This window comes from Erinaceus europaeus, chromosome 2 (genome assembly GCF_950295315.1).
Source record: "Erinaceus europaeus chromosome 2, mEriEur2.1, whole genome shotgun sequence".
Classification (NCBI taxonomy): Eukaryota; Metazoa; Chordata; class Mammalia; order Eulipotyphla; family Erinaceidae; genus Erinaceus; species Erinaceus europaeus.
This window is the reverse complement of record NC_080163.1, coordinates 199079513-199151601: the sequence shown is the minus strand read 5'-3', so window position 1 is coordinate 199151601 and position 72089 is coordinate 199079513.

Below are 72089 nucleotides of genomic sequence, written 5' to 3'. Positions count from 1 at the left end.
ATCGGTGCCAATGAGGTTAAAATAGATCAACTGAACTACGGGGTAGACTTTCCTTAGTGCTGCCACTACAACTAGGGGAAGTAGAGCATTTGTTTCAAATACCACTTGTAGAAAAGCACTTCTGTACACGTTGAGATGTCATGAACTTGTTTCTGACAATAGTTCACAGTCTGCCCAAGTCAAGGAGCTCAAACTAAGCCTATGAGCAGTGCCAGGTAAGAGCCGTAAAACAGCTGCTAGGTGGACTTGTCTTAGTCAAAAATAAAATATGAAGAAAAGAGTATGGGGTTGGAATATGCGAGATAACTTCCTGTCTTCTCCCCAAAATAGTAAATTATTCTGAACAAAACCTTTCCGAGATTTTTTGTTTCTTGGAGTCAAAAGCTCTCAGCTGGCACAACCTTAAAGGCAAAGACTATATTTTAGTAGACCTTATCATAATTACTTTTTTCTTAAGTTAGTGATTTAATGATTGACAAGTTTGTGGGATAAGAGGGGTACAGTTCCATACAACTCCTACCACCAGAGTTCTGTACCTTAGCCCCTCCATTGGAAGCTTCCCTATTTTTTTTTTTTTTCATTTTCAAACTCCAGATTTTCTAAAACTTCTAAGAGTCTATCAAAGATCATGTATAATAACAGTTGTATCCCAGAAACCTAGGCATTATGAAGGATCACTGATGGGCTCTGGGATTTTTTTAATTTAATTTAATTTAATTTTTTTTATTTAAGAAAGGAGACATTAACAAAACCATAGAATGAGAGGGGCACAATTCCCCACAATTCCCATAACCCGATCTCCACATCCCACCCCCTCCCCTGGTAGCCTTCCCATTCTCTATCTCTCTGGGAGTATGGATCCAGGGTCATTGTGGGTTGCAGAGGGTGGAAGGTCTGGCTTCTGTAATTGCTTCCCCAATGAACATGGGCATTGACTGGTCAATCCATACTCCCAGTCTGTCTCTCTCTTTCCCTAGTAGGGTGGGGCTCTGAGGAAGCAGAGCTCCAGTACACATTGATGGGGTCGTCTGTCCAGGGAAGTCTGGTCAGCATCTTGCTGGCATCTGGAACCTGGTGGCTGAAAAGAGAGTTAACATACAAAGCCAAACAAATTGTTGACCAATCATGGACCTAAAGACAGGAATAGTGCAGATGAAGTGTTGGGGGTATTCCCTGCATGCTCTTGTGTACTTCTGCTTTCAGGTATATATTTTGCCCCTAGTTTATGGGCACAGGTGAAACAATGCTCTATCTCAGGGGACCTGGACTATATCTAGGTTTGGGAACTTTATTGGGAAGTGGACTACCTGGAATGGAATTAGAGAATACTATGAAAAGAAAGGTCTCACCCGAGTGATGAAGCTGAAGGGTTGTCATTCCCCACCTGAAATCTCTGGTCACAGTCTGAAGTGAAGCATGTTGGGGTGGCACTCGTTGCGTTGATTAGGTTGCAATCCGAGGATGCAGTATTATTTGATTTGAATTGAGAGTAGCATGCAGAAAAGTGGGCCCCACCCTAAGGTTCCAGGACTGGGGGAAATATAGGCTCTATAGTGGAAATGTGAGGTTCCTGTTGTCTTAGGGTTCAAGAAGACAATGGATAGTTATTGTTATCGTCACATTATTTGGTGATAGGGTTAACTTTGGAAAGTCCCTTTGTTAGGGTTTGGGGTATAAAACCCAGCATCTTGTATATAGCTGTGCTACCGGCTGCTTCTGTTCTCCCTGGTCTAGGCTTTTGGGAGAGACAATATATCAAAGACAGCCTATGTATTAAAAAGACTCAGTCTGCGTTTTAAGAAGTTCTAGACATACCAGTTTTTCACCTCTCATATTAATTAAATAGTGATTTATATGTTTACACTTTAATAGGATTGTACATAAACACCACTACCACCACCAAAAGACTGTGTCCCATCCCTCCCACCCCTGCCCCCCCCACCCCCCGCCGTGCCGGGAATCCCAATGGCCACCCTCCCCTTCACCACAGGGTTTTTACATTGGTGCCCTGCTCTCGATTTAATCAGATCCTGCTTTTAGTTTCCCTTTCTGTTTTTCTTTCTCAACTTCTGTTGATGAGTGGGGACATCCCATACTCATCTTTATCTTTCTGACTTAGCTCACTTAACATAATTCCTTCTAGCTCTGTCCAAGATGGGTCAGATAAGGTGGGCTCATTGTTCTTAATAGCTGCATAGTATTCCATTGTGTATATGTACCACAGCTTTCTCAGCCACTCATCTGCTGTTGGGCACCTGGGAAAAAATGTTAGACAAGGGGGCAGAGGTGGGAAGAAAATGAGTCACAAAACTAATATATTTGTGTTTAAAGTGTGGGTAAAAGAAAAAAAAAGTCAAGTAACAATAAAAAAAACAACAACCAAACCAAGTCAGAGAAAAAAAATTTCATATAACACTGTATCAAAAAAGTTAAAGGAACATACTAAATGCACAAACTGCTGGCAAGTAAAGCCTATTGTAATAGGTCCTTCCTCTGGGAGTATGGGTCCAGGGTCATTATGAGGTGATTATGATCCAGGGTCATTATGATTATGATTATGATTATGATCCAGGGTCATTATGGGGTGCTGAAGGTGGAAGGTCTGGCTTCTGCAATTGCTTCTTTGCTGAACATGACTGTTGACAGGTGGATCCCTACTCCCATCCTGTCTCTCTCCCTAGTGGGGCAGGGCTCTGGGGAGGTGGGGTTCCAGGACACAGTGAGTCTGCCCAGGGGAGTCAGGTTGATGTCACGGTAGCATCTGCAACTTGGTGGTTCCCTACATCCCTCTCCTTTTCCTTCTCTCTCTGGGTGCTGCTGGATCTGGAGCTGGAATTCAGAACCCTCTTATCTTCATCCTATCACTTCTCCCCCATTGGGAGTATAGGTCAAGGTTGTTTTGGGAATGCAGAATGTAGGAGTTCTGGCTTCTATAATTGCTTCTCTACTGAACATGGATATTGACAGGTGGATCCATACTCTCAGCCTTTTTCTATCTTTCCCTGGTGGGGCAGGGCTCTGGAGAGGTGAGGTTCCAGGACACATTGGTGAGGTCATCTGCCCAGAGAAGTCAGGATGGCATCATGGTAGCATCTGTAACTTGATGTCTGGAAGGTGACATGACCTAAGCCGAGACAAAATGGTTAATGAAGAGAACCAAAAAGTGGGATTAGAGCAGATGAGATTAGGGATTTTAGAGTAGAAGAAAGCTAGGAAGTCTTATTTTAGGCATGTTCCTGGGGGCACACACCTGTGGTAGTTTTGCTTGAGTTTGATAGCTAGCCTGAAGTTGGATAAAAATATTGTCTGAGAAAATGGTGTCAGAGTAGAGAAAAGGGCTAGAAAGTTAGATTAGGGCAAAGCGTATCATAATTACAATAATATTTTTACCGTTAGTGATAAGGCATCCTGCTAGGCCTTTTTCAATTAAAACAAACTCACTGCTCACACTCAGTTATTTTAAAGTATTTGTAGGCAACTGTTTTTCTTCTACAGACAGAATTCATTCTACACTCCCTTAATGCCCACTTCTAACCGTTTGTGTGCCCAGTGATAAAAGTAACAGGGAGGGAGTCGGGAGGTAGCGCAGCAGGTTAAGTGCACATGGCACAAAGGCAAGAACTGGAGTAAGGATCCTGGTTCGAGCCTCCGGCTCCCCACCTACAGGGGAGTCACTTCACAAGTGGTGAAGCAGGTCTGCAAGTGTTTATCTTTCTCTCCCCATCTCTGTCTTCCCCCTCCTCTCTCCATTTCTCTCTGTCCTATCCAACAATAATGACTTCTATAACAAAAACAATAATAAATATAATAATAAACAACAAGGGCAACAAAAGGGAATAAATAAATACTTTTTTAAAGTAACAGGGAAAGAAAGGGGGAACAGAACAAGAAAGTTTTAAGTATCATTTTGTCTTCCCTATATTCTCTGCATCCTCTTCCTTTTCTGGCCTTGGTGTTACTGTCCAGTTGGAACCCATCCCCTCAGGGAGAGATGGCAGAGCAGCAACAATAAACAACCTCAAAGTCACTCTTTAGCTTTCCAAACCCTAAAATTATGAAAGTTACCGTGTCTGTTGTCCCTGAGGCAACATAATGCAAATCAAAAGGAGCAGACAATTGAAGCAATGGGGAGGGACAGTAAACAGGGGAGTCTCTTAAGAAAAACTAGGTTAATAGGGAGAAAATCTCTGTGAGCTAGAGCATACACCAGACATGGTAAACTTAACATCACCAACTCTGCACTTCAAAATGTTTGCAAAGGGGGGAAAAATGTTTGCAAAGGGGCCCTAGGAGGTGGCTCCCGTTACCATGCCTCAGGATCCAGAGTCAAGCCCCATGCCACCATATATGAGCATCTGCAGGCTGGAGCCTCTGTCATTGGTGGATGAGCACTGCTGTCTCTCCTCTGTCTCTCTCCCTCTCTCCCTCTGCCTGTCTCTTACCTTTTATGTGAAGGAGAAACATGGCCACCAGGGGCAATGAAGCCCTGCAGGCACTGAGACCTACAGAGAACCCTGATTGGGAAAAAAAAAAAAAGAGGCTGGGAGGGAGTTTGTTATGTTACATTTTATTTTATGTGGATTTTACCACAACAAAAAACAAAATGAAGGGGTCCATGCAGAGGCACATTGAGCACACGCATTGGTTGCTGTGCTGTATTACCCGGGTTCGAGGCCCTGATCCCCCACCTGCAGGGGGAAACTTCATGAGCTCTAAAGCAGAGCTTCAGGTGTCTCTCTTACTTTTTCCCTCTCTATTTTCCCCGTCCCTTCTCTATTTCCATCTACCCTATCTAATAAACTAGAAAGAAAGAAAGAAAGAAAAGAAAGGAAGGAAGAAAGAAAGAAGGAAAGAAAGAAAGAAAAGGAAAGGAAGGAGGGAAGAAAGGAAGAAAGAGAGAAGGAAAGAAAGAAAAAATGACTGCTGGGGTGGTGGAGTCATTGTGCAGACTTCCAGAGCAGGGATAATCCTGGTAGGGAAAAGGGCGGGGGGAGAAAAATGACAAGGACATGTTTGAATCTAAATTTCTGACTTCTGCTGGATAATTGTCTATCCCCATGTATGCTCTGCTACATATTTTAGATGTCCATCTCTCCTCTTGGACGGTCCCTAACTTTCTTGTAAATATGTTTGCACCTCTTATTTCAAAACCACACAGGATCCGTTTCTTACTGTGGTTATTCATCCTTAATAATGTCTCTTCTTGACTCTCTCTTTCTCTTCTGAGTCAGGGTGTTTCCATGTAGCCTGCTGTTGAGTTACCCACTTTTCCTCCCTTCCTTCTTTCCTTCCTTCCTTCTTTCTTTCTTTCTCTCTATTATTATTATTATTATTATTAATTTGCCTCTCAGGTTATCACTGGGAGCTTCATGCCAGCACTACAAAGCCACTGCTTCTGGTGACCTTGTTTTTTTTTTTTTTCCCCATGGGACAGGACAGAGAGAAATTGAGAGAGAAGGGGGAGATTGAGAGGGAAAGAGAAAGATAGATACCCGCAGACCTGTTTCACTGCTTGTGAAGCGTCCTCCCTAGAGGTGGGGAGCTGTAGGCTCAAACCGGGATCCTTGAGCAGGTCCTTGCACTTAGTTAGTACTACATGCGCTTAACTGGGTACACCAGCCCCTGAGTTATCCACTGGGCCCAGCCTCTGAGTTACCCGCTTTCCTCCGTGTTGTAGCCATAGCCATGCTGCTAGGGTAGCCAGTTCTTAAACCAAATTACAGCATCACATAAGCACCTGAAAGACAAGTGTGTCAGACTGTGTAAGTCTAGGGTACTCTCTGCTCACAGAGCAGCAATTACAAAAGCGAAGGAAATGCCCCTTAGCACCTCTACCACTTTCAGATAAAAAGCTTGCCAGCTGAGATGTAATCATGTTGAGTCTCCAGCAGTTCAGGCCAGTCTACATGGCATAAGGATTGCTGGTGTTCTGTGGAGCTTGTAGGAGGGGAAAGCAGCATTACTGCGGCTCTGGACTCCTTACACCTTCTAGGAAGTCTCTTGTCTTCTCATACTGGCCACAGGAGAAAGCAAGGCATCAAGAAGACAAAGACTGGGGGCTGGGTTGTGGCACATCTGGTGAAATGCACACACTACAGTGCACAAGGACCCTGGTTCAAGCCCCTGGCCCCAGCCTACAGAGGGAAAGCTTTGCGAGTGGTAAAGCAGGGCTTCAGGTGTCTCTCTGTCTCTCTCCCTCCCCCTTCTTCTCAACTTCTGGCTATTTCTAATCAATAAATAAATAAAGGTCATAAAGAATTTCAAAAAGAAGACCACATTGGTGATCAGGAGAATCGCAAATAAAGTGGTTGCAGCTTTCTCTAGGATTGTATAAAGACACAGTGGCAGAACAGATGGGTGATGTCTTTATCTTCTAAGTCGCTGTGTAGGCTAATCCTGAAAAGTCAGAAGAGAATGACTTATGCATCCAAAGCTGTGTCTCTCAGTGCTGACTTTCTCTCTAGCCTGGCGTTCTAAAGCCAGGTAATTTCATTCCCAGGGTTGTGAAAACTGGGCTGGGGAGATAGCACAGTGGATATGCAAAAGGACTTCTGTGCCTGAGGCTCTGAAGTCCTAGGTTCCATCCTCATGGTATGTTCCTAAGATTAAAATACACAGAGAGGGATATTTGGGAAGGGAGGGAATGTCTTAAAGGCCTCTTCAAGGGGTAGTTCACTGCTCTCCTGTGAATTTCTGGTGTTCCTGTTTTCTCCTTTCTTAGACAGTGAGGTGCAATCTCACTATCATCCAACAAGAGCCTTCACGTTACATGGGAAGAAAATTCTCAGAGCCTAGCCGTGTAACTGAGGCGAATCAAGTTAGTGCTACATACACACATTTGAAGAGGCCCTTGTAGCCATCCGTCTTTATTTCCAAGGAAAATTGAAAACATATATATATATATATATATATATGCTTAGGCAATCCAAAAAAAGACTCCCTGTCTGGAGTCCCCTCAGTCCTGGGACCTACTCACACTAGTTACCTTTGTGTCTCTGGGGAAAAAAATAGAGTCTTTCTTCTCCCAGGATCTCCGAGACTCTATTTCCACAGCCACTAGCCAGTGTTTCTCCTGTTTTGAGTCATATTGCATCATTGCCTGGCTTGCAGCCCCTGGAATGAGTGCTTTCGACAAGCTGTTCATGATTATCTCACACTGGGAGATAAGGGATAGATCAGTTTTTTATGAACTGAAATGACTTTATTATTACTACCTTTAACATGCTGTATTAATCAACAGGACTGCTGGGAAAATATTTTAATTTGGAGAATTAGTTAATTCTACCTCCCTGGCTACCCTGGAACAGTGGTACCAATCACACACAGTTCCCCACTACTTCAATCTACAATGGAAATAAGCCACCCGCAGCAAGTCTGCATCTCTGGTAACAGCCTGGTAGGTTAAGAAGCTTTGAGAACCAGAGAAAGGCTTGAGGAAGTGGAAGGAAGGGTTCCCAGGAGACTGGCAGATTTCTGGCCAGGTTAGGACCTGCAGGAATGCTGTCCTGTCCCCCTTTCCTTTGATTGTCTCCCGGTAATTGCCCTGCCAAAGCAGTAAACCCACTGGCCAATCAAGATTACATAACGCTGCATCTTTTTCTTTTCTAACAGTTCTTTTGCACTCTGCCTGGAGTCCAAGCATAGCAGATTTCAAGCAGAAATCTATAGAAGATCATCTGCACTCCAAAGGGTCAGTTTCTTTCAGCTCAAACTGTTCATATTCCAGACAAGCTGAGACATAGAGGTAGACAGATAGACAGACAGACAGGTAGACAGGTAGACAGACAGACAGATAGACAGACAGACAGACAGACAGATATACAGATAGACAGATAGACAGATAGACAGACAGACAGACAGACAAACAGACAGATAGACAGATAGACAGACAGACAGACAGACAGATAGGCAGGCAGGCAGGCAGACAGACCCCCTAACTCAGAATAGGGATTGGGGCTTCCTTGTCTAACACTTTCTGTCCTACAAATACCCAACTCACTACTCCCATTTATTAACTCCAGCCTCCACTCTCTGTGTCTGTTTCCTCTCTGGAGCTGTTCCCCACTAGCCTGGCTGCCATTTGCACTGACAGAACACTGCCCAAGTATAGAACTATCCTCCTGGGGTTTTTGCCCTTGTTGTTCAGCCTAAGGTCTTCTCCCACACCCTACCTATCTATTCAACTAACTGGACCTTGGTGTAAGCACTATGTATACACTGCTCCTGGCAACCATTTTTTTTTCCTTTTTATTTTCCCCCTACTTTATTTGATAGGACAGAGAAAAATTGAGAGGGAGACAAAGAGAAAGAGAAAGAGAGACACCTTCAGACTTGCTTCACCACTTGTGAAGTGTCTATGTTGCAGGCGGAGAGCCAGGGGCTGGAAATGGGTCCTTGTGCACAGTACTGTATGTGCTCAAACACTGCCCCATGACCTATCTCCACACACCCTCCCTTCCTTCTGTATCACACCTTTCCAGACTGTATTGCCCCTGTGAAGGATTCAGTAGCATGTTATTTGTCAAGTCACTGTTTCATTCATACCCATGTTCTTCATTGCATGTTGGTTTTCCTTTGAAATTTTAGCTTTTATTTTTATCATTTGTCAAATAGTTTGCACTCTGATTTCTGTCCCAACTTTGCACTAAACACTAGAGATGCAAGGGATGGCATGGCTATATCCCTTTGGAAGACTGATGTTCTCTCTTCACTGAGCATTCTGCTTAAAATTTTCTCTCACGCTTTATGACTGTCTCGCCTTTCTCTGCCCAGTCTTTAAATACTATTCTCAGAATTCTGTTACTGAGTTTATTTTTCTTGTTTGCTGATGCAAACTACATTACTTACCCATAACTCTTTTGGGTTTTTCTGACTAAGAATGAAATGTTCAGCTGTCTGCCTTTACTCCATACTTCCTTCAGTAAGTGTGTGTGTGTGTGTGTATGTGTGTGTGTGTGTGTGTGTGTGTGTGTTAGGGTGTTTGTCAAGTCACTGAAACTGAAACCTCTGTTTCTTTCTTTTTCTTTCCTCTTGCATCCTTTGTACAAAAGCTCAACAAGTTCTGTGGGAAATACCTGCTCAGTGTTTCTCAGTCCTTTCTGTCCTAGACTTATCACGCTTTCCCAAAGGTAGAATCTCATCGTTTCTCCTCTAGACGATGATAATGGCATTTCCAATGTTGTTCTCCTCCCCTTGCAAGCCTGCATTCTCCAGTGCTTCCAGACTAATCCTCCTAAAACATACTTTAATTTTTTCTATGTAGTACATTTAGTTAGGTATGTCTTGAACTTAATAAACCCTTGCATAATTTGTCTTATTTAATGTCTTGATTCAAAGAGGTTTTTCAGATAGTTAATGGAAATATGTAAAGATAAAATGTTAAAGAGATAGAGAGAAGAATGGGAGATAGTTCAACTCGTTAGAAAATCAACTCTGAGACCCCCCCAGAGGCCAACAGCTTCAATACAACTATTACCTTATGTCACAGTAGAGCAGTGCTGTGGATCTCTCCCCCCTTCCTCTCTCATGTTCTCTCTATGCAAAATAACTAATAGAAGTTACAGGAAAGGAAAAAGAACAGTAAGTCAAAGTGCACATCAAGCCCTGGAGTCTACCGGTGACTATTTTTCTTTTTTAACCTACAAACCCAGATTTGACTTTCAACTTTCGAATAAGGGGAACAAAGAGGGAAGTGAGCTTGCCAGAAACTTCCTAGACACTTTGCCTCTGCACGGATTGTAAGTTCCTGGAAGGAAGCTGTGCTATTTTTTTTTTTATAAAAAAATGTTTGAATTCACTAGGATGTAGCACAGAACTTTATTGATGTGGACAGAAGTCCTCTTCCATTGAAATTACTAGACCTGCCTTTATGTTTTGTAATATGTGTTGTTCCTTAATTCCTAGTGGTGGTTTTATAAACAGTGCAAACTTATAAGTCTACATGTAATACTTAAAAGCATAAGTCGGATAAATGGGCCTAATTTATCACCTATACCCAAACACACACACACACACGCACACGCACACACGCACACACATGCACACATGCACGCACACATACAGACACATACACACGCACACACACGCACACGCACACGCACCAGTTCAGTAAGTTAATTTTCCAGGCAGAGGTACACCTGGTTGAGCACATATGCTACCACATATAAATACTTGGTCAAGGCCAACCTTCACAAGGGGGCGAAACAGTGCTGCAGGTGTCTCTCTTTTTCTCTCCCTCTCTATCTCCTTTTCTCTCAATTTCTCTTTGCCACTATCCAAACATAACTATGTACATATATGTATTATATGTATTTAAAGAAAGAATTGAGCTTTCTGCTCGTGTTGCCTGACCCTCCTTTCCACATGAGCAGTGCTTTCCACATACCCTTTTATCTAGTAACCTGGCTTTCCTGGAGCCACCACGATTGATGGCTCAAACAGAACCAGGACTGCCACTCCTGCCAGTACTGTGACCCTGATGTGACTGCTTGAGCACCACACAGAGCTTGAGTCCCTTTCCTCAGAGCCAGAAGCATATATTTGGGGCTCACATCTTTGGGGTGGGGCGGAATGGGATCTGTGCCTCTGGTATTCATTTGGAAAACAAAGAGAAACGGGCTAGGCAGTGGTGCACCTGGTTAAGTGCTCAAGAACTGGAGTTCAAAGCCCCCTGGTACCTACCCGAAGGGGGAAAGTTTCAGGAATGATGAAGCAGGGCTGCAGGTGACTCTCTGTCTCCCCCTCTCAAATTCTCTCTGTCTCTAGCCAATAATAAATAAATAAAATAATTAAAAAAATATTACTCCACTTCCCCAGAGACCCACCCTACTAGGGAAAGAGAGAGGCAGACTGGGAGTATGGACTGACCAGTCAACATCCATGTTCAGCGGGGAAGCAGTTATAGAAGCCAGACCTTCCACCTTCTGCACCCCACAATGACCCTGGGTCCATACTCCCAGAGGGATAGAGAATGGGAAAGCTATCAGGGGAGGGGATGGGATATGGAGATTGGGTGGTAGGAATTGTGTGGAGGTGTACCCCTCCTATCCTATGGTTTTGTTAATGTCTCCTTTCTTAAATAAAAAATAAAAAGTAAAGAAAAAATATTATAAAGAGAACAAACTAGAAAACAAAGATAAGCTACTACTAGAGGTTATAGTTTGTCTTCTTCAAATGTCTGATAGTTCTGGAATGATTGTAATTGGGAGAATGTCAGGCCCCAACTATTTAAAAACAGCCAACCCGCTTCAAGCACTTCTGTATTTCAGTTTGTGCATGTTATTGATGCTGGCTCTGAATGCTGGATGTGTATATATGGGCAAGAAAACATCCCCCCCCCTTGGGCATTTGTTGATGGGCTTGGAAAGGGAAGAAATAGTAATTTTCATACAGAAGAACTGATTGCCATTGCCGTAGGCACAATCTTTGCAGAATTCATGCGGTTAACAAAGAGAGATGCACCCTCTGCCTTTCCACAGAAGACATTTCATGAAAGACCTGGGCCTGGGCTTCCCCTGCAGAGCATCAGGGACTAATCACAGACACGTCTTTTGCGGGTTCTGAGGTTTCTGTTTGAAAGTTTGGCTCCCACAGCATGGAGCCAGCACAACCTCGACATATTGTTGACAAGAACTGCCAAGGCCCTCGGCTTCATTTCTCAGACAGAAAGCAACAGAGAGTTGGAAATGATACGCAGCCTGACCCCTCTGATGCTCCTTTCCGCTGGAGCCCAGATCTTCTGCCGTTTGTGCCCTCTGAGTTGGCTCATAGAGTTTCTCACATCCTTCCATTTCTATAAAGTGCAAATAGAATAAGAACTGTATGGCCCTGACAGGAATATAAACATACATCATCCAGTCCACCCTCAGACCCATCCTCCTCTGAAGCTGGTATCGTCTGCTTTCTTCTCAAACATATAAAATGAAACCAGGGAGAATTTTTACAAACAGGTGATATCACATCTTCCATTGTTCTTCATGGAAATAAAATAAATAAAATGAAAAAGGTGGGCTTGATGGCAGTAATATAAAAATTAATTTTCACCAAGCTGGGCATATGGATTGACCAGCCAACACCCATGTCCAGTGAAGAAGCAATTACCAAAGCCAGAACTCCCACCTTCTGCACCCCAAAAAGAATTTTGGTCCTTACTTCCAGAGGGGAAGAAATGTGAGGGGAAGATGACCAGAATGTACCCTCATTCCACCAGAATGTCAAACCAAGCGTAGGTCACCAGGAATCTTATTTTTATACTATCAATGAAAAAGAAGTAAGTCTGGGAAAGACCAGAGGAAGCCAGGCACAGTTCCTCTTACCTGAGGAAGAAAAGAAAAAAGCAAAGACACTTGGAAGTAGTAATATGTGTGGGATTAACTAGAAATAAATTGAAGGTGGGATCCTTGAAAAAATAAGGGAATATATATATATGTATATATATATAGATAGATAGATAGATAGATAGATAGATAGATAGAATCAGCCTGTATCTGAGACCTTTAGGGGAAACTGCTACAGTTTCCAATGGCGGAAATGGGGACACAGAACTCTGGTGGTGGGAAACACATGGAATTATATGTCTATCATTTTTCAGTTTTGTAAATCAATATTGTCACTAATAAAAAAGGGATGTTTTTAAAATTAAAAAATGAATTTTTACTAGAAAAAGGACATAGTAGCTTAATTACAAATCCAAATAAGTCACTCCTTTTTAAAAATTATTTTTAAAATTTCTTTACTGGGGGATTAATGGACTCCTTTTTTTTTAACGTAGAGGAAGGGAGGCAGACAGAAAGTGAGAGGCCACAGCACTGAAGTTGTTTTCAATGCAGTGGGAGCTGGGCTTGAACCAGGGCTGTGCACATGGCAAAGCAGTGCACCACCCAAGTGAGTTATTTCTACAGCCCAATAAGTTGCTGTTGATGACCTGAGTTGGTGTTCAGACTCTCCAACCATTCCTATTCCTAAAAGACCTTTTAAGACCTTCCACTTTGTCTGCTAAATTGATTCTTCCTCACATGTGTATTGCCTTCCCAGGAGTCTCTGGGATTTGGGAAGAAGGGTAGCACAGTACCCCAGTGCGCTCAGGTGCTCCAGGGATGGGCTCCTCTGAGCTTTTCACCTCTACCAGCTAGTCATTAATGCCACTTGTACACTGCATTTACTTTTTTTCCCCTTTTTATCATTTTATTGAGGGGTCGCTAATGGTTTATAGTATGGATGTTGGGTTGTTGACACAAGGGTACAGTTTCTCATCTCCCTGTGTTAAAACACTTTCACTCACAACTTGGATGCTTTCCACCATCCTGCACCCATCCTGCACCGGGACCCCAGCATGCACCCTGCCCCTTCCTTTCCCCTTCTCCCTCAGATCCCTTTGGTGCAATACGCCACCTCAGTTCAAGTCTCACTTGGTATTTCCCCTTTCTCTTCTTGTTTCTTAAGTGAGCTCATCTGGCATTTGTCCTTCTCATCCCACAGAAGTCTTTTAAATTTTTTTATTTACGATTTAATAATGATTTACAGTATTGTAAGGTAACAGTGGTATACTTCCACATAGTTCCCACCAGTAGAGTTCCATGCCCCCCCGCCCCACCCTTTCCCCTGGAAGCTTTCCTGTTCTTTATCCCTCTGGAAGTATGGACCAAAATTCTTTATGGAGTGAAGAAAGTGAGATTTCTGGCTTCTGTAATTGCTTCTCCACTGGGAGAAGAATGTTGGCAGGTGGATCCATACCACAGTCTGTTTCTGTCTTCCCTAGTGGGGCAGGGCTCTGGAGAGGTGAGGTTCCAGGACACATTGGTGAGGTTATCTGTTCAGGGAAGTCAGGATGGCATCATACTAGCATCTGCAACTTGGTTGCTGAAAGGCAGTAAGATACAAAGCAGGACAGATTGTTTATTAAATAGGAACCTCAAAAGTCTTTCCCTCTAAATAGTCAGTAAAAACATACAGTATTTCAATACTAAATAGCCTTGGTAATGTGTGTACTCTACCAGGTGTGTCCCTCAGTCAGCCCCAGTACAAGGCACCCTGCGTGGATTCTTACCTTGACTTCCCTGCTCTTGTCCTCTAGAGATAATGTAACATACTGGTTTCTGGAATCAAGAATGAATTAGTTCCGATTAAAGAGGTGAATTAAATAGCCACCCAAATCCAAGGAGGCAGTGCTGGCAAGTGGGAATAAATATGTTGAACAGTGGATCCCAACTTTGATATGTGACTAGAACTTGAATGAAAAGATCAGGAGAGTCTGTTCCCTGTACCCCTTACAAGCCAGAAAAAGAGAAATTGGCTAAGTGGGTGAACTCTACTAACATCAGTCTCCAAATTTACCCGTGAGAATTGACAAGAAGATCTCAGCAGAATTCAGGAAAGTGAGGCTGTAAGAAAGGACAGACCTCACTCCAGTTTGTGTTAACTGTGCTACAATGAGTGGGTTTTAGCATTGAATTTAGGCAGATAATTGTATATTTGAAGCCATACTCATGGCACAGAAACTTCCTTTCTCTTCTTTTACTGAAAAACAACCAGACCATCCCCTGGCAGAGAAATAGCTTCTAGATTGATAGGCTGAACATGAGATCTAAAATATGTACCTAGGTTTATGATACAGCACTTTATAATTCAGTGGTTTCTTCTAATGGATAGATTTCTCCTCTACTGGTGTCTTGCTGACACACTTTAATTCATTATTCTTAACTTGTCCTAGACTATTAAAAAAAAAAAAGTCCTACAGAATTGGACGCATTCTAAATATGCATTAGCATCTGAGAACGTGATCTCAGTTTCTGCCCGATGTTGGTTATACAAATGCATGGGTGAGTTGGTCTGGAAACCACCCACATCCTGGTCCACGCCAAACACAAATCAAGCCTCCATTATAAAACAGGAATCAAATCCACTTCCTCTGTGCTGCACATTGAAACCCTTGCTTTTTTTAGCTAGCATGTATGTCAGCTCTCCCCCACCCTTTTTTCTTCTTTTTTTGTGAACTTGTAGCTTCAGATGGGAGCTCAATTTTACTATTCTTCAAAAGCATTTATTTGAAAAACATGTGAATGGAAAATGGACATGCTCAACTAATTAGGATATGCAAATGTGGTTCAGTGGGGCTGCTTTTTAAGTGAATCATACTTATTTGAATACACAAATAAAAGTAAATTTGTTTCAGTAACAATCTGGAAGTCAGTTCATGTGGAACAAATAAGGACTTAAATTATAAGGATTAAGTTTTCAGGATCGACTTTGCAGTTCACCTTTTTAATAGGAGGAAATGTCGACTTGAGCCAGAGGCCCGTGCTGGCATGCAGGGGGGTTTGGTGAGCCACAGAATGCTTGCCCAGTCCTCGTCCTCATTCAGAGTGATGGAAACAACCAGGGAAGGGCCTTTGAAAGATTTACTCCTTCCCTTCAAAGCAGTTTCAGTGCAAGCAGGTGCAAAAGGATAGCCAGACCATAGGCACTTAATGGTTTCCTTGTTTAAAAAATATATATTTTAAATCACAGAATGGAAACTATTTGGCATATTCTTTCCTAAGATTTTGTTCAAGAGGCAGAAAGCACCACACACAATATTAAAAGGGAGAAGTACCATTCAGAGAAAGGATAGAAACGCCATTTAAAAATATATTAAAACCCAATAGAGGGCTGGGCAGTGTGGCACCCCTTGTTAGGCACACAGTGTTATGTGCAAGAACCCACAGGAACTGGGTTCGAGCCCAGGCTCCCTACCTGCAAAGGAGGAATCTTCACAAGCAATTACGCAGGTCTACAAGTGTCTCTCTTTCTCTCTCCCTATCTCCCCCTCCCTTCCCTCTCTCAATTTCTTTCTGTTCTATCCAATAAAATGGAAGGAAATAAATGGCTGCTAAGTGTAGTGGATTCAGAGTGCTCTGACTGAGCTCCAGTGATAACCTTGGAGGAAAAAAAAAGTTATGGGTGGAGGAAACAGATTTTTGGATATTTTAGACTGGGGTATATATTCTCAAAAGACTATTGTTATATTTAACATTGAAGCATTTTTTTTCATAGAAAGGAAAATGGAGATTCATTGAATTTCTGTGTGTTTAATTCACTACCTAAGTCCTAAGCGATATGATAGCTAGTTTTTTTATTTATATTTACAAAAAGGAAACATTGACTAAACCACAGGATAAGAGGGGTACAACTCCACATAATTCCCACCACCAGAACTCTGTATCCCATCCCCTCCCCTGATAGCTTTCTGGGAGTATGGACCTAAGGTCATTGTGGGATGCAGAATGTTGAAGGTCTGGCTTCTGTAACTGCTTCCCCACTGTACATGGGCGTTGACTGGTCTGTCCACACTCCCAGCCTGCCTCTCTCATTCTCTAGTGGGGAAGGGCTCTGGGGAAGCAGAGCTCCAGGACACATTGGTGGGGTTGTCTGTCTAGGGAAGTCAGGTTGGCATCATGCTAGTATCTGGAACCTGGTGGTTGAAAGAGAGTTAACATACAAATCCAAACAAATTGTTGACCAATCATGGACCTAAAGGCTGGAATAGTGCAGATGAGTGTGGGGGGGGGGGAGTGAAGAGTGAGCGGGGGTCCTCCATTTTGTACATAGCTAGTAGGCCTATTTTAGTTATATTCCAAAGGGCCTGTGGGTATACTAGTTTTTTTTTTTCTTTTTCCCCTGGTCCTGAAATCTGATATGCATGTAGATCCAAGTTATTGTCTGGGGAGATGATGCCGTGGCTGGAAAAAGGACCAGAAAGCTGGATCAAGGACGAGAGTAGCTCCCTAATATGGGAAAGGGGTATAAATATTATTGACTGTAAACCCCATTGACTTTATAACTGTGCTCTAGCTTTGTGTGTGGGTGTCTGTAAAACTGTGTAACTGGAAACATTGCATTAAACCTACTAGATAATGCTATATGCTATGTCAGATCACATCTCTGCCTTGGGGAATGCCGAGGCAATTGGGATGTGGTCTTTATGCACAGATAACTGGCCATCTTGCAGAGGGCATGATCACCCATTCTGCAAGAGAACATGCCTCCAGCTACAATGCTCTGATGTCTCTCTTAATTTGTACCTATAGGTCATATTATTTACATGTGGTCTATATGATACTGTGTGGGTGACGGAGGAGGAGACATTCAAGGAGAGTTTGTGGTAACAAATTGCATTTTGGTGCTAACATTAACCCACTGAAAGACAATTTCACCAATGCCTCACCCCACCAACTCTAACTGGGAGGGGTGAGCTGGATTAAAGACTCATCCCCCCAGTGCATTTTTAAATTAATGTATCTATCTATTTCTTTATTTGGTGCATGAATGCCAAAATAAAAATAAAAACTATGGAAAATAGCTTGTTTGTGAGTTGAGATTGATAGCATAGTGGTTATGCAAAGAGAGTCTCATGCCTGAGGATCTGGAGTTCCAGATTCACTCCCCTGTACCACCATAAATCAGAGCTGAGCAGTGCTTTGGTAGAACAAAACAAAACAAAAAAACCCCAGCTTATTTGTTGGTTGCCTATTGATGCCAGGGTTTAAGGAAATATGTTCAAGAGAGTCTTAGGAAGTTAGGGACAAAGTAATGTGCTTTGGAACACAGATGTAAACTTGTGATCCCAGACTAGTGGCAGTTGGTCTCTTCTGATTATTTCCTTTAGTCAGGGAATCTTCTATGATGTTGTCCATTTATGGACCCTAACCAGAAGGTCTGTATGGAGTGGGAATTACTAGATAGGGTTTCCTCAGAGACTGGTTACAGTCCATGCATTAACAAGTTGACAGAGCACAATGGGGGAAGAATGAAAGACCATGTAAGTTGGGAGGTTCTGCAGAGTACAGAGGCTCACATGACCCTCAGAGATATGGACGGTCTGTGAGTCGCAAGTGACTTGCAGTCCTGGAGTCACGCATGGGTGTAACCTAGGCATGGAAACTAAAGTGAATTTCAGTGTTAAGATTATTGAAGTTTATTCTCTAGGGTGCTTTAAGTGCATACTAGTGGCATAAATGGCAAATTGTCTGAACAAAATAAGCACATGTTTCCAGAATGTTCTCTCACTGGTAGAATGAGGGTCTAGAATCAGTAATTTTCACAGCAAAACCTCCCATCAACACATTGCTGTAAACATTGCACACCAGTGAAGGAAGAAGGTAGTGGATTGAGTGAGTAGCTCTGAACCATTTGAATTCAGGTTCAAACGATGAAGAAGCATGGAGCTATGTTTCATCTGCTGAGACTCTAGACTGTGGGTCACAAGAGAGGAAAGCTGGTGCTGAAAAGGTAGGCTAAAGACAGATTAGATTGTTGTTTGATTGCCACTCTAGCTACTCCAGAATTGCTGTTGTAGGCAGGTAGGGATTACTAGAGTCTTTGGCATGGCAGGTGGTAAAAATATGTATGGGGGGGGCATATCCTACTTATAGTGTAAAGTTGAAGTTTTCAGAAGACTCATTGGAAGTCAGCAGATAACCAGACACTTATTGCAATAACAATAATAATACTAAGAATTAAATCATTGATAATGTTCAAATTTCAGAAATGGAACCAAATAATTCCATAGGTGTGGGAGAAGACAGATAGAAGGTGACAACGGCAATCAATGTTGGGTGGACTGGAATTTACTACATTAAAATTGTAACGTGCTTTCTTAAAATTTATCTGTTTAGTTACTTGATAGATATAGTCAGAAATCAAGAGGGAAGGGGGGAGGGACAGAAAGGAAGAGAAACAGGGAGGCACCTACAACACTGCTTCAAACATTGCAAAGCTTTCCCCCTGCAGGTGGGAACTGGAGGCGTGAACCTGGGTCCTTGTGCATTGTAGCGTGTGCTCAACAAGGTGAAGCCCCCACTATGTTAAGATTATTACATCAATTGGTAGAGAAGAGAAGAAGATATTTGAAGGAGACTAACCAAAATACTATCTTGCTTTTGTTTTGATCCAGGGATGATTTAGCTTTTTTTTTTTAATTTCTTATTGTGGAATTAATGCTTTACATTCAACAATAAATACAATAATTTGTACATGCATCAGATTTACCAGTTTTCTATATAACAATACAACCTTCACTAGGTCCTCTGTCATCCTTTTTGGACCTGTACCCCCCCGCCCCCACCCACCCACCACAGAGTCTTTTACTTTGGTGCAATACACCAACTCCAGTTCAGGTTCTACTTGTGTTTTCTCTTCTGGTCTCGTTTTTCAACTTCTGCCTGAGAGTGAGATCATCCCATATTCATCCTTCTGTTTCTGACTTATTTCACTTAACATGAATTTTTCAAGGCCCATCCAAGATTGGCTGAAAACGGTGAAGTCACTGTTTTTAATAGCTGAGTAGTATTCCATTGTGTATATAGATCACAACTTGCTCAGCCACTCATCTGATGTTGGACACCTGTATTGCTTCCATGGACACCTGTGTTGCTTCCAAATGATTTAGCTTTTATGAATTCTGTGAGCCTGAGACTTGTTGTATCTTTGGATGTCTATAGACTGCTTGGCATGGTTTCCATCAAAAGATCACATTTGCTCATGGAGGTATAGGCACAGAAAATACAATGCCAGCTAAAGTTGTTGCTTGTTCCTGGATCAGGCAGGGCTAAAACACTTATGTGAAAAATTGGTATACAATGTTTGAACTGATGAGAGTCTTCTTCCAATCTGTAGTTGGACAAGTTAGTCCATTGTACTGGCCCTGTTTGGCGGGTTTCCTTTTGTCTAAGTTAACCATAGATCCTTTCATTACTGTGTTTTTGTTTGGAATCCCATTCCAAATATCTCAGAGTATGAGTTAATGTTGTGTGGAAATCATTCTTAAGCCTGAATCCTCATACTAACCACACAGAGTGGAAAGGGGAAGTTAGAATGGAAACAAATAAGACAAAAAGCAAATCCAAAAGAAGTAAACACATACTGACATATTCTTTCTGCACTTAATCTGTTTCAGTGCAAACACTAGAGTTTATTAGGCAGTCTCCTAGCTTTCACTCCTTTAAGACCAATGTTCCTTCTTGCTTTGATATAAGAGAGGTTTCCCAGCAGGGCCTGGGTGGTGGCATAACCAGTTAAGTGCATATAGTACTAAAGACAAAGATCTGGGTTTGAGTCCCTGCTCCCCTCGAACTAGCAGGGGGGATGCTTCACAAGCAGCAAAGCAGGTTTGTAGGTATCTGTCTTTCTCTCTCCACTCTGCATCTCCACATCTCTCTCAGTTTCTCTCTGCCCTATCCAACAAAATGGAAAAAGTAGCCAGCAAGAGCAGTGGATTCGTAGTACTGGTACTGAGCCCCAGTGATAACTCTGGAGGCAAAAAACAAATGTAATAAGAGAGGTTTCCCTTTGAGAAACAAGGAACCAGTGAGTGACTTTCAAGTCCAGATGTCTAAGCTAACGCTAGCATGGGCCTGGGATGATAGAGGCACCCTCTAGTCTTTAGAAAGTTCTAAATTTCAAGTTGATAAAGCCAGCGGGTAGTAGCTCCGAGAGAGGATGCACATCAGAGAAAGGTGTAATCAAATGAGATACCTATCAAAAAGGAAGAAACAAGCAGATACAGGCAGTAGTAGGAAACGGAGGGAGGGACTGGATGGTGGTGCACCTGGTTAAATACATACTTAGAGTGCCCAAGGACCCAGGTTCAAACTCCAGCCCCCATATTCAGGGGAAAAGCTTCATGAGTGCTGAAGTAGTATTGAAGGTGTCTCTGTCTCTGCCTCTCTCTTTTTATTTGTTTACTTATTTATTTATTGCCTTTTGTTGTCCTTGTTGTTTTATTGTTGTAGTTATGATTGTTGTTGTCTTTGTTGGATATGACAGAGAGAAATGGAGAGAAAGGAGGGCAAGACAGAGAGGAGGAGAGAAAGACAGACACCTGTAGACCTGCTTCACTGCCTGTGAAGCGACTCCCCTGCAGGTGGGGAGCCAGGGGCTTGAACTGGGATCCTTATGCTGGTCCTTGCGCCATCTGCATTTAACCCACTGCGCTACCACCCGACTCCCTTCCTCTCTCTACCTTCTCCCTTCCCTCTTGATTTCTCCCTGTCTCTATCAAATAAATACATTTTTTTAAAAGGAAGTAGAGGTACATTACACACAGCCTTATTTTTTTATTTTTATTTTTTACTGATATTCCAAGCAAGGATATGGGAGTGTACAATTCTTCCATGTAGGTGAAGGCACAGATTTGGAAGACAGGAATGTCTTGGAGAGCTGGCAGAACAGCTTACTTGGATAGTGAGTCGTGCTTGGACTCCACCACACTAGAATTTGGGGAGGGATTTGGTGTTTCGGTCTCATTTTCCACCCCTTCTTTATTTGTCTGTCTGTCTGTCTATCCATATATCTGTCTGTCTGTCTGTCTAGCTGTCTTTCTAAAAAAAAGTTATCCTGGAGTGGTGAAGCTCTGGTGATGCAAAAATAAATACATAGATGAATGAATAAATATAAATATTGTGTGGTTGGAGAAGTCACTACATATTTTCTAGGCAAAAAATGTACCATGACTTTTCTGACAATCCAATAACTAAATAGATATGTGATGGAAACTCAAGGTAGAGTTTTGAGAGATTATTCTCTATTGAGACCCTCCCGTGATATTCATGGGGGAGATTCCAACCTAAATTGGAAAGAAAAAAGTAAAATTTAAAACTGGAGATGTAGCTCAGCAGTGGAGTACAGAGCACAGGCTCAAACCCCAGCACTCCTGTGCCAGAGATTAGTGGTATCATTCTCTCTTTCTCTCTCTCTTCCTCCCTCCTTCTCTTTAAAAATAGTGTTTTTACTTTTTTTAAAGAAGGATTGAAAACCGTGTGTGGAAGGTTAGGAATTATCCACATATGTGTGTGAAAGAAAAGCATAGGAATAGGCTCGGAGGATGGCTCAGCTGATAGTATCAGATTTGCAGACCTGAGGTTCCTAGTTCCATTCTAGACCTCTAGGACCCCTGTAGCAGAGTGATGCTCTAGTCACTCTCTCTGTCTCTGTCTCTGTCTCTGTCTCTGTCTCATGTGAAATTCTCCCATAGGGGCCAGGCAGTGGCACATCTGGTAGAGCTTACATGTTATAACGTGAAAGGACTCCAGTTCAAGTCCCTGGTCCATACCTGTAGGGAGGAATTTTACCAGTAGTGACACAATGCTGCAAGTCTGTTCGTCTGTCTGTCTATGTATCTATGTATCTATCTTATCACCTATCTATTATCTATCAATCATCTATCATCACTCTATCAATCATCTATCATCTTTCTATCATTTATCTATCTTATTTCTCTGTGAAAGGATATATTATTTCTAATCATATGTCTGAATATATAATTGGAAAGAAAATAATCCTAAACTGAGAATTTAGATAGTCATTTGCACACAGAGAGTGCTGTGGTTATAAACATATAATCCTCATCTAAGTCCAGTGTATTTAAGTAATAGGGATAGACAGGGGAGCTGACCTCATTAATGTGACCCAAAACCTCCCCTCTCCAGAGCCCTACCCAACTAGGGAAAGATAGAAATAGGCTGGGGCTATGGATCCACCTGCCAACACCCATGTCTAGCAGAGAAGCAATTACACTCCCACCGTCTGCACCTCAAAAAGAATTTTGGTCCATACTCCCAGAGGGGGAGAAATGATAGAGGAAGATGACCAGAGAGCTCTGAACTCCAACTCCATCAGGACCCCGAGAGAGAAGAGGAAAACAGGAAGGACATTCGGAAGTAGTTGTAGGCATAGGTGTGACTTAGAAAGGAAGAGAAAGCAGGAACATAGGAAAAAACAAATAGCCATTTATTGATAGGGATAGTTATAGAAATAACAGGCAACCCCTATCTGTGACTTTGGAAGAATCACTGTCGCCATTTCCAGTGAAGAGAGGGAAGACATAGAATGCTGGCGGTGGGAACAGTAACGGTGTGGGATTATTCCCTTGTGATCTCCTAGTTTTGTAAATCAATTTTGAATCACTAATAAAAAATAAAGTAAGAGGGATAGAGAAGAGATGCAAATGCATCTTAGGTCTCATCTACAAAATGTGGTGCTAAGTAGGCCTAGATTTAGAGTGCTTTTAATACATCATTGAGCATAGCATGATCACACACACACACACACACAATGAAAAAAAAAAACAGCACTGTACTTGTACTGAGTTCCTGGCCAATAGATGAGCTCAAGATGTGTTCCCGAGTGGTAAACTCATGGGATTTTTCGGAGCACCATAAAAGCTTTTTATTGTGCACTCCAATGCTGTCATCCACAGTTAGCTAACAAATATGATAGGTTTTTAATATAATCCACCCCGGCCTTGCCAGTGCTCCTTGTATGTTACGTCATCTTTCTGCAGGCCAAGAGTTTGTTTTCCCCAGATGGTCTTCATGAAGCTGCTGACAGCACTTGTAGCTGAGAGACTGTAGAACAGCAATCTTCCAATTCATTTAGCCATTCTGACAAAGAGCGAGCTGTTGATACCCGATGCAAAAGCACTCTATCAGGCATTACATAGTGTCTGTGTTCTCAGCATGTTTGAGGCGTGATAAGTCAGAGCACATGCTACTCGACTTCTCTCCACACTGCCCGGCCGTGTAGAGTTTCCTGCAGTGAAAATGAGGAGGACAGAAGTTAAAAAGCCAAATGTGACATCACCAACAACTGGTAGCAGTCCCCTGCATCATAAATAACATGTTGCAGGCATGGAGGCAAAGAAAGAGTAAAAAAAGTTGTGAAATGTTCACCAGCAATTCCTTTGAAGGGCCTTTGAATTCCACATGTCCCAGGGATCCCCCCCCCCCAAAGGGCAGCTGTGAAAAAACTCATCCATCTCTGTGATGTTGCAAGTTGTTAAGTCAATCTTATGAGACTCTCACTCCCTAGATCCAAGATGCGGAAGAGTTGTTGGTGGCTTTCTTTAGTTGGGAGGGGGGGAGAGAGAGATGGAGAAAAAGGAGGTTTTGGTTCTCTTGGAAATAGATTTCTCTTTGCAAGTACCCAAGTTCAAGCCCCTGGCCCCCACCTGCTGGGGAAAAGCTTCACGAGTAGTGAAGCAGGGCTGTAGGTGTCTGTTTCTTTCCCTCTTTCTACATCCTCCTCCCCTCTCAATTTCTCAGTCTCTCTCTCTCTCTCTCTTACTTCAGGTTATCATTAGGGCTTAGTGCTGGTACGATGAATCCACTGTTCCTGGAGGCCATTTTATTGGATAGGACGGAGAGAAAGTGAGGGAGGAGGGGGAGATAGGGAGAGAGAGACAGAGAGACAGAGAGACATCTGTAGACCTGCTTGGCTGCTTGTGAAGCAACCTCCCTGCAGGTAAGGAGCGGAGTGCTTGAACCCAGATCCTTGCACTTCATACTATGCATGTTTCACTGGGTATACCGTGGCCTGGCCCTAATTTCTCTGTCTCTGTCCAATAATAAATAAATAAAAATGTTCAAAAGAAACACAAATTTAGATATCGATTTCTCTTCACAGCAAGCTCACACAACTGTGCAGATAGGACAATGGGTGGCACTGCCCAGGGGTGGGCCTGCCGGGGCCGGAACGCCTCCGGGTAGTGTGTGCTCCCTGGTATTAATGAGGGGAGCAGCTGCAGCAATCTGTTCAATTTTATGCAAATTAGTCCTGGCCCTCCGGCTCCTGGCAGGGGTCCAAGGCAGCCTTAGGCTGGTCAGAGTTTGGATTTATGCTCTCTTCCACTGCTGCAAAAGTTTATTTAATTATCGGTATTTATTTAAAGCAGAACAGTACAGCGCAGCTCTCCATCTTGATCATGCTGGTGCTGGCTGAATTGTGTGGGGTTTCCTATCTACCCACCAGTTAGCCTGAATCACTGAGTCATCAAATGTGTGCCTGCCATGGGGGCAGCTTGACTCTGGCCCTGGCTTGCCCGGGGGCTTCTCTTTGCTGTGTCATGGTGGTCTGTGAAATCCAAGAATGCAGGAATCTTCTCACTGGGGTTGCGAGCCTTCTTCACTTATGGGCTGGTGTGGAAGAGACCTTCTGAATGAGAACCCTGGTACAGATCATATTTTTTAAAATTTTTATTTATTTTCCCTTTTTGTTGCCTTTGTTGTTTTTCATTGTTGTTGTAGTTATTATTGTTGTTGTTGATACCATCGTTGTTAGATAGGACAGAGAAAAATGGAGAGAGGAGAGGAAGACAGAGAGGGGGAGAGAAAGATAGACACCTGCAGACCTGCTTCACCTCCTGTGAAGCGACTCCCCTGCAGGTGGGGAGCCGGGGGCTCAAACTGGGATCCTTAGGCCGATCCTTAGGCCATGTGCGCTTAACCCACTGCGTTACCACCCAACTCCCAAGATCATGTTTTTTTTTAGAAGTACATACACTTCCACAAGACAGTCAGTTCCGGGATGTAGTGCTGACTATTATCAATGATACCATATGATAAATTGGATGGACAGTCGCTAAGAGAGTCGATTTTAAAATGTTTCACCATGAGAAAAAAGCTTAACTTTGCATGGTGAGGGATTTTTTTTCTTTTTTTTTTTTTTTTGTTTTGTTCCAGGGCACTGCTCTCAGCTCTAGCTTATGGTCCTGTGAGGGCTTGAACCTGGAACTATGGAGCCTCAGGCATGAGAGTCTCTTTGCATAACTATTATGCTATCAGACCCCACCCTCTTTCCTCTTTGGCAAATGATTTTAATTAGTCTTATGGTGATAATAATTTTGCCAAAAAGGCAAGTGTTGAATTATATTATTCTGCACCTGAAATAATAGTGTTACATGCCATCTCTATCTCAGAAAAATATTTTAAAAGACATGAATATCCATTATTTCCAAGTATACATATTTTTATTTCTAATGATTTTTATTATTATTAGATAGCATAGAGAGAGTTGAGAGGGGAGGGGGAAATAGAGAGAGGAAGAGAAAGATAGTCACCTGCAGACCTGCATCACCCCTTGCAGGTGGGGAGTAGGGACTCGAACCCAGGTCCTTGCACTTGATAATATGTGTGCTTACCCAGGTGCACCAGCAGGAGTATACATACTTTATAACCCAGAGTAACCTAGCAAGCCATTGACAAGCATATATTCTTTTAGGGAGTTATCCCATGCCTCCATAAAATGAGTAGTAGTTTATCTTCTTTTTTTTTTTGTATGTATTTCTTCTGTGTAAAGTGTTAGAAACATTTTATTGTCATCGTGCCTAGATTAACTTCCCCTTTATATTCTAGCTGTATACTGAGATTAATTGGTGTAGCAAACTGACTTCTTACCGAAGAGTTACAGAGCACCCTCAACCCAACTCCTGCCCTAACCCTCAAACATTAGAATCAGTGAGGTTAGAGCACAGTCTGAACATGCAGTTACTGGCCACCGTCAGTCCATCAGCCTCAGAGGCACTGGAGCCATCTGTAACAGGAGCCTTAGCCTGGTACCCTTTGTGACGGTGCTTCATACACTTTATGATAATTGTACATGTGTTCCTTTCTGGTTTTCCAAAATCCAAAGCTTTTATAAATACTATCAATGAAGTATTTCTTTAATTTTTTTTTATTTATAAAAAGGAAACATTGACTAAACCATAGGTTAAGAGGGGTACAACTTCACACAGTTCCCACCACCAGAACTCTGTATCCCATCCCCTCCACTGATAACTTTCCTATTTTTTTATCCCTCTGGGAGTATGGACCAGGGTCATTGAGGGATGCAGAGAGTGGAAGGTCTGGCTTCTGTAATTGCTTCCCCACTGAACATGGGCACTGACAGGTCGATCCATACTCCCAGCCTGTCTCTCTCTTTCCCTAGTGGGCAGGGCTCTGGGGAAGCGGAGCTCCAGGACACATTGGTGGGGTTGTCTGTCCAGGGAAGTCTGGTCAATGAAATATTTCATAGGGCACTCTGGATAGGGGAATCCCAGATCCTGTTTTTATCAATTTAGTTGTCCTCTATCATATTAAAAGTGACAAAAAGGACCAGAATGCATCTCCCCACCCACCCACTATTCCCAGCTACTTGTACTAAGATTTCAGCAGTACATTGTCCCTTCTTCCTGTTAATCTGGGCTCTTATGGGGCCTTCTTTTATTTTAAGCACAGATCCAGCTGACAGCCAGCACTTGTTCTGGTTTTGAATCAAACGCTGGCAGTGTTCCCAGAATATGAACCAGTTGTTTTCTCTTACACACTCTCTCTTTGTCCCTCACCATCCCAACTGCTTTCAAAGCAATGCGCCATAACCAAACTTACACTTGCTTTAATGAGAATTAAAGTGCGTGAATCAAAGCAAGGCTTCCCATGTGGCCACTGAACTATCTCTGGGGTGAATTAAGACAATTGATACACAGTGTAGTTAAAGGGCTGGGTGAGGGCAGATGAAGCCTACAGAAGACATCTCCTATTTCAAACTGGAGCATAAAAATTAGAACTGTATAAGCAAGTTTCTCTGAATTATCCATTTCCTCCTTAGAGGAGCTGAGATGCTTGACCTGAGAGAGGTTTGTCTGAATGATCCTCCCTGCAGCTGATAGCAAGTCTTCCGTTTTTGCCTTTGTCCACCTCCTACCTACTGTTTCATTTTTTTTTCTTCAGATAATGACCAACATCTTCAATTTCTCATCCTCTTTATAGAGAAAACGCATCTTTAGGACACGCACAGCATTATTTCTGCTATTAAGGTGAAGTGCACTGTAATTCAGGTTTCTTCTGGGCTCTGTGCAGTGAGAGCACTGTGTGAGGTTCTGAGAGGGTGCTCTCATTTCAGATGGTCCCGGGCAAGCTCTCAGAGGCCCGCGTGCTCACAGGGTCTCTGCATTTAGACCACAGTGCTGACAGTCCAGTCACTAATGGAAGGAGTCTGGAGTACCTAGTCCTTTACCTAGCCCAGCTTTCGCAAAAGTACTGATTTTTAGAACACTCACGTTTCAAAGCTTTATAAATAAAAGTAAATAATAGTGTGCAAGAAGAGAATCGGTTAAATAAGTTCCAGCTTATTGTTTAATCTCTCTTTATTTTATTTTATTTGTATAGTTAGGACTTGTTGACTGCATGACTTCACCATTCCAAGCAGCCATTTTCTAATATCTCCTTTTTAATTTTTTATTATAATCTTTGTTTATTTATTGGATAGAGACAGTCACAAATCAGGAGGGAGGGGTTGATAGAGAGACAGACACCTGCAGCCCTGCTTAACCACTCACAAAGCTTTCCCCCTGCAGATGGAGAACTGGGGCTCAAACCAGGTCCTTGCACACTGTAATGTGTGCACTCAGCCAGGTGCACCACCACCTGGCCCCTCCATTTTCTTCTCTTCTTGACACAGATTGAGAGATAGAGAGGAAAAGAGATCCAGAGGAGATACCTGAAGACCAGAAGCTCCAAAATTCCTGAAAATCTCCCTCCCCACCCAGAGCAGGAGACAGGGACTTGAACCTGGGTTCTCATGCGTGATAGTGTTGGTACTCTACTAGGTGAGCACCCAGCCCCAGTTTTAGTGCATTAACAGATTGTCCTATACATGCAGAACTAGTGATATGGAAAGACGGTGTGTGTGGTATTTTCTTGACAGGTCAAGGTTGATAGGTCACATTAGTTTCTATTCTATACACCCATAGGGAAAGGCAAGATATATTATATATATAGTGGGGGTGCTTTTATTTGTTTATTTGGGTCACTATTCAGGCTAGATGGAATATGAACAGGTACATAACAAAGCAGACATTTTCACAGGTGACCTGTTTCATCTCCCTTTAGGGCTGCATTTTAAAACTCTGTTATAAAAATAGAAAACATGTAATTTCTCTCTTTTCTATTGCCAGTGTAATTCTACTCTCCTTTTCTTGTTGTCGGACTGGAAAGAAAAAAACACGTGGAAGGGCCAGGCAGGGGCATACCTGGTTGAGTCCACATGCTACAGTGTACAAGGACCCGGGTTCAAGGCCCTGGTCCCCACTTGTAGGAGGAAAGTTTTGTGAGTGGTGCTACAGACAGGGTGTCTCTATGCTTCTCTCCCTCCCTCTCTCTCTCTTTTTAATGATATTTTTTTATTGGATAGAAACAACCATAAATTGAGAGTGTAGGGGGTGAGAGAGAGAGAGAGAGAGAGAGACACCTGCAGCCTTGCTTAACCACTCACAAAGCTTTCACCCTATAGGCGGGGATCAGGGCCTTGAACCCGGGTCCTTGCACACTCTAACATGTGTGTTCAACCAGTTGCGCCACCTCCCAATCCCTCTCTCTTTCCCTATTTATGTCCTCTTCCCCTCTTAATTTTTCTGTCTCTATCCAATAATAAATAAATAAATAAATAAATAAATAAATAAAAGAAAAAAGCAGGGGGAGATTAAGTAATTTATGACAGGTATTTTCTGTTTAATGGACTAGTCAAAAAATCCACTGTTTGGAGACAAATCCTTAACTTGTAAAATGTCCTTCCTGTTCCTGTAAAATGTCCACTGCTTCTCAAGGACACCTGGGTGGGTGGGAAGCTCTTAGGACTTGCAGGCTGGTGAGAAGTCACATTTTCCCAGAACATTCTCTTCTCTGTGTTCACCTCTGCACCACCTTTCTCCCTGCCCTCGTCCCGGTGTCCAGTGAGAGAACAGTAGCTCAGTCTCTCTCGGCTTTTATGCTAGTGCCAGGCGTGGCCTTGGTTGCTCACGTCTAGTTTCACCGTGGTGAGTTGTCATGCCCTTTTGTCCCTGTACCTTTCACAGTGGGTACAGGGAGCAGAAGCAGCACTGCAGTCTTGAAAAAGGAAGCCCAGGGAATTCGCCAGTGGGTGATGCTGACAGGCTCCTCTCAGTCCTCCTTGTATTTGTGCTGGGAACCTCAGTGTGGCACCATAGCTCCCCACTCGCCCATCTGCATGTGGAGTTCTGATGTGCTCAGCCTCTTCAGTCTGGTCATCTCCACACATCTTGTCATCTTCCTCTCTGATGCTCTCCCTCCCCTTTTAATTGGAACAAGACCTCCAGTCCTCCTGCCTTGAAACCCAATAGGCCCGATGTAAAAACCTTCCTTTCCCATTTGTACAGTGGGGTTGATAACTTATTTCTGTAAATGAGTTTGCAGGCTACCAAAATGATCTTATGCTGTGTGTAAATTATACATTTTGTTTTTTATAACAGAGCTCTCAAGGTTGATACTGAGCAAGACTAAGGTACTGAGCAAGATTAAGGTATGTGGAACTTAAGTTTGGCTTGTTACATCTCATCATTATTTTGATAGCGCTTACTTAAGTTTATGGGTTTTAAGTAGCAATACTAAGATGTATGGAAATAACACATAGGTGTGCTTTTGGATCTCAGTGAGCATTCAAATGTATAGTGCTCTGTACTCCAGACATTGAATAGACTTGACTTCCATTTTCTATTTTTACAAACAACATTATTGGGCTGGGGAAATGGCATAATGGCTATGTAAAACAATTTTCATGCCAGAGGCACCAAAAGTCCCAAGTTCAATCCCCAGCACCATCATATACCAAAGGCTGAACAGTGCTCTGGAGAAAAATTAAAAAAATATATATTAATACATTATATCAGCAGTTGTTTGAAGATTCGGTTTCCATGGCATTTGATATCTATGGTAGAAAAAAATATGTCTGGAAAACAGTATGGAGAGGTGAAAGGAAAGGATTGTAGTTTGTAAAAAAAAAAAAAAAAAAAAAACTTATGGCTTGATCTTAGAAAATTGCTTTTACTTCAGTAGACACAGAGTTATCAGGTTTTAACCGCTATGCTAAGTAGGAGAATATTAATCTGAACGCAATATTTTGTAGACAGGTTGCTTTTTTTTTTTGTTCCCTGGCATACAATCTCGAAAATAAGTCTATTATTCCTGGGTGGTCACTGTAGTAATAGCTTCAAGCATGCAAAATATAAAAAGCATGCATGAAATATGCTGGTATATTAAATTAACATCTTGTGCAAGCCCCCTTTTCCCATGCCCAGATGCTCAGATTGCTTTTGACAGACTGTAGGCGGGGGACCTCTAACTTTAAAGAAGGGGCTTTCTGTTTCTGTTTTCAAGTTAAAAATAATGAAAGGAAAACACACTGAAATTCCCACATTATTAAATAAAACATTTAAATGGCCAAGGGCCAATCGTTGTCACGCCATGAACAAATGCCTCACGGTAATATGTTCCATAACTGTTTGTGAAAAACTACCAATTTTAACACATTTGCACATGATTAAGCACCATAAAAACGTCGCTGATTGAAGCCAGTGTCATAACACTGACTCATGCCCACGAGGAGGGAGGAGGGGAGCCCTACTGTAGACCTGGACTAGAAAGGTAGTGTGAAATAAGTTCCACGTTGTGAAAACAGAGCCTAAATAGTTTTGCCAAAGAGCTAACTCCATTCAGTGTCACAAGTTCAGTCCATCCGCCTCAGGAGACCTTGTGGGGTGCAGGTCCTGTGAGCTGAAGGTTGTTTTTTTTAAGCAATTAAATATGTAAATATGGGTAATTATGGTGAAATGCAACCTGGTTCACAGTTGTTAGGAGAGAGAAAGTAGATTTGCTTTATCTGAGGGAGCTCTGTGAAAAATTTAAAGAAACCACAGAGCAAGAGAAATTCATCCTATCTAGCTAAGGGGCAAGACAGAACGGGAGTTTTTTTTCCCCCCCCCCCCCCCCAAGTGTTCAGATCACCAGAAACCATGCGTTTGTGAAACCCAAGCAATAACAGAAAACTGAAGAGTGAGTTGAGACTTATGTGGAGTTCCTTAGCTCTTGACTGCATAGGGCACCTCTCTGGTAATTGATTCTCCCTGGTTCTTTGTTGAAAGGCTTCTGGACCCTGAGTTGTCATGCCAGACTAGAGACCCAACCTAACCAGTACATCATCTTAACTATTTATTTCCGTGTGTGTGTGTGTGTGAGAGAGAGAGAGAGGGAGAGGGAGAGGGAGAGGGAGAGGGAGAGGGAGAGGGAGAGGGAGAGGGAGAGGGAGAGGGAGAGGGAGAGGGAGAGGGAGAGGGAGAGGGAGAGGGAGAGGGAGAGGAACCAAAACACTGTTCAGCTGTTCAACTCTGGCATAAGGTAGTTCCTAGGACTGAAACTGAAACTGGAACTTCTGCAGTCTCAAACATGGATGTCTGATCCTCTTTATATACATTATCTGTTCAGTCTCATCTTAAATAATGAGATATGCAGCAGTTCTGCCTCCAAATGTGATCTTATTCTGTGATCCATAGGTTAGGACTTGAACCTTAGGTGGGGGAGGACTTGAATACTTAACTCACAACAGTACACATTGTTAAGGCAAGCTTCAACCAGTCATGGTAAGCATACCTGATGATTTTTTTTTCCTCCATAAAGAAGAAACATAAAATAAAATTAACTTAGCTCTCGTACTTATTAATTTAGATGTATTAACATTATAAAGTTACTATATAGGTAGATAGATAGATAGATAGATAGATAAAAATATATGGAGAGAGAGAGATATGATGGTATACTGCTCAGCTTTTAAAAATGGTGAAGTCATTTCCTTTACATCATCTTGAATGGACCTTAAAGACAACACGTTAAATTAGATGAACCAAAAAGAGAATAAAAAATACCAAGTGATATCACTTATAAGCATCAGGTAGACTGATAAGGAAGCATGTAAAGAGATGTAACTCCTCATATCATGATGCTAGGAAACTCTCACAGCTACAATCTTCAGTACTTTCTCATTTACTTTAAAAAAAATTTTTTTTTTAAATTGCCACCAAGTTTATTGCTGTGGCTAGGAGCCTGCACTATGAATCCATCTGATAGGACAGAGATAAATTGAGAAGGGATGGGGAGATAGAGAGGAAGAGAGACAGAGACACACATACAATACTTGTTTGACCACTCAGAAAACTCAGGTGAGGAGCAGGTGCTCAAACCTGGGTCCTTGAGCATGGTAATGTGTGTGCTCAACTAGGTGAGTCACTGACTCATCTTCCCAAAACATCTTTATAACAGTTTTCTATATATGATGAAGTCATAATGCTTGTATCGGATGGTGGTTTTCTATTAATGTTGTAGTTGTCTGTTTCATGTTTCTCAGTCTCTTCCAACACCAAGTTAATATAATTGAAGACATATGCAGAAAATCACACTTGAAACAATATTCAACGCGCTGTGGATAATTTGTCAAAATATCACCTGTACTTCACCAATTTAAAGTTAAATTATGCAACAAACATACACACTCACATGTGCACACACGTGAGACTACAGTATAGAATGTAGATGTTGCTATAGAAATCACAAATGGGTTCATTTATCCAAACAGTAACATACAGCAAGTCAAGAAAATAAGGAAAGGAGTCTGGGATTTTCTCTGTGGAAATCACAGATTAATCATGGACAGGACAAGAAGTGATTGTGATGGTGATGGTTCTCTAGCCTGAGGGTATACCACTCAATTTCATTCTCAATATTTTAACCCAGTCATGTGGTTTTTGGTTTTCCTTTTATAGATGTCGTAAATCACATTCATTAATTTGTGTATATCAAACCAGCCTTGCATCCAACGATAAAACTAACTTGATTATGATGAACAATCTTCTTAATATACTGCTGTATCTGGTTAGCTAGCATTTTGTTCAGTGTTTTAGCATATATGTTCATCAGAGATATTGGCCTGTAGTTTTCTTTTTTTTGTTGTATCCCTGTCTGATTTGGCACCTGGATGATGTTGGCTTCATAGAAGGTGGAAGGGAGAATTCCTGTGTCTTCAGTCTTTTAGAAGAGCTTGAAAAGTACAGGTATTAACTCTTCCTTGAAGGTTTTGTAGAATTCACTCGTAAAACCCATCTGGTCCTGGACTGTTATGGTCGGGAAGGTTCTTAATAATTGTTTCAATTTCTTTGGCTGTGACTGGTTTGATGATGTTTTCTAGTTCCTCGTGGTTCAGTTTTGGAAGGTTATATCTTTTTAGGAATTCTTCTATTTCTTCCAAGTTCTCTAGCTTGGTGGTATACAGGTTTTCATAGAAGGTGTTGTCTTCATGCATCCATCTTGACTCTGCCTCTCCATTCTTTTAATTCTTACCAAAATGCAACTCTCTAAAGCAGGGGCAACTGATTTAAATATCTTGAGACCAGTCATGGAGAGGGGTAGAATCAGAGGGGATGATCTTCTGGAAATGAGAGCAGGGACAACTTTTCAAGGAAGAAGACATCCAGGAATCCACTCCACCTCATTCTTGCCATGCAGGAATATAAATCAATGTTGCCAGAGTTTGTGATCATTTTCAAGAATGGTTTTATGTGAAATAGAATGTTTAAATATTCACAACAAATGTTTTTCTTTCTGAATTCTTCAGAAAGGGAAAGAGAGAGAGAGAGAATAGCACCAGAGAGAGAGAGAGGGAGAAAGAGAGAGAGAGAGAGAAGAGAGAGAGAGAACAGCACCAAAGAGAGAGAGAGAGAGAGAGAGAGAGAGAGAATAGCACCAGAGAGAGAGAGAGAGAGAATAGCACCAGAGAGAGAGAGGGAGAAAGAGAAAGAGAGAGAAGAGAGAGAGAGAACAACACCAAAAAGAGAGAGAGAGAGAGAGAGAGAGAATAGCACCAGAGAGAGAGAGAGAGGGAGAGAGAGAGAAAGAGAGAGAAAACACAGCACCAAAGCTTTCCCCAGCATGCTGTGAGTAGGCTATAACTTGGGTATCTCCAGTGATAGACCAGGTGCCTTCTCAGGTGAGTTATCTTCCTGGCCCTCCTAATTAGTTTTTCAGTCCTGATGTATAGATATATACTGATCTCAAGGTGAATTATCTAGCCAGTCCTTGCCTGAATCAGCTGTCAAATCAGAAACAAATGCAACCTGTTGCTGAAACGTTATATGGTTGGCCTAGAAGTGATTCAAGAAGACAACTGTGCTGCCAGACCACACTAAATGCATTCCTAATGCGTGACAGCAAAACCATGATCCCTCTGATGCTAAGACTTTTATTAGCATGATCATGGAGAGCACGCCAATGGAAACAAATGACAAAGGATCATGTAGAGGAGGGAACTCAAGATGTGCCTGAGAAGTGATTATTATACAAATTTTTCGTGATCTTCTTTTAATAACCTGAAATAGGCCACGTGAGTCCTGTCACCAGATCAGGTAACACTGCATCATGGGCCTCACTGCTGGTGGCCCATCAGTCTCTGGCTGTAATTTACATCAATTAACTGCAACAATGACAGACAGCATTGTTGTCTTAAACATTCATATATATACTTAGGATACATATAGGATCGACCTACCAATGCCCATGTTCAGCAAAGAAGCAATTACAGAAGCCAGACCTTCCACTTCTATACACTATAATGATCCTGAGTCCATGCTCCCAGAGGGATAAAGAATAGGGGAGCTTCCAGTGGAGGGCGTGGGATGTGGAACTGTGGTAGTGGGAAATGTGTGGATTTTTTACCCCTGTTATCCTATGGTTTTGTTGATATTTTCTATTTTTGTATTTTGTAAATAAATAAAAAAAGGATGTTGAAGCTACATTGTAAGGACAAAAACTTGGCCACGGCATGAATTCTCATCAATAATAGAGTGGTCACATGAGTGATGACAAAACCAAGAAGTTAAATATCTACAATAATGAAGCATGCCTGTGTGCATTAGCTGGAATGTATGTCCATAAGTATTACAAATTAAGTGTAAAGGAAATTAGTTTATATATGACAACCTCATTTGGTAAATAAAAATATATATATATATATATACATGTGTATATAACTGCTTAGTAAAAATGTAAATGTATTCAAGGACAACTGTTTTATAAATGAGTTGAACTTAGCTACAGTCAAAGATAGAAAGGTTATTCTTTCTCACCATTTCCTGTTGAACACATTATGTTAATACTTTCTTTCTCGGATTGATACAGAGTATAAAACAGGTCCCATAGCAAAACTTCTCAAAATACTCTTTATGGGATTTTTTTTTTCTATAAGAAAAAAGGGGGAAAAAATGAACAGCACAAGAGCAATGGGCAAATGGGCAAAGTTCTTTCTAAAAATGCACTCTACAAATAATATATCTTAGTGATCAGTCATTACATCTCATAAAAGCTGTACCTCACACTCAGCTCCTCTTAGCTTAGACCCATCAGAAATGTGTCCATATGTTTGTTAATCAAAGAATAGAGACTCAAGAGGTTCATAAAGGAAATCCACCCTTCACTCTCCATCAGTTCAAAACTGGAAACTATCCAAATACCCATCAACAGTAGGATGGGCTTTTTTTTTTTTTTTTTTTTTAAGTTAGTTGGAACTTGTATGAACAGACAACTTTTGTTGGCATGTCAGAGAGCCCTAACTTCTATGAGCACTTCATTCCTTCCCTATCTCCATGGTATTTTATCATGTACCTATATATTACCAGAGCACAACTCATGGCTTTTGATGTTACCAGGGTTTGAACCTGGGTCCTCAGAGCCTCAGATATGAAAGCCTTTTGCAGAACCACTGTACTATCCCTCTGGCCAACCAGGATACTCAAAGATTAAAAGTAACCGTCTGTTTTACCCCAGTAAAGATGCTATGTTGTAGCAGAAACTCTCCCCTAATTTTCACCATGTTTTATTTCTTACACCTTTTAGGAAGTTGATATTTGGGCAGAGAAGCCAGCACAGTGATTATGAAAAAAGATTTTCATGCCTGAGGCCCTGAGATGTTGGGTTCAGGTTAATTGGCTCTGATCCCTCCAGCCCAGCATGAGAGCTTGGAGAAGAGATGTGTCAAGGAGAGAGGTGATGCTTCTTCAGTCCGGTGCTATTTCCAGTCTGACCCCCAAGTGCAAGTGCAGTTCTCAACAATATTTCACAGCTATTTCCATCCTGACACTAACCAAAATGCCCACCAGGAAATAGCAGCAAAGCAACACTGGCATAATTTGTTTCATTGTTTATTTATATCTGAGTCCCCTTATCTAGGGTTAATGGCCAAAATGATACTTCAAGAAAACAGGAGGGAGTGACAGGTAACCAATTAGAGCAGTCAGGGAGGTTGTTCAGTGGTTGAGCACAGGACTTGCATCTGTGAGGTCCCATGTTTGATCCCTAGCCCAGCTGATACCTGAGTGAGGCTCTCATTCTCCCTCTCATTAAGAAATACATTCTAAGTGGGCCAGATGGTGGTGCACCCAGTTTAGCCATGTGCGAAGACCCTAGTTCAAATCCCCAGTCCCCACCTGCAGGGGAGAAATATTCATGAATGGTGAAACAATGCTGCAGGTGTCTCTTTTTCTCTCTCTTTAATCTCCCTCTCCCCTCTCAAGTCCTTTCTGTCTCTATCCAATAAATATATAAAAACATGTTTAAAGAAAAGGAAATCTAGTCTGAAAAGAATGATAATGTTATTCAGGTTATAGTGAACTAATGTTTAAATATACTTTCTTATTTTTTTTAAATTTTTATTTATAAAAAGGAAACATTGACAAAACCATAGGATAAGAGGGGTACAGCTTCACACAGTTCCCACCACCAGAACTCTGTATCCCATCCCCTCCACTGATAGCTTTCCTATTCTTTATCCCTCTGGGAGTATAGACCCAGGGTGATTGTGGGATGCAGAAGGTGGAAGGTCTGGCTTTTGTAATTGCTTCCCCGCTGAACATGGGCATTGACAGGTGGATCCATACTGCCAGCCTGTCTCTCTCTTTGCTTTCTTATTTTTATGAGTCACCCTGCATCTGTCTTTATGAAAAGCTTTCACTGCAGTAACATTTCATTGTGGTAGTGTACAAATCACAGCTGTGCACCATGAAACATTGTCCTATCTGTAAAGTACTGTGTGCACACTGAAATTGTTAGTTCTGTGCATTGGCTAGATTACTAAACCTCGTCATCTACAGTTTCCTCTCCAGGTGTTGATGGCACAGACCATTGTATATGGTGCTGTAAAAGACGCAAGTGATAAATACACGTAATATTTATCATCAAATAATGTTGGTACCCAGGGAGTGCTACTATATGAAATTCATACTTTCTGAAATAGTGCCTTTCAGTTTTTCTAGTTGAATTTTTTTGGTATTTTTATATTATTGTTATTATTATTTTGCCATCTTTGTTATTACTGGGGCTTGGTCCCTGCAAAACAGATCCGCTATCTACTGCTCCTGAGGCCCTTTTTTCTACCAATTTTATTTTACTTTATTTTATTATTATGATAAAGAGAGAAACAAGGTGAGAAAGAGAGAGACAAATACATGATAGATAGATAGATAGATAGATAGATAGATAGATAGATAGATAGATAGATAGATGATAGATACAGCCTGCTTCACTGCTTATGAAGCTTCCCTCCTGTAGGTGGGCTTCAGATCTGGGTCTTTGCACAAGGTAACTAGTGTGTTTTACCAGTTGTTCCACCATGTTGTCCACATTTTTAAAATTTTGTATTATCTTTATTTTTCTCCTTTTAAAATTTTTATTTATAAAATGGAAATATTGACAAGACAGGAGGGGTACATTTCCATACAATTCCCACCTCCAGAACTCCGTCTTCAATCACCTTCTTTGATAACATCATCATGTATTTTTCAAATGAAAACTTTATATGGAAAATCCGGAGAGATCAAGAACATGCTCTTTTTAAAAACATTTTTTATTTCTCTCTCTGTCTTCTCTATCTTCTTTTTTTCTCCTCTTGCAAAACAAAAAATTAAGAAATGAATCATATAAGAAAATATGTACTTGTAACTTAGATTGGTAAAAGATTCCCTCTAAAATGATTTTTTTTTAAGAAAAAGCACACTTTTTTTTCTCCTTTTTGACAACTTGATTGGGGAGTGTGGGTGGAAAAAAAATGGTGCTACTTAAGAAAAGTAAGCAAAGTATTGGCAGGCAGTGACTTTAAATTGCACATTAAAGTAATCCAGGGCTGTGCCTTAATAAAGACCAGGGCTGGGAATTCTTATGGATTTTCTAGCTCATTGCTGGGACAACATCGAAAGGCAATAAATGTTCTATTACTTACACAAGCTGCTAGTTTTCAGAAAATTAGTCACCAGCGACCTTTTAACCTTTCTCTTGCTCTGCTTCTCAGTAACTGTACCTGATCGGAATCCAATGCAGACCTACTCTTAAGTTTCTTAGCTAACCTGCTACAAATGCCAGTAATTGGGTTCTGGTCGCAGCAAGAAGAGTGATCATATATTCCTGTAGATTCATTTTACTTACAACAAAAAAAATGTGGGCTCTCTAAAGGCATTGTTTTCAAGGAAAGGAATTGAAAGCACTTTTCAAGCCAGCAGAAACTCAGTTGGGACAGGTCACCTATGAGACTGACGCTTGGGTCAAGCCAGCAGAAACTCAGTTGGGACAGGTCACCTATGAGACTGACGCTTGGGGAAAAGTTGTGGATTTTTATGCACCTGCTCATCATATATGAGCCTCTGGTACCTGCAGTATTCAGAGCAGGTGGGGAGGAAAGGTTATGGTGGGAGGTGGGGGAGGGGTTGCAGAAGAGCCAGGAGTCTCAAGGTTTCCTTGGAGGGGCACGGACAGGAGAGGAGTGATGTGATTTGGGGGCACCCGTCTTATATTGAATTATATTGATTAGTTTTCCAGTTATCAGGGAGTCCCTCTGACCCTATTTTCAGGGTCACTAGATCATAATGCAATCTCACCAAGAGGCCAGCATCCCTCCCCATATTGCTTTGCCAGCAATGTAGGGCCTTGAAAATGGCCTGTGTAAAGCTTGTTCTTTGAGACTTCTTGCTGGATGGCCCCTGATAAATGCATATACAAATTGCATAGTATAATAACACACGGTACCAGGGGGAGAAGAGAAAATGTAAAGGTGGCTCCTGCCTTTTGCAATAATAATAATAATAATAATAATAAAGATCATTTTAAGAAATTGAATCTTGTGAATCGCTTTCCCATCTGAATTGGGAGGATAAAATGCTAATATCTGGCAAACAGGTGTCTTTGCAGAGGGTCTGGGTCCCTGTTTAGTGCATCCTGGAATTTGTGTCTAAATGTGAGCAAGATATACAGCAAACACTAAATGTGAAAGATACACAGGGGTAATTTTTGGTTGATTCCCTTGGATTTTCCTGTTAGACCAAGCATGAATGTTTTAAGTGACAGGCCAAATAATTAAATGATTCTATGAATATTTATGAGCTGAAATTGCTACCCAGGGTTCCCTTAAGTCTATGGCACCATTTCAAGGCTGCCTAAGTATGATACCATTTTATTTGTAAGAAATATGCCAGAAAGTCTGTAAGGGACAAGTCATTGGCTGTATTTCATGAAAAACCATCAGAGAGACATCTGGGTACCCTGTGACCAAGGCAGGTGACTTCCTTCATGTTTCAAATACTTGTGCTGACATGAAAGTAACATAGAGTCAGTAGTACGGTGACATTTGACACACAGCTACAGCTATTTGACTGGACCTGCGACGATTTAGAATCTGTTAATCTGCTTTGACTCTGTCTTCATAGCTTTATGTTTTGTGTATGTGAGAGAGAGAGAGAGAGAGAGAGAGAGAGACAAAGGACCCTTCTGTCATTTAGGATGATCCATTTGCTTTGTGTCTTTGTGGTTTGTGTGTGGTGCCAGCGTTTGAACCTAGGGCCCTAGGCAGATAAGACAAGTGCTCTGCCACTGCCCCACCTCTCTGGTCCCTGTATCCTCACAGATTTAGACTAAAGGATGCTGTCCTGTCTTTCAACCACCTGCTGGCTCTCTGCTAAGTCTACTTCATCCCATCCAATTCCCCCACAGTCTATCCAGACTTACTATTTTGTAGTGTGATTTTTCTCTGTTTAGAGAGAAGTTGGGTGACTTATGTTCCTCATTAAATAAGTTCAGCTGGTTTAACTTCCATACTTTACCCATTAAACATGCTAATGTTTATGGTGGACACAGCCGGTGCTGGGATCTTGGATTCTGACATGTCCCGGGATTGAAAATGACTAACTCTCGTACTTACCCACAAGTGTAAGAGTGGTCTGGAGAAGCGGATACACCAGTATGTTTGCTGAGTGTGACCTACAAATACAGATATGTTGAGAGACTTTGAATAAGTAAATAACAGATTCAAAACAGGTCCAGTGGATTCATAGTGCTGGCACTGAGCCCCAGAGATAACCCTAGAGGCAAAATAAATAAATTAAGTCGATAAATGGGGTAGGAAGCTAGACAAATAATTTAAACTTTTCTGTCATCATATGAAGCATAGTTAATTGTTCACTGTTTCTGGTTTGAGATAGTTGTCCTTGCTAGTTCCTTTTTGCGTCCTTTACATAACGTGGAACTTGTGTGAGAGCTAAGTTTAAGAACTCAAGTTGGCATGCAACAGAAAGTTAATGGCTTCTCATAGTCTTTATAGAGTCGAAACTGCTTTATGCTGTGCATATTTATGGGTTTAAAAAGTTTATTTGTAGAGTAAACAGGACCTATTTAGAAGTAAAAATGTGATCCTGGGTTTACTTAAGAAAATAATCACGTGGGGGCCAGGTGGTAGTGCACCTGGTTGAGTGCACATGTGACAGTGCACAAGGACCCAGGTTCAAGCCCCTGGTTTCCTCCTGCGGGGGGAAACCTTTGTGAGTGGTGAAGCAGGGCTGCAGGTGTCTCTCTGCCTCCCTATCTCCCCTTTCCCTCTCCATTTCTGATTGTCTTTATCCAATAAATAAATAAAGATAACAAAAATTTTTAAAAAAATAATCATGTGAAATATTAAAAGGTTTAAACAGAAGAATAATAATTATTACTTTTTTCATTTAGTCCCTAATAAAATAAGTTCAAACATTCAAGTAAATGCTAACAGAATTTAGTGCAATTTATCAGACCAATGTTATATCAGTTACATTCAGTAATTAAAAAGCAATGTGACTTGCAATTGCACCTTTCAAGATTTCTTTCTTATTCCTCTGTTTTCTACTCATTAAAGTTCCTAGCTTGTGTGTGAAAGTCTGGACTGTGATATGCTGAAGTAAGAGCACACATGTAGGCTTCCTAAGTCACTGATGCCAGTGCTGCTTTGCTTCCTTCTCCATAGTTGCTATTAGAAGTATTGACAGTAACACCTTCACTCACATAAAGAAAATGTATGGGAGGCTGAGCACTAGTGCAGCAGGTTAAGCACACATGGCACAAAGCACAAGGACTGGCGTAAGGATCTCGGTTTGAGCCCCAGCTCCCCACCTGCAGGTTGCAAGCAGTGAAGCAGGTCTGTAGGTGTCTATCTTTCTCTCCTCCTCTCTGTCCTATCCAACAATAACAACCACAACAAGGACAACAAAATGGGGAAAAAACAGTCCCCAGAAGGAGTGGATTCATAGTGCTGGCCTGGAGGCCAAAAAAAGTAAAAGAAAATGTATGTATGTTCCCAGGAGAGTTTATGTAACATAGGTAAGTCTGCAGAGCAAGTGAGTGAGTGTTGCATCAAGCTCCAAGTTCAGTGACCTCATATCTTACATTCATTCTCTTATATTGGATCCTCAGAGAAGGTGGCCCGCATGTTAAGATTCTGTCTACCCCATTGGGCTCTTCTCGGTTAGTTATTTGTGGCATGGGGAAAACATCAAGAAACCACCACATCATCTATGGATTCATTATCTCCTTGTCTGTGTGTTCTGCTATTCTGCTATTTAAGTACCAGAGAGAAGGAAGTAAAGTACAAGTTAAGATATTTCAAGGAAGAAGATGACCGTAAAATATATACTGAGAGAGAAAATGTTCTTAAAAGAGAAATCTAAAACTCCCATGACCTCTGTTTGCAAGCCTGTTCATTAGATCATTAAATTTAGTTTACTTCTAAACACATTCAATTTCCTACATTCACATTTTCCTACATTCACTTTTCCTACTTTGCTACAGCAAGAGTGTTCACACAGCCAGTGATGGCTTTGGATCCAAAAAAGATTCTACAACTCATTAGTGGTGGTGACCTTGAACTTCATTAACTATATGACTTGTTAACTAGCCTGAGTTTAGTGAGACTAGTGCACAACGTGCATCAACTCAGATAGTCCTTACAGCTCCTTTTGATAACATTTGAAAACCTGCCTCAGTTTTGCCTTAAGCGATGATCAAATGAAAACTTTTAATTATTATTAAACTTTCAGTGCTGAACATAACATTCAGCTATTGTCATTTGAAGTATTCAGTCTGTTTTTTCAGGAAGGTGGACTGACTCATTGAAGAATTCCCACATCAGCTACGAAGTCTACCATATTCTTTATTTTGTCTGCCAGACCTTAAAATACAGGGAAGGTGGGCTAGTGATACTTAGTTGATGAGTAGCATGTTTATAACTTTTTTAAAGACTTAACATCTTTAAGGTTGGTGTTAACATGTTTTTAACTCCGCTGTTGTGAGCCTTTCAGTAAAGTCTGTGACAGTATTAGTTTTCATAAATCAGGAGACATTTTCCAGATGTCCCAAAGCATTCCTTGTCCAAAGGGGAGTAGGCCCAGTGCCCATGTCCTCTCATGCTCATTTTGTGGGAGGAAGGAGGCTGTAGCTTCTCTGTACAGGCACCATCTCTCAGAAGGACTCCTGGCACTGTTGTGTTCTCCCAGGGTCAGCTGCCTCCTGGACTGGATGCCTGTCACACTTTTGATTAAAGTTATGATGAGAGAACAGCTGAAAAAATAAGCAAAGATGAATCCTGTTTAGTGTCTCTGAAGAAAAATGATCTGTCCCAGCATAATTCCACAGACAGAATGAACATCTAGAAATAAGCAGAGGCACTGGGAGTTGCTGAGGACCCACAAAAGTTCATTGCTTTGAATAAACTTGAGAGGCAGCAGAGAAGAATTATTAAAAACAATGAAAGAGAAAGTGGCTGCAAAAGGCATGGCAATAAAAGCAAAATGGAAGAATCTAGGGCATGAACAATCAGAAAAGTTGTCAGAACTACCTACCCCCATGGAAATTCTTAAAAAAAATTAGAAGTTGAACTCTTTCCCTACAAATGCTGCTATTTGTAATAGTGTTAAATTATCTAATAGATATCTAAAAGCATTACAAGTAAGGACTTTCACATCTGAATAATTTCAGACTGTGTGACAGGAATGTGATGCTTCAACCCCAAATATTAAAAGACAAGAATTGAGTGGCTGGGCTGTGATGCACCAGGTTGAGGGCATATACAGCCAGATGTGAGGACATGGGTTCAAGCCCTCCCATCTCCAGCCATAGCGTGGAACCTTCACAAGTGGTAGAGCAGTGCTGCAGGTGTCTCTCTGTCTCTCCCCTCCTCTCTATCTCCCCCTTCCCTCTCAATTTCTGACCATCCATATCCAATAAATAAACTTAATAAAAAAATTAAAAATTATAAAATAAAATTTCGATGACAACAACAAAGGAAAACTGGTGTAGAATACTCACTATTTCCAAATATTTCCCAGTTATTCCCATTCTCCTTAGAGGTGACTCCTATGTCCCTCCTGGCAGGGACTTGGACTCTAAAGCGTTCTCCAAGAATATTCAACCTGGTCAGGACTGACCGACCAACTTCCATAGGTGGGAGAGCTTCTGATTGCTCTACTGTACAGTGCTCTGCTGTAGGTTGGAGAGACTAGAACATCTGATAGGTTGTAGGAGAACATTTACCGCCTGTATCATTCACTTATTTAGTTGCTGGAGAAGTAGCACAATGTGTTAGAGCTCAGAGTTTGCATACTTGCAATTCCAAGGGTCTCCAGTTCAAGCTTCAGCAGCACCATATGTCCCAGCTGAGCAGTGCTTTGGTCACTCTATTAAAAATATTAGGGGCCCACTAGGGGAAGAGAGAGACAGGCTAGGAGTATGGTTCGACCTGCCAATGCCCATGTTCAGCGGGGAAGCAATTACAGAAGCCAGACCTTTCAACTTTTACACCCCATAATGACCCTGGGTCCATACTCCCAGAGGGATAAAGAATAGGAAAGCTATCAGGGGAGGGGAAGGGATACAGAGTTCTGGTGGTGAGAATTGTATGGGGTTGTACCCCTCTTATCCTATGTTTTTGTCAGTGTTTCCATTTTATAAATGGAATGGCAACAATGCAGCAATGGCAACAATAACAATACCAATAACAATTAAGTGCAACAAAATAGGAAAAAATGGCCTCTAGGAGCTGTGGATTCGTAGTGCATGTACGGAGCCCAGTAATAACCCTGGAGGTAGTAGTAGTAGTAGTGGTAGTGGTAGTGGTAGTGGTAGTGGTAGTAGTAGTAGTAGTAATAATAATAATAATAATGTTAATATGGGGCCAGATGGTAGCACACCTGGTTGAGTGCACACATTACAGTGTTTAAGAACCCAGGTTCAAGCCCCTGCAGGAGGGAAGCTCTGCAAGTGGTAAAGCAGGGCTGCAGGAGTCTCTCTGTGTCTTTCCCTCTCTATTTCCCCCTCCCCTCTCAATTTCTCTCTGTCTCTACCTATCCAATAATAAGTAAATAAATAAATATTTATATATGAAAACATAAATAAAATGAATCAACTATTCAAAAGCAAAATAAATAAATACAAGTTAAATGAATTATATATTTAGCCATATGCCATTACAGTTCAGGTATTTTAACTTCAGAAACAATAGTTTCAGACAGCTGTACATTTTTATCTACTCACTTGAACTAAAAACGAAACTGCTTGTGGCTGTGGGCCTCTTTCTTTGACTTTCAGAGAATTTAGGTGGGATTTTTAAGGAGACACTGCCCAGTGGATTTAGAAAGTTAGTAAGAAGAGATTAATCTTCATAGATGTTCATTTTGAATGCATTTTTTAAATACTTTAAGTAATCCTAGCCTGTCACTTGGTAACTTGAAAGAGGTCTAATTATCTTGATACTTGGCAAAATGAAACACTAAAGCTTGAGTCCTGATGAAAGACAAGCCACCCAGCTAGACATTGGCTGTGCTGGGGAAAGACTTCCCTTTGGGCTTCCGCTTAGTGTGTGACCATCTGGGACAGACTGTATTTTGTTCTCACCTTGAGCATGATTTGACGAATGTTTTGCATCTTTAAGCTGAGCCCCTCTAAATATCTCTAACCTGGGTTTTGCTAGTCACCACAAATGTCAAGTTATATATTTGGGGAAGTGCATAATAATGATATCTTTTTTTATATTCATTAAGAGAGAAAAGAGAAGGGGTTGGATCACAGCATTACTCAGCTTTTGCATAAAATGGGTGCTGGGGATTAAACCTGAAGCCTCTGGGGTCTCGGACATGTAAAGTTTTGCTCTAACTTTGCTGAGCTGTCTCCCCAAGTTTAAACAATATTTCATGTGAGTGAGATGAGAGTCCGTGAATTCAGTGATGCCGTTTTTTTCCTCACTTGTTGAATCTTAAAACATGCTGTATCTGCTACTAAATGGGCTTTCCAGCTCTTGTTAATCTTTGACTTCAGATTCTTGGTATTCATTAAAAGCAGTGCAACTCTCGAGTTTTTGTTGTCTTTACAAAAAAAAAAAAGAGTTTTGTGGTCTAATTTTTATTTTTTTTATTTTAAAATCATTTTCAAAATTTATGTTCTGTTTTTACTTTTATATGTAAACATTTATCCAGAACCCCATATATATGCATTAAGCTTTCCCATATCAAGAAAGCATTAGTGACTCTGGGATGGCCATTCATTCACATAATCAAAGTGCTTCAAAGTACTTTTGTCCCTATAACAGCTGCTGTAAGACTGTCTCAAAAATTTCAGGTACTTATGACTATCTTGAAAAAAATATCTATGTCATTCAAGTCTTTCCATTTATAATTCATACTCTTTGAGCCTTAACCAATGCCCGAGTCCCAGTCAGCCCCTGAGGATAATATTTAGTTTGACTCAGAGTAGCCTAACATGCTTATTGTCAGGTATATGTTTTGCTAATCAAATTTGCACTTCTAATCTAGAGGACTCAAGGGATAAATTTCTTACCCTCTGTTTTACTTAGCTTACAACCCCATGGGCAAGAACAATTTCCATTATCAGAATTTTACTCATGATTACATGACAGCAGGAAGAGGAAATCTCTTCTACAGATGCATTTTAATATGAAGACTTTCAGAAGTTCCCTTTAAGAAAGCTTCATATTGTGCCTGATGGTATTCATGGCATTCACAATTAAAGAAAAAGTAATTTTCCTGTAGTTTGATTTAACTCTCTTGAATATAATCATACTCGATATTTAACCAGTGTTAAACAGTGAATGCCTTCCTAACCTGTGCCTTCTCTACTAATATTTTTTTTCTTTATTGGAGTGACTAGTGGTTTACAGTTGACAGTAAAGCACAATAGTTAGTACATATATAACATTTCTCAGTTTTCCACATTGCACTCTAACTCCCCACCTGGGTCATGTACCAGGATTTGAAAGCCATCCTTCCACCCCTACCAACTTCCTGTCCTGCTTCCCCAGAGTCTTATGCTTTGGTTCTTCTTCTAGCGTTTGCCCTTCTTCCGTAGCCAGTCAACAGCGTCAGGTTGAGCCTGATGTCAAGTTTCGAGACCTCCTTTGAATCTGGAGAGGTGGCAGTCGTTGGCTATGTGGGTCATAGTCTGTCTGTAGCCACAGGGGCAGTTCGGGTGGTCTCTGGCTCCCCAGCGATGGAACATAGCGGCGCACCGGCCATGGCCTGTTCGATAGCTTTGGTGTCATATACCAACTCCAGCCCAAGTTCTGCTTTGTTTCCTCTTCTTATTTTTCAATTTATGTCTATGAGTAGCATCATTCTATATTCATCCTTATCTTTCTGGTTTATCTCACTTCACATGATTCCTTCAAGCTCCATCCAAGTTGAAGTGTAGAAGGTGAATTCATATTTTTAACAACTGAGTAGTATACCACTGTATATAATGACCACAACTTTCTCAGCTACTCATCTGTTGTTGGACACCTTAGTTGCTTCCAGATTTTGTCTATCACAAATTGTGCTGCTATAGGTATACACAGATTTTTTTTTTTTTGGATGGCTGTATTTTGTTCCTTAGGCTCTATCCCCAGAAGAATTGCAGGGTCATAGGGCAGGTCCACTTCTAGCCTTCTGAGAGTTCTCCAGACTGCTCTCCACAGGGGTTGGACCAATTTACATTCTCACTAGCAGTGCAGGAAGTTTCCTTTGTCCCCACAACCTGTCCATCATTTGTTGTTGCTATCTTTCATATTTTCTAAATCATATATGATTTCATTGGCTTATTTTAGAGCATTTCACGTAGAATTCTAATGTTCAAGTGTGGCCATGATACCAGGTCATTTAGAAAGCGTGAGAGCCTTATTTAGTACTGTTGCCAAGCACAGTTTTCCTTTTGTGGGACTTGAACAGAAGTAAATCTGTTACTTTTGCTTTAAATAAAGTAAAAGATTCGACTAAATTTAAGTGAAAACAAGTTATTCAGGCAATAGCTAATTTTCTCGTTATATTTACTGATTCAAAGTCTCTAAACTTATCTATATTTTTATGTCTATGAGGGAAAAAGAACTTTTTAAAGCATAGCTTAATAGTTATGCAAAGAGTCTGTCATGCCTGAGGCTCCAGAGTCCCAGGTTCAGTCTTTTGCACCACCGTAAGCCAGAGCTGAGTAGTTCTTTGGTTGAAAAAAAGGAAAAAAAGAGAAAAGAAAAAAAAGAGAAAGAAAGAAAGAGAAAATCTCATAGGTTTTCCAAGCCCAGACACAAAGATATATGTCTAAGGAAATAAAGATATGTCCCCCACAGATTTCCCTTGTCATTTAATGAAATTCAATTTCCATGGGATTTACAAGTGTCACTCCTTCTAAAAAAATATCCAAAGTGGGGTTGGGTGGTGGTGCACCTGGTTGAGTGAATATGTTATAATGTGCAAGGACCCCTGGTCCCCACCTGGAGGCGGAAAGCTTTGCAAGTGGTGTAGCAGTGCTGCAGGAGCCTCTCTCTCCCTGTCACCCATTCCCTCTAAGTATCTGGCTAAGTACATAAGATTAAATATTCCCTCTAAATATCTGGCTAATATCAACTAAGTACATAAGATTAAAAGATAGGAAGAGAGGGAGAGGGAGAAAGAGAAGGAGAGGGAGAGGGAGAGGGAGAGGGAGAGGGAGAGGGAGAGGGAGAGGGAGAGAGTGCGCAAGAGAGCCAGAGCCCAACACTTTATTTGCTTCTCCACTTCTGGGCCACGAATTAAAACAAATAAATCATGAGCTCCTGACTACATTATATGTAGATACTCAAAGATAGCAGAGACTAAGGTGTTGTGTGGAGTTGTCACTGAGGGGAGAAATGTTTCAAACCAGAATCAATCCTGTTTCATCAGGTTATTATACAGATGAAGACAACATAGCAAAGGGTGAATCATAATTTCAAAGACATCTGCTAGAAGCTTATGACACCTTAGTGAGGGAGATAGTGAAAGACTCCCTCCCCAACTGTTCATGTGCATAATTATGATGTGTGTCACTGTTGAGAATCTTGCCTTTTGGTGCAGCAGTGTCTTGTCAGAGCACAAGGCTGTTGCTGTGATGTGATCTTGTTTTGTTTTCACTTTCATCAGACAGCCGTCAAAGAAAGAAAAACATTTTGTTCATTTTCACAGACTTTTCTACATTAGGAGATATCTTTCGCTGGATGACAAACTGCAGATTTGTTACAATTTGGCATAGGGTGCCAGGAAAAATCAAAAGGCTGACGTTTTTTAAAATGCAGACTGACTCAGTATGCTCAGAGTGATACTATAAACTACATTGCTGTATATACTTTATTTTAAGGAGAGACAGGAAAAGTGAGAGAAACCACAGCACTACTTAGCTCTGGCTTCTGGTGGTGCAGGGACTCAACCTGGAATCTCTGATTCTTAGGCATAAAGATCTCATGTGTAACCACTATGCTCTCTTCCCAGTCCCAGGTTAATATTTTGACTGTACAAAAACATCTTTAAAGAAATTGGGGGGGGCACTAGGTGGTGGTGCACCCAGTTGAGTGTACACATTACCATGCGCAAGAAACTAGATTCAAGCCCTTACTCACCACCTGCAAGGAAGACAATCGTTGCTTCTTGAGTGATGAAGTAGGTCTACAGTCTTCTATGTTTTTGTTTCCCTCCCAACTCTCCTCTCAATTCCCATCAAATAGCAGAAAGGAAAGGGGGGTGAATAAAAGGGGAAAAAAGGGCCTTCCAGAGCAATGAATTTTTTGTGAAGAATTGAACCTCAGATTTAACCTTGGTGGTAATATATATAATTGTTTTAATGAGGTAGAGTGGGTGAGAGAGATAACAGAGAGAGGAAGAGGCAGACCAGGGCGCTATTCAGTTCTAGCTTATGGTAGTGCTGGGGATTAATTGAACCTGGGACCTTGGATGTACTGAAATCAGTCATGAAAATCTGTGTTTGCATAAACATCATACTGTCTTCCCAGACCCCGAGCATTTTTTTTAATTTTTAAATACTGTGTTAGCTTTGAGAAAATGTGACTTTATTGTTTGTGTCTAATGATGTAGAGACAATGATGACCTTTTAAGATAAGACAACAGTATGAAGACAACGCTGTCTGTAAGCCTGTGGCTGTAATGAAATAGACTGGTAGAAGCCAAGTATCTCAAAAACATTTTAGTGATATCTGTCCTACCTGACTCTGCTCATATCAGATCCCCTTATGAATATTTACTGAATTGTGGTGTCATGTTATACAGGTCCGAATTAAGGTATAGGAAAAACCCTATCTCCCACCCTTGAGTACTGAATAGAAAAGCACAAATGGTGACCTTTACTGGAGTCAAGAAACATAGTTAATGGTGAAGACTGTTGGTATTCTGTCTTTAATTCTGAGCTCTGCCTAGTCATAGATTCCAAACTCTCCTTGTCATTCATATTATGATTCTGGAAGTTTCCAGGGTATCTTTCAATCCACAGTGAAGGAGCATCTTCCTTCCTAGGATTATGCCCATGCTGGCAACACTTCATCAAAAAGGAAACTTGAGTTGATCCTTAGTGGGACGTAAAACTTTCTAAGGCTCTAGGTCATGCTCAAAATTATTATAGTACTATGTTGTTTGTTTTCCTAATCTCTGGCAAAAAGAAATGTTATTTCTGTCTGGTGGCATAGTCAATAGAATATATATATATATATATATATATATGGTGGGTGCTTTGCTACTTTGCTGTTCTTGTGAGTTAAGCCCCCAAGCAATTATCATTCTTCCCCTTAGAGTGATTTCCACAGACATAAAATCATGAAGTTTGGGGGCCACCATTTGCTCCCCACTGCCCTCGGCACAGCAAACAGTGCAGAATACACAAGAGAAGGCATCTAAGTGTGTATTCAAGTTGGACGCTCTTAATCCTGGGCCATTAAGGAAAATTGAAGTGATTTAGTGGGGCAGATCAACACCTCAGGAACACACACTGTGAGTGAAAGATGTAGGATTAGATCATAAAAAATCATGGAGGTGAACTCACCATTTTCAGCAAAGAATCCTGGGGCAAATTTAAGAAATGATCAAAGAGAATCACTGCTAATGGCTTTAAAGCTTTTGCTAAATTAATGACAGTGACCTGGGTTAGCTCATAAATTAGCTAAGTCACTATCAAAGTTATTTATGGGCACAGCCCATTGCCAGAAGATGAAATTTCAGTTTTGATGTATAGGTCCAGTTGTGTGTGTTGAAAATCGACTAGAGCTTCAGGTAACATCCTCATACAGTTCACTTTTTTTTTTTCTCCATTGCCTTATCACAGAAACTTCTATATATTCTGTGATCATCCATTTTCTGCAAATGTTTTCTGTAGTTCCAAGCATTTGAGTCTCTTCAGAAATTCATAACTTAAGTCAAAGCAATGAACTTGTTGGTGTGGTGTCAAGTGAAATTCCTACTGAAAGACCCAAACTAGAAAATTCTCCTGAACCTTCTGACCAAGATGAATCTCTAATACACAATCTGCCTCCTCTGCCTGTTTTCTTATATTCCCCAGGTTTGCTTCATTTTTATTATTTATCCCCACTCAAAGGTACAGATACTTACATGTTAAATTTAGATTATCAAAATGTTTGACTACCAGTAGATTGAAATGCTTGTATTTTTTAAAAAACATTAATTTCCTTTAATCTTTATTATTTCTAGATTATTTTTTATAATAGTTAATTTGTTTAAAAAGAAAGATTTGATCTCTGGCAATAGAACAAACAGTCTTATAGGGGCCAGACAGTGGAGCACCTGGTTAAGTGCACGTAGTACTAAGTATAAGGATATGTATAAGGATTTGGGTCCGAGCCCCAGCTTCCCACCTGCAAGGGGGCTGCTTTACTAGCAACGAATTAGGTCTGCCGGTGTCTCTCTTTCTCTCTGTTTCTTTATGACCCCATCCTCTCTCAATTTCTCTCTGTCCTGTCCAATAAAAAGGAAAAAATGGCCACCAGGAGCAGTGGATTTGTAGTGCAGGCACTGAGCCCAGCAATAACCATGGAGGCAAAAAAAAAAAAAAGAAAGAAAGAAAGAAGAAAAAACAGGCTTACATGGACAGGTTTATTTAATATTATAATATATCATATATTACTATGTATGCATTAATATGTATATGACAGGTGTACAATTCCATACAGTTCCCATCATCAGAGTTCCATATACAGAGATCCCCTCCATTAGAAGTTTCCCTATTTTTTATCCCTCTGGCAGTATGAATCCAGGATTATTATGGGGTGTGGAAGGTCTGGCTTCTGTAATTGCTTCTCTTCTGGACATGGGTGTTGGCAGATGGATCCATACCCCCAGCCTGTTTCTGTCTTTCCCTAGTGGAGCAGGGCTCTGGGAAGGTGGGGTTCCAGGACACATTGGTGAGGCTGTCTGCCCAGGGAAGTCAGGTTGGTGTCATGGTAGCATCTGTGATTGGGTGGCTGAACAATATTAAGATGTAAAGTAGAACAAATTGTCTAATAATCAGGAGCCTAAAGGTAAGAGTACAGCAGGTGGGATTTGTCTAATAATCAGGAGCCTAAAGGTAAGAGTACAACAGGTGGGATTTGGGGTCTTCATGCTGGAAGAAGCTAGGAAGTCTATTTTAGGTATATTCTGTTACCAACTTTCTAACTAAAATTGATAATTACTAGATTTATTACGTTAATTTTGGACTAACACCCTTCATTTAAGTTGCTTGATGGAAGAAAATAAAATCCATAGAAGTATTTAAAGAAATGAGTTTTTAATTTCAGATCAAACTTAAATAGGTGACTTTGCCTGAAGAGGCTTGGATTCAGATTTACCCAAATTGAGCAGCAATATAATTGTATCTCCACCAATACTTCCAGGGACTATCAGATTGAACACTAATTTCAATCATCAAAGCATGTCTTTGGTTAAACCTTACAAAACAGAAATAGCACTCAGAAGCAAGATAAATGAAAAGATCATGGAGTTAAGGATAAAGGATGGGGAATTCTTTTAAAAATAGTCTAATGTAAAGGACCCTGTATGAAACTTAATCTAATCAGCTTATTCAAGCTCTGCAGTGCAGAACTTCCTGTTCCAGCCTCCATTCATTGGGATGAGCCTCTGCTCCAGACAGAGAAAGCACTTCTAAGGAAGGTGAGGCTTTTCCAAAATCAGGATGTAAGATTCTCTACAATTTGAAGTGTGACCCCCCCCCCCACACACACACACACACAAAGAAAATCCATTTCCAACCAAGAGTGAGCAGACTTCTCACTTTAATTAGTTGCAAGTAGTTTTGGGAACTGCCATTGCTCCTGCTCCTCCTCCTCCTCCTCCTCCTCCTCCTCCTCCTCCTCCTCCTCCTCCTCCTCCTCCTCCTCCTCCTCCTCCTCCTCCTCCTCCTCCTCCTTCTCCTCCCTCCTCCCTCCTCCCTCCTCCTCCTCCTCCTCCTTCTCCTCCTTCTCCTCCTTTTCCTGCTCCTCCTCCCCCCCCCCCTTCTTCGATTTTATTTATTTCTGAGAAAGATAGGAGGAGAAAGAATCAGACATCGCTCTGGCATATGTGCTGCCAGGGATCAAACTCGGGACCTCATGTTTGAGAGTCCAAAGCTTTATCACTGCACCACCTCCCAGAACACTGCATTGCTACTTCTAAAGTCAAAGGGCAGAAAGAGAGTGCTTACATTTTGTGAATTGCAAAATGAGTTCAGGAACCAGAGAAAGGAAGGCAGGTTCCTCATCAGCAGGGGGGTCTTCTAGGAGTGACCATGTGTCAACTGAACTCCCTCTTGGTAGAACTACAATGCTAGAGAAAGGAGTGTCATGCTGACAGCCTATCTGTCCATAAACCATGCAGACTCACTTCAAATTAAAGTTAATTTCTCCTCTCCCTCTCCCTCTCCTCTCCCTCTCTTTCTCTCTCTCTCTCTCCCTCTCTCCCTCTCTCCTCTCCCTTCAGCCATGTGCCTTTGTGATTCTGTCTTTAAGTTGCACGCATGTGAAGCTATTTGAATTGAAAGTATGATCTAATACCCCAATACAAGAGCCAGTGCTATGAAGTACTGCATGCTAATCCCTTTTGTGATATCCACTCCCTTAGTGGCCTAAGGCAGAAATCTTTGTCTAGATTTCAAAGACGTAGGAAAGTGCATGTAAACGTACAAATCACAGACACCCTCACAAACCCCTGCAGCTCAATCAAAGGGACGGTCTTGCTTGAGATGCCATTCACGTCCGGAAGAAAACTTGGAGCTGGTTTCTCTCTGTAAGTAAAATTCTCCAAGGTTTCTTCCTACCTGAGAGGTTGTGATCCTTCCAAGTGCCTTCTGCCGATTCAAGGAAGGATTTTCAAGGAGAGACTGACCCCTGGAGGCAGCCAGAGCTCCCTTTTGGCCAGAGGTGGCTTTGGTAATTCTCAGAGATCAGAAGTAAAGGACTGCCAGGCAGAAATGCTGTCTGTAGCAGATTCCAAGAGCTAATTGGCCAGCCTCTTCAACTTTCCCTTTCTCAGCCTCTGACTTATTTGTAGAATCGTGAATTTTAGTAGAATGTAACAAAATTGTCACTACTTGGAATCATAAATAGAAAAATAGGGATATTTTTGGAATCATGCACCACTGGACCATAAACTCCATGAGGGTAGAAATTTGTTTTTATTCATATATATACTTTCATTTAGTGCATATTTCACTCTACAGTGGAATGATTGCTTGTGGAATGACTAAATGAACACAATAAAATCGAATCGAACGCCTTTCTTTTACAAAGATTAAGTAAACGGTACAAGGGCTTTTTCTTAGGGGAAGGCATGAATGCTAATTAAACACCCATCAAAAAAATGCTAGAAGGGAGTCGGGTGGTAGCACAGCAGGTTAAGCACATGTGGTGAGAAGCGCAAAGATCAGGTAAGGATCCTGGTTCAAGCCCCTGGCTCCCCACCTGCAGGGGAGTCGCTTCACAGGGGGTGAAGCAGGTCTGCAGGTGTCTATCTTTCTCTCCCCCTCTCTGTCTTCCCCTCCTCTCTCCATTTTTCTCTGTCCTGTCCAACAACAATGACATCAGCAGCAACAATAATAAAAACAACAAGGGCAACAAAAGGGAAAATAAATAAATATTTTTTAAAAAATTGCTAGCAGATTAAAAGAGGGACAAAACATCCCATCGAGATGGGGAAGACAGCCTTTTGAACAACTAGCAGCTAGAATTATGCTAATGCTATCTTCTCTAAAACTGACCCCTAGATGTCTTTTTAGCAGGCACTCAGTCCACTCTTTTCAGAAGGCTTCTAATAGACAAGGAAAGAGACCAAGGGCCACAAGGGACACTTGTCTGTGTGAGTCGTAACCGCAGACCAAAGCATGAAGTCAGTGTCACCTCCTACAAGAGAATGAAGGCTCCTCAGAGACACTGAGCATGGCCCATTGGCAGTCATTCTGCAGGCTCCTTAAACCCTAAGGTTTGCCAATGAGTCATGGACGAAAAGACACATTTCAAAAGTAGGTAGAAATGACAAAAAAAAAGTCCAATATTTGATGTTTTTACATCATCTCTCATTCAATATGGGTGAGTCTCTAATTTTCTTGGCTGCTGGGTCCCCTCTCTTTCTGTCCAGAGCACTTGATCATTGTCGGGCCAAATGTTTAATAAGCAGAAGAGAAAGAAAGAAAGAAAGAAAGAAAGAAAGAAAGAAAGAAAGAAAGAAAGAAAGAAAGAAAGAGAGAGAGAGAGAAAGAGAAAGAAAGAAAGAAAGAAAGAAAGAAAGAAAGAAAGAAAGAAAGAAAGAAAGGGAAAAGAAAGCAGTAAGAGAAAACAGGTGAAATTTGGATTGGGTGTGGCATATTGCACCAAAGCAAAGGACTCTGGGAAAGGAGGGAGAGGGACAGGATGAAGGGACATTTGGCTCCAGTGTGTCTCCTGTATACCAGTCAAGGGGAGATGAAAGGCTGTTCCTATGTTTTAGAGGCTACATTGTAAGGGGCTGGGAGTTGGCACACACAGTTAAGCACACATATTACCTTGCACAGGGACCCGGATTCCAGACCCCACTCCCCACCTGCAGAGAGAAAGCTTCACAGATAGTGAAGCAGTTCTGCAGGTCTCTTTCTTCCTCACTCTCCTCTCAATTTCACTCTGTCAAAACAAAATAGAAAAAGAAGAAAAATAAATATATAGCCACCCAGAGCTGTGGGTTCCTAGTCCCAGCACAGAGTTAACAGTGGTCACCCTAGTGGCTAAATAGATAAACTTAAAACTATACTGTAAACCATTAACCCTCAATAAAAATAAACAAATTATTATTTTTTAAAAAATCCTATTTCCCTTTTGTTGCCCTTATTGTTTTTTATTGTTATTATAGTTATTATTGATGTTGTTATTGATGTCGTTGTTGTTGGATAGGACAGAGAAATGGAGAGGGGAGGGTGGGTCAGAGAGGGGGAGAGAAAGACAGACACCTGCAGATCTGCTTCACTGCTTGTGAAGCAACTCCCCTGCAGGTGGGGAGCTGGGATCCTTAAACTGGTCATTGTGCTTCCTGCCACAAGCGCTTAACCCACTATGCTACCACCCGACTACCAACAAATTATTTTTTAAAAAGGACCTGAAGGAACTGGGTGGTGGCTCACCTAGTTGAGCACACACATGTGCAAAGACTTGGGTTCAAGCCCCCAGTCCCCACTTCAGAGGGAAAGCTTCACAAGTGGTGAAGCAGGCTTGCAGATGTCTGTCTGTCTCTCTCTGTCTCGATCACCCCCTTCCTTTAAATTTCTAACTGTTTCTATCCAATAAACAAATAAAGATAATCATTTTTTAAAAGGAACCGATACAACTTAAAGACCAATCCCACAAGCTGCATTGTTTTGTTAATACAGTTTTTCTTCACTTAATTTGTGCTTCCAAAATGGCCTCACATTCTGCAAATATAAACTAGCCACGCCCTCTCCCTTGCTCCACAGGAAAGGATAACTTACAGACTTCCACATTTTTACCCCAGATCTTTGAGTTGTTTTTTTTGTTTGTTTGTTTGTCTCCAGGGTTATTGCTGGGGCTCAGTGCCTACATTGCAAATCCACTGCTTCTGGAGGCTATTTTTTCCCCTTTTGTTGCCCTTGTTATTTTATCATTGTTGTGGTTATTATTGTTGTTGTTGGACAGGACAGAGAGAAATGGAGAGAGGAGGGGAAGACAGAGAGGGGGAGAGAAAGACAGACACCTGCAGACCTGCTTCACCGCCTGTGAAGTGACACCCCTGCAGGTGCGGAGCCGGGGCTCGAACCGGGATCCTTACGCCGGTCCCTGCATTTGGCATCATGTGTGCTTAACCTGCTGCGCTACCGCCGGACCCCTGATCTTTGAGTTCTTATTAGATTTCCTTGATTTTCAGCTTCCCTGCCATACAATCTCAAACTAGTCTACACTGCCAATCATGTTTATTTCTTCTCTTCTTTGAAAAAGATGTTTATTTTCTGACAACTAAAGTAACTTTATGCTCAGTCTATAAAACAAAAGAGATTATTAATAAAAAAATAGCTGTAACTCTATTAAGATAATCATTACTAAACTTTTTTTCTTGAATTTGACCCCTAGTCTTCCACTACATCCCATTTTTAACATAGTATTCTAGTATTGTTATTTAAAATATTTCTTGTTTATTCTATGAATTGCTTTTATTATTTATTTATTTATTATTGGGTAGAGACAGAGAGAAATTGAGAGGGAAGGGAGAGAGAGAGAGAGAGAAGAGAGAAAGACAGACACCTGTAGCCCTGCTTCAACATTCCTGAAGCTTTTCCCCTGTAGGTGGGGACCAGGGGCATGGACGTAGGTCATTATGTACTGTGATGTGTGCACTCAATCAGGTGCACCACCGCCTGTCCCTCATAAAGAATGTTGGTCCAGACTCCCAGAGGGATAAAGAATAGGGAAGCTTCTAATTGAGAGGATGGGACATGGAACTCTGGTGGTGGGAACTGTATGGAATTGTACCCCTGTTATCTTACAGTCTTGTTAATTATTATTAAATCACTAATAAAATTTTTAAAAAAGAAATCCTGTTCTTTAATTTATTAAGTGACACTTTCTATTGCTATTCAATTTTTAGTTTCTCTAAACCCCATTTAATTTCGGTAAACTCTCATTTATATCTTCAAGTTGTTTAGTAATGATTATCTAATCTCTGCCAACTGTTCATTAGACGTTTTTGTTTTCCTTTCCATTTCAAAGAAATGTAAATTCTTGTCTCATATCCAGAACAACATGTTACTTCATTTTCTGGAGTTCTTCCCTCCTATAAGTCTTTCAATAAGTAACAGCTTATTTTTAAGATGAGTGAGAGTTTAAATGATTTATTTCTGGCCTGCCTTCATTCATTTTTGCTTATCATAAAATTAGAAGAACTTGCATATGAAAATGAGTCAAATCTTCAGAAAATGTCCAATCCAAAGGCATATAAATGTATTAGTAGAGTATGGAAACTGGCTTGAGTCTGTTTTCTTTCCTTTTAACTTTTTAGATAAAGATAGAGAAGCAAAGAGGCAAAGAGAAAGTGAAAGAGGGGCTGAGAGGTGGCCTACCTGGTTAAGCAGACACTACAGCGCACAAGGACCCCGATTCAAGCCCCTGGTCTTCACCTGTAGGGGGAAAGCTTCACAAGTGGTGAAGTAGAGGTGCAGGTGTCTCTCTTTCTCTTCCCCTCTCTATCTCCCCCTTCTCAATTTCTCTCTGTCTCTATCCAGTAATAAATACTTAAAATATATATATATATATATATATATATATATATATATATATATATATATATATATATATAATTTTGAGGCCCCAGTCTCCACCTGCAGGGGAAAAGCTTTGCAAGTGATGAAGCAGAGTGTGTCTCTCTCTATCACCCCTTTCCCTCTCAATTTTTGGCTGTCTCTGTCCAATAAATAAAGATAATAACATATTAAATCACTTATAATCTTAGACCAGGGGACCAGAAACAACCAGTCATGTCAGTTTACACACTTATTTATAGATAATATTAAATGGCATAAATCATGGTAAGGTCTTGTATGGTACAGTAAATCCTAACCATGGGATTTTCAAAGTAAACCGAGTTCCCAAATAACTTGGTTATAAGAGTAAGTATCTAGGGCTGGGGAGACAGCATAAAGGTTATGCAAAAGCCTTTCAAGCCTGAGGGTCTGAGGTCCCAGGTTCAATCCCCAGCACCACCATAAGCCAGAATTGAGCAGTGTTCTGGTAAAAAAAAAAAAAAAAGTATCTATTACCTTCTTAAACTCTTAAGACAATAAGGAACCTTCCTCATTCTCTATAAAACCCATATTTCTCCTGGTCCTGGAACCTCTGTGGCATGGCTCATTTCCTTCAAGCTTCTCTTGATCCAGACCATTTGCTACTGTATCTGCTGACCTCAACCAAATCAGAGCAACCAGTGCCACCTCAACATGTTTCACTTTGGACTGTCTCCAGAGACACCAGGCATGGAATGTTAACCATTCAGCTCCATTACTCTGCCACCTAGGTTCCAAATGCTACCATGACACCAACCTGACTTCCCTGGGTAGACGACCTTAGTATCTGGAGCTCCAGTTCTCCAGAGCCCTGACCCACTAGGGAAAGAGAGAGACAGGCTGGGAGTATGGACCCACCTGCCAATGCCCATATCTAGTGGAGAAGCAATTACAGAAGCCAGGCCTTCTGCCTTCTGCAGTCCATAAAGAATTTTGGTCCATAATCTCAGAGGGATAAAGAATAAGGAAGCTTCCAGTAGAGGGGATAGGATGCAGAATTCTGGTGGTGGAAATGTGTGAAATTGTACCCTTATTGTCCTGCGTCTTTTTGATAATTACTAAATCAATAATAATAATAATAATAATAAAACTGTCATCTTTTCTCTATTTCTCTCTGCCTCTCTTTTTCTCACCCTCTATCTATAGCAGGGGCGGGAAACTTCTTTCCCACCAAGCATCTGGATATTAACACTGTTTACAAGCCACTTAAACTCATCAGTTTAAAAATTAGCACTTGGGAGTCGGGTGGTACCACAGCGGGTTAAGTGCATGTGGCACGAAGTGCAAGGACTGGTGTAAGGATCCTGGTTCAAGTCCCTGGCTCCCCACCTGCAGGGGAGTCACTTCACAAGCGGTGAAGCAGGTCTGCAGGTGTCTATCTTTCTCTCCCCCTCTCTCCATTTCTCTCCTATCAAACAACGACGACATCAATAACAACAACAATAATAACTACAACAATAAAAAAAGACAAGGATAACAAAAGGGAAAATAAAAACAACAAAAATTAGCACTCAATATTATTATGAAAAAAAAGTTGGGGGGCAGGGAGTGGTAGCGCAGCGGGTTTTAAGCTCACATGGCTCAAAGCATAAGGACCAGTGTAAGGATCCCTGTTCGAGCACCCGGCTCCCCACCTGTGGGGGGAGGAGAGGGGTTGCTTCACAAGCCATGAAGCAGGTTTGCAGGTGTCTTTCTCTCCCCCTCTCTGTCTTCCTCTCCTCTTTTGATTACTCTCTGTCTTGTCCAACAACAGTAATAACAACAACAATGATAAACAACAAGGGCAACAAAAGGGGAAAAAAGAGTCTCCAGGAGCAGTGGATTTGTAGTGTAGTCACTGAGCCCCAGTGATAACCCTGGAGACAAAAAAAAAAAAAGAAAGAAAAAGAAAAGAAAGAGAAAAGTTCTTAGATGTATTGAATTCCAAGTCCTGTTTACAATCAGTATGGCACAGCCAGACCAAATGATATGACCCACAGACTAGAAGTTTCCTCTTTTCTAAAGAAAAAAAAAAAAAAAGATCACTGGGGAGTGGTGAGATAATTGTGCAGACACTGAACCTGAGCTATAACCCAAGTGGGGGAAAAAATCTAAATAGAGGCCAGGTGGTGGCATACCCAGTTTAGTGCACACACTACTATATACAGGTACCTGGATTCAAGCCCCCAGTAACTCCCTACTGGGGCAGGGGTAAGGAAACGTCGCAAGTACTGATACAGTGCCACAGGTACTCTGACTCTCCCTCTCTTTCCCCTTTCCTCTCAGTGTCTCTCTACTCTATAAAAATCAGTAATTTTAGGAAAAGAGCTACCTCTAACCAAAAAAAGAAGAGAAAGTCAAATGCAACTTTGATTTTGCACCGGAGAATTGGAATCAAAATTAAGTTTTTCTTGTATGGAATAGTTGACAAATGTCCTCACAGAAGTTGTGTTCCTGTGACATTCATCTGAATGACAGGTGAAAACAAACTACAAAAAAAATACTCACAGTAGTCATGTCTTTTATAGTTTCACTAGTATAAAAGCAGACAGAATTTTCCCTTCCATTGTCAAGTACCATGATCCAAAGTACTTATGCTTTGGGGCTAGTTAGGAAATTCAGGCTTTCTGTTTTTTTAAGAGATTGAACAGTATAGTTATGTTTTAAGCACATCCTTTAGAGAAGTACCATGTAACAACTTTGCCCAGCAAAAGATATTCTAATCAATAGGCGCTTATCTGAGAAGTTATTTGCCCAGAGAACAGCTCGCCATTCATTCGAACCAACAGTCAGACTGCCCACGACCTGCCTTCAAGCCGTGACTTGCTTTGTGAATTGGAAAAAGCAGTTAACCTCTCAGAGCTTCAGTTCACTCAGCCATGAACTCCAATGAGCAACATTTGTCACCTCACTCATCAGTGCTCATGAAGGTTAATGAGCTTGAAGGTTTATAAAGTGCCTTTTCTTCTTGGACTGAAAAACTCAGCAAGAGTGCTATCACTGATAGCATTTATTTCTTTTTTCTTTTTTACTTTCTCTTCTTCCTTTCTTTCTCTCTTCTTTCTTTTTTCTCTCTACCTTTCTTTCATTCTTTTCTTTATCCATTTCTCTTCTTTCTTCCTCTCTCCCTTTCATTCTTCCTTTCTTTTTTTCTTTTTTTTTTTTACAACTTCAATAAATTATCTTTTGTAGGACTCATAGTATTGCATAGTCTGTGAGAAGAATACTTTGAGGAAAATTAGCCCATCTTTATCATGGTGTCAGCATCCCTGCCACTGAACTTCTTCTTCTTCTAGCGTTTGCCCTTCTTCCATAGCCAGTTAATGGCTTTGAAAGTGACTGGGATCCATGTGGATTCAGTTGGCTAGGAAGGATCGTCAGTTTCCCCAATCAATGGGTACTCACGGGATGCACCACGGGAAGGTCGATCCAATGCATCCTGCCACTGAACTGAGGACATATCACTCATTTTCACGAGTCAGAACCTAGTGGCAGAGGTGGCTCGACAGGTGCTCCACAAGTACAACTCAAAAGATCTTTACTCTCCTCACTTCATTGAAACACTTGCCAACTCTTGAAGTCATTTTATGAATTTAATATGAAAATGAAAAATAATCCTTCTCTGATGAACTGAAGTAGTTGTTCATTGTCACGTTCAGTAGATAATGGTGAGGTGCTTCTTCTTCTAGCGTTTGCCCTTCTTCGTAGCCAGTCGACAGCGTCAGGTTGAGCCTGATGTAAAGTTTCGAGACCTCCTTTGAATCTGGAGAGGTGGCAGTCATTGACTATGTGGGTCATAGTCTGTCTGTGGCCGCAGGGGCAGTTCGGGTCATCTCTGGCTCCCCAGCGATGGAACATAGCTGCGCACCGGCCATGGCCTGTTCGATAGCGATTGAGGAGGACCCAATCATAACGTGCTAGGTCAAAGCCGGGTTGACGCTTGCAGGGGTCTGTGATGAGGTGTTTGTTCTTGACCTCAGCTGACTGCCAACTCTGTTTCCAAAAGTCTGCAACAGAAAAGTTCAGTGTAGGCGTAGGGGACCAGACTGGGTGACGAGACATCAAGCGTTGGACAGGGTGGGCGTAGATTGGCAGGTCCGGTCGAGCGTAGACGTGGGAAATGAACTTAGATGATGCCGCATCCCGACAAATATCTGGCGGGGCGATGTTGCTAAGAACTGGCAGCCATGGAACCGGGGTGGAACGGATGGTTCCAGAAATGATCCTCATGGAGGAATATAATTTGGAATCGACCAAGTGGACATGGGGGCTACAGAACCATACTGGGGCACAGTATTCTACAGTGGAATATCATAATGCCAGAGATGATGATCATAGTGTGGAAGCGCTCACGCCCCATAAGGAGCTGGCCAGTCTTGCAATGATGTTATTCCTAGCACCCACCTTTGCTGCAGTTTTTATGAGATGTTCGTGAAATGACAGAGTGCGATCGAGAGTAACGCCAAGATAGACTGGCTGGGCTTCATGCCGGATTCTCGTATCACCAAGCTGCACATTAAGCTGACGCAAACCCACACAAGTGGGTTTTATAAAGAATCTGCCAAAACTGCATCAGATAAAGAACCTTAAAAAAAAAGTTTGTTAGGATCCTAGACTTTAAATGTAAGCACATCCTATGTTTTGTTGGGACCAGGTGGTGGTGTACCTAGCAGAGTGCAAATATTACTATATATGGGACCCAGGTTTAAGCCCCAGGTCCCTACCTGCAGCCCAGGGGAAGCTTCATGAGAGGTGAAACAGTGCCTCAGGTGTCTCTCTCTCTTCCTCTGTTTCCTTCTTCCGTCTTGATTTCTCTCGGTCGCTCTCCAATAAATAAGTAACATATTTCAAAATAACAAATCTCATGTTTTGAGGATTTTCTTTCATTGTGTACTGTTTTAGGTAAATTTCCATTTGAGGAACAAAATAACAGTAATGTGCACTTCATTAAAGGAGCTTATGTTAGAATTTCCGAAAGAGAAGTATAGATGTGAAAATGGATCGATCGATATTTTGAAGTATGTATGCGTCATTCGTTTAAGTACAGAACACCTGTCACACATTTTTTAATGGAGGCTGGGCCTCGTACCCGTGCAGCTTCACTGCTTTATTTATTTATCTATTTAGCCTCCAGACTTAACGCTGGGGCTCAGTGCCAGCACTACTAGCCCACTGTTATTGGTGGCCATTCTCCCCCTCCATTTTATTGGATAGGACAGAAATTGAGAGAGGAGGGGAGGTAGGAAGAGAGAACGATGACACCTGCAGACCTGCTTCACCAGCTCATGCAGTGTCCCCCCTGCAGGTGGGGAGCTGGCGGCTCAGACCCAGATCCTTGCTCCGGTCTTTGTACTTTGTATTATGTGCGCTTAACTGGGTGTGCCACCACCTAGCCCTTAACATTTGCAATTAGTAGAAAAGTAAGTCCAAAAACAACAGTGATGCGGAAAAGTAAAATTGATTTGAAAGATTATGGTCAATGCTGTCAGCGTATGTTTTTCTTTGTTCTCCTCAAACAGCAATTTCCCTGCAAAACAGCCAGCTGATAGACCCACACCTGTACAGACCCAAGAGAAGAAACTCACTCTAAATTCCCATGTGCATTAGGCCCTGCACAAATAGATGGCTGAGAAGTTTGTCTCCTAATAGCATCCAAGTGTACTATTTCTGGATGGGTGTTTAAGAGACACATTGTTTGGAATGGCATTTTGAATCTAGACCATGTCTTCTCTGAGATGCAGGGTTGGCATTTATTTTCCTTTCTCTTTGTGTAGCTTTAAATACAAAACTCACATGCTCAGGTCCAGATGTGAAGACTTCTCTAGATGGGAAGGGAAACTTTCTTTTGTCTTGTAAACATCAGCCTTTTGATCCAAGAAACAGCCCTTTTGGATGTGGTGGTTGGGAGAGGAACTCATTCATAAAGTAGTGGTGATGTGGATCAATTAAAAAAAAAAAAAAAAATATATATATATATATATATATATATATATATTCTTACTTGACAATATAGCAAGTCTAGCAATTTGCATTATTTGACACCCCCCCACACACACACATAGACTCATAGATACACACACTTTTTGAAAAGAAATCTTCTGATGTCTGAGGCCCCAGTGTCTCAGATGGTGTGGAGCTGTAAGTAGCTTTGTGATACTTCCTTGGAGACATCAGGGTTAATGAGTGGTGTGTGAATAACAAAGAACAACTTAACCTCCTCTTGTCTAAGAAATGACTAATGTGACAAATAACAAATGATATCCACATCTGTACTGGTCCCAAGGAGGATTCCTTATGAACACATTTGGGAAGTTGATATGTAAGCTTGTTGACTTCTTTTTTAAGGAATGACCTCTGCTGTTAATCCTATTTAAACCCTAAATTTTAATCCCAGATACATGGAGAATTTATTAATGTATATATGCTCATATATATTATAAAAATATTTGGGAGATATAAATGTTTTGCTATAAATTAATCAGAAATGTTCCCAGTAAGTTAAACCAACCTAGATATTTCACCACTGTCATCTGACCTCTCCCAACCAAGAGCCCAAAGACCCTAGATTAGTGGCCAAAATATTTCTAGCAATCCAGATACTATTTCAGGATTATGCCTTTGCAACAAGAGTAATACTGACTTTGATGGCATTGCTGCATTTTATAGTTATTTTAATTAATTTTTTATTATTTATTATTGGTTAGAGACAGAGGTTGAGAGGGGAGGGAGGTGAGGGAGAGAGACAGAGACACCTGCAGCTCTACTTCACCACTTCTGAAGTTCCTCTCCCTGCAGATGGGGACCAGGGGCTTGAGCCTGGCTCCTTGTACATTGCTTTGTGTGTGCTTAACCAGGTATGCCACCTCCGGCCTCCAGATTGCTGCATTTGGTAGAAGACAAGAAATTTCTTTGGCTTATAGTAAAATCATGCACCTCCCTTTCCGCTTAGTGAAGCGTGTTGGAATTTAAGCATCTGCCTAGTTTTGAGAGGTGGGTCTTTTTGTTAGGTATCTCTCTCTCCATATATATATATATATATTGATAGATACAAAGAGAATTTGAGAGGGAAGGGGACAGAAGAGAGGAAGAGAGAGAGAGAGAGAGAGACACCTGCAACACTGACTCACTGCTTGTGAAGCTTCCCCCTGCAAGTGGGGACCAATGACTGAAGGTCTTGAACCTGGGACTTTGTGCATGGTAACATGCCTGAAGGTCTTGAACCTGGGACTTTGTGCACGGTAACATGCCTGAAGGTCTTGAACCTGGGACTTTGTGCACGGTAACATGCCTGAAGGTCTTGAACCTGGGACTTTGTGCACGGTAACATGCCTGAAGGTCTTGAACCTGGGACTTTGTGCACGGTAACATGCCTGAAGGTCTTGAACCTGGGACTTTGTGCACGGTAACATGCCTGAAGGTCTTGAACCTGGGACTTTGTGCACGGTAACATGCCTGAAGGTCTTGAACCTGGGACTTTGTGCACGGTAACATGCCTGAAGGTCTTGAACCTGGGACTTTGTGCACGGTAACATGACTGATGGTCTTGAACCTGGGACTTTGTGCATGGTAACATGCCCATGCTACTTGGGCACCATCACCCATCCCCTAGATTTCACGTAACCACAAAGTCACACACATTGCATGAAACTTTGTGTCATATTATAAGTATTTTCTTGGGAAAAGGAGTCCACAGAGAGTCCCCACAGTTTCCTGACTAGATGATATTGCCCAACATCTTCCCAGAGGTGTAGTGCATGTGCCCCAGCAAGTAGACAAAGCAGAGCCACCTGAGTGATGGTTCTGTGAGGCCACATCATTGGCACTTTGTGGAAAATCTACAGGTTCATTTTTCTCCTACGAATGGAAAGTGTGGTTACATTATGGGTGCTTTGGTGAGACTAACTTTATCTGCATATTCTTGATCTCTGTAGACTGAAAAAGCTCTTAGTACTGGAAGAATCCTTGGACAGGGATTTTAGGGGTACATGGCTATAGAAGAGATTTTCCTTCTCTTTGGCTTGGCTTTGCAAACTAAACTCATTCAGGCTTCTCAATGGAAAAGAAGAATTCAGTTGTAGAGGGTCCTTATTTTTACTTTGAATGATTTAATCTTTTGCCTTTACATGACCCTTCCGTATTATTTTTTAATAAAGACTACAGGCCATATAACTGTACTTTTGGCATTTCAAAGAGGCTTTAAAAATATCATTTTCAACCCAGTAGAGATTGCACACTCAGGGCATGAACAGGAAGTTTGGTTTGAAGAATAATCATATCAGACTCCCAATCAGAAAGCTAGATGTAGTGGTCTTTATTCTTTGAGTGACTTCATTGTTTTTCCAAGTTTATTGAGCCACACAGAGTTTCCTCATCTCTAAAGGCGGATATGGAGAATTGAAGCTGAGGGAATGTAAAATAGAAACATTCTGGTATTATATTTACATAGTGGTCAACCCCATATTTTCCTTGGTATTTAATGGTGTACTGAATACTGGGAGAGTTGAACTCAAAATAATAGTCAAATATGAGAAATTCAGGCATAAATAAATCACTGCCTATGTAATGTTCTGTGATAAGAGTAAAAAAAAATTAGCCTGTGAGAAAATATTCCTTTCGCCAAGAGAGTTCACAGTATATATTTCTTTGGGGGTCACTTTAATTTTAACTTTAATAATTCTGTGAGGGGGAATATTTTTTAGTGAAGGATAATTCACCCAAGTCTCGGCATTTGGCACATAACAGTCAAATAGACACGTTTTAATAGACAGCAATACAAAGTTCTCTAGAGATCTTTTCTCCTAAAGTTGTCCTGACTCAGATGACTCAGCCGCCCAAGAAGTGATTGATGGGTCTCTTTCTGTTTCAGGCAATGCGTCTGACTTGTTTAGTTTTGTCACTACATTGGGTGGGGAGCTTTACTCTTTCAACTTTATTGATGAAGTGACTAAGAAAGAAGCATACTGGAAGACAAGTCTCCAGAAAGAAATGTCCTCTCCCTGTCTTTCTCAAACATCAGCACATCTCTAGGATGGTTAACATCCTACTGAGTCCAAGCCCTAGAATAATCTGGAAGTTCTAGAAGTTAAACCTGGTATGCCAGCTTCTTGTACCTCTTCTGTCATCCCTGGAACTTGTGTGAAGACTTGATTTTATACATCTTGCTGAGACTTGTATGTTCTCCTCACCCTCCTCCTCCTTCTCTTTCCTCCCCCTCCTCCTCCTTGTCCACCACTTCCTCCCCTTCCTCCTCCTCCTCCCCTCCTCCTCTTCTCCTTTTCTCCTTCTCTTCCTCCCCCACCTCCTCACTCTCCTTTTTTCTTCATTTATTTTAAAAGCATAAATCAAAGGCTAAAAAGCAAGTGTAGTGATGCATGTTGGTCTCTGGCTACTGGGTGAGATGTACGGTTGCACAATTCTGGGGCTAGAGTTGGAGATCATGGTGTGGGAAGGTTGGCCCCTCAGAAAACTGTGAGGAAGGGACTTCTCCAGGACTTTCTCTCCTCCTTCCACAGGCTTCCCAGCAGTCTTTAATGTTCTCTGGCTCATAGATTCATGATTCAAACCTTTGCCCTTATATCCACATGGAAATATTTTGCTTCATGCCTTTATCTGCATTCTCTATTTTATTTATTTATTGAAATTTATAAAGTTATAAAATATATGTATTTAAATTTATATAATTAAAATATTCGCTTAAATTTATAAAATGTCAAAAAAGATTTATTTAAATTTATAAAATTAAAAAGTATTTACATTTTACTTATTTTAATTTAAATATTTCCTTTATCTAAATTCCCATACTGGATAAGAGCCCACTAATTGTAACCATCTTTGAAAAGTGTATTTCCAAAGATGGTCATACTTACTAAATCCAGTGAGTCTCATTCGATTCTTTTTAAAATTGTATTTATAAAAATTAAAAATATCAACAAGACCATAGGATAAGAGGGGTACAATTCCACACAATTCACATCACCAGAATTCCATATCCCATCCCCTCCCTTGAAAGCTTTCCTATTCTTTGTCCCTCTGGGAGCATGGACCAAGAACCATTATGGGATGCAGAAGGTGGAAGGTCTGGCTTCTGTTATTGCTTCTCTGCTAAACATGGGCATTGGCAGGTTGATCCATATTCCCAGCCTGTCTCTCTCTTCCTCTAGTGGGGTAGGGCTCTGGAGAATTGGATTCCAGGGTCCATTGGTGAGATCCTCTGCCCAGGGAAGTCAGGAGAGCATCACGGTATCATCTGCAACTTGGTGGCTGAAAAAGCATTAATATAGAAAGCAGAACAGATTGCTTAATAATCAGGAACCTATAGGCAAGAATATAACAGATGAATTTAGCTATCTCCATTTTGGCAAAAGCTAGTAAGCCTATTTTAGGTATATTCCAAGGGGCCCATGACTTTATTATTTTTTTCCTGAGCCCCACAGCTAACATGCAGGTGGACCAAAGGTACTGTCTGGTGAGGTGATCTCAGAGTTGAAAATAGGACTAGAAAACCGGATCAGGGAAGAGGGTAGCTTCCAAATATGGGGAAATTATATAAATATTGTGAACTGTAAACCCCATCAATTTGATCTGGGGCCCACATTGAGCACAGGAGCCTGTGTAACCTCTGCATCCCTGTAGGTCTGAGCTCACATTGTATGGTCATAGCCAGGAACATTCTAGGCTGTACTCATTACAGGAAACATCTTCCTCCTCAAGTGGCAGAGTATGTTGGCCCAACCTCCCTTTGGATAATGGGGCAGTCCCTACCAGTGTTGACTCACATTGAGGCTATGGTTCTATAGGGGCCCACAAATGGGTTCATTATGTTGTTCCTGGTGGAGGTGATTAGTGACAGTGAAGATAGGGATTTGTTAGAGGTTTAGGCCCATCATGTCTATGAGGGAATCCTAGGATTCCTGAGTAGAGCCCCAGGTGATGGGGTGGCCTGGTAGTAACCAAAAGATCCATCATTAAATTATGCTGGTCTCTTGCCTTTAAGAGTAGATTTATCTGACCCAGTGTCTTCATGGAATCTCCTCAAACTCTAGGAACACAGTCCACACACCACCTATAGCATAGTTCACTTAGTTGCCTGTCTGTGTTGCCATACCTTCAGTCCAGGATTGAATCCAACCCCAACCACATTGGAGAAAGCTGTGTTGTCTATCCCTCTCTCTCCCTGTCTCTGTCTCTCCCTATATGTGAAATTCAGCCAAGAGTGCTGAAGTCCTGGCTATACCCCACACCACACAAACTAAAAAAAAAGGGGGGGGGGCACAGACTAAAATATTAAAATTTCCTTGTAAAATTGCAGTATGTTAAAGGAAAACAAAAAGCAGATGAATGGATGCCAGAGAAATTATTTCAAATAATATAAACTATTTTTAATATTCACCTCCTTAGAGTTTCAAAGGCATGCCTTTGTAATACGCCTCTTCTGTCATGATTTCCTTCTCATCCTTTTCACCTTAGGACTGTTGTTGAGCCAGATGTTGTTGTGCACGGGCCGCAGAGAAGAGAGAGGGGGTCCGGAGCGAAGAGGAAACACAAATCTTTATTTGCGCTGGCACCTCAGAGTTGGGTGCTAGAGAAGCAGGTTGGGCCACGTGGGGCCGCCTCACGCAGTAACCTTTCCTGCGTCTGAACACTGGCAAGAGAGCGAGGTGCGGAAAACGAAGGGTTTTTATAGGAGTAGCTTTTGCGAGAATGGGAAGGGGGAGGAGTAACCAGAGCACTCCAGGATAGGATGATAACTCTCCTGAGAATGGGAGGGGGGAGGAGTAACCAAATATCGCGGGGATATAGACAATGTCCTGAGGGCATAACATGGTGGAACAGGCACTCCAAGAATGTCCCAACTCTCACAGGAATTAGCAGTAGCCTGAGGGGACAACATGGCAGATGTGACTGCATCTGCACAATTTCCCAGCATAGGACAGGGCTAGCATGCAATCCAACATCTCTTTCTACTTCATGGGGGGAGCAGTAAATGGTTTAAGGTGCGCTTGTTGGCACACAATCCAAAATTTTTAAAAGTTAAATATTGGTGGTTTCTCAATCTGATTAATTTTAAATAATCACAGGCAATCTATCCAGTGAATGGAATTATAATGGCATGTGGCAGCACAAATGCAGGGTAGAGAAATAGCTCAGTGGAAAAGAGACCTTGGCTACTGTTTCTTACATCAGTGGATCATGACCATAATGAATGCACTGGTTCCTTTCCAGCTCTTCTGCCACATAAACCAGCCTCTCCACTGCTGATAGAAATTGCTGTTCAGACAATTCTATATTGCCATTAAGGCAGCTGAAAACACCAGATTGGTATTATTATTATTATTAATCAAAATGTTCTAACATCTTCCATCGTACTGCAAAACAGTGGGAATTTTATTCTTTCAGACTCTACCAACAAGAACAACAACAACAACAACAGAATCTGGGTTTCTATGGTTGTTGTGCCTGCTAGTGGTAAACGTTTGAACTATTAAGCTCCCCCCATAAAATGGTTAAAAAAAAAAAGTTTGAATCACTGGTTTAAAGAATTGGACCTAAGAGCCATAAACAAAACTTTGAGATAGTTTAATTTGAATGTATCTGGAACTAAACTGATTTAGGATCAATGAGAGAATGACAGGAAAATACATTCAGTTTTTTAAAGAAATGGAGTCATTGACCTTGGCATCAAGCAATCTTAAAAAAATAGAAACCTTGGACATTCTAGCAAAGCCATGTGTTGCTTTCAATCTTTAGTCTCCCAGAGTGGAGAGTAGGGTGTTCTTGTTCTATTGTGTTTACATTTGTTCAATTAAAGTATATCTCTAAGTGAAGACCAATGATAGTGCCAGGTACTTACCACCTGTCCTTACTCTCCAAGTACCCTGCAAATATCATCTCATTACTCTTCAAAACTATCCAGGCAAGAAATCATACATCTCGTCTCAAAAACAATTCTTGAAAACAAGACTTTCTAGCCTCCAATACAAGTGTACACTCCCTGTGTCCTTAAAATTCTCCCCTAGGATATTTTTTCCCCTTTTAGTCAATGAGAGAACAATTAAATACCCATCTAAAGGGGCC